Raw genomic sequence first — 72,089 nt, 5'->3', positions numbered from 1 at the left:
TCCAGTTATAGTTCCTGAACTTTCCTCTAAGACTTAAATGTAATAACTTATTATGTGCTTCAAGAATTATAAATTGGGAAATTTATATCTTTGTCTAAGTAGGTCATTTCAATCTTGCTATTAATAAGTACCAATTGCGTGGAAGTTTAATGTAGTGAAAAAAGTGCAGCAGTTTTGATTTTTCTCCTATTGTTTCCACCGATGGGATGATACATGTTGGTTCTGAGTGAAGGTAGCGACACTGTACCTGAATATACTGCACAACAGACTTGATAACATCCATTTTTGTACCCCTTGGCTGTGTTGTTCAATACTAATCAGAGGAAAATTTTGATGAAATAAGGTCTCACTATCTACAACACTACACACTTTTAATAACTACCTGAGATTCTGATAAAAATTCATGTAACAGGCATCTATTCTACACGCTCTCACACACTGGTTGGGTTGGCGTAAGTCACTCCTGACAAGAAGAACGAGGCCCACAAACCTGGCAACAGCGGTAAGTACAACACCACATGAGAACAGTATGTTCATTTCATTTCGTAACTCAGAAATTTCAACGTCACAGCAGCTACACGTAGCGCGAGACAGCCTGCATACACCACTTTGCTGGAGGTCCTCACCGCTGCACTGGAGAAATGGCGCGACTCCAGGATACCACTGTCCCGATAAGACAAAAGACTGGGGATCCTCTGGTAGTTGTGGATGTTTCGAAACAAGTCTGCGGTGACCGCCGTCAGCGTGGTGGCATAAAATGTCATGATATAGGCAACCAACCACACAAAGGTGACGGAATCCTTTCTTTCTCGCGTGTATAGCTTGGAATCAGCTTACCACATGTGCTGTTACTGCCACGTTAATGACGAGAACAACAGCTGCGTACAGTGTACCAGCACGTGTCCTCCGTAGCTCACACTTCTCAGCGTCCACTGTGAACGGCGTCAACCCGAAAATCCTGCAGGTGGCGTGGTATGGTGCTACCGATCTTAAGAGGTCTCTTCTATTCGCCATTTCTACATCGGCTAGAACTACAGGATACCTTCGTTACCTGTGATGAAAGAAAAAATTTCCCCACTTATAGTAAGCAAGACGCTTGCATTAGAAAGAGAATTAACCTGAAAACATCGGCATGTGACTGATTAACAGTGTACGCTCAGCCTGAAGATGGCACTTCCACGACAAATGAGTTTTCCTTGTCTCATGGAGTAAACATAGGCATGACCAAACAGCCCCTTCATAGCCTCTATTTTTCGACATCTGAAATCGATACAAAGATGCAACAATTATAACAAAACAGAACTTGACCACCCAGTACAGTTACCGCACCTCTACAAGCCGAAAATAGTGAAAAATGAGAACTTGAATACTCATAATTCCTTGAGTATGATGTGTAGGGAAATTTTGGTTGTTTGATCGTATAAGTTCTTATGTTCATTTAAGAAAGTGAGCTATCTGTCCTTGCCGTAATACATTTACTAATTGCTACAAGTATTATTATTGTTACGCAAAAGCCATCTATCAACCTCATTGCAAAATTTACTGTTACGAATATCTGTGAGAAGTCTTGCTTATATCTCAGACAAAGCCAGAAAGATTTAAAGATCCTGAGTGAAGTAACAAAATTAATGAAAATAAATAAGGCAGTAAACAAGAAAAGTTAAGACGGAATGTTGGATCGTAACCGGTACCGTTACAGACGGCGCACTAAATCACCTGGAGAGGGAAGTGATGGTTGCCACTTGAAGGAGTAATGTCGACAATCATGTAGTTACGCCAAGCAAATCTAAATCATGTGACAGAATGGAAATTCATATTCCGTTTCAATCATACACCAGATTAGTAACTCAGATTTTATCGGAAATTTTTTTGCCAATATGGGATGACAGTAAACTGAGCTTTTCCGTTATCATGTTTCCTTCTTAAGGTAATGCTGTCTTTTATTTTATTTTACTTCCGTTTGGGTATAACTTTTTAATATAAGTTTTGTCATGTAATGTGGGATAGTACCAATCGTTTCCTGCTATTTTTTGCTACGTAAGATAGTTCTCTAAATTTGTTTTGTTGTGGTGTTCATGCTCGATTCTAAATACATTTTTGTGTGAATTCAAAGAATGGAATAACAATGTGGAAAGAACAGATTGCTATTCACCATATAGGGGACTGACTGAGCTTCATACATGCACAATGAAAAACCAGCCTAAATTTCCAGCTTTAAGACAAAGTCCTCCTTCCAAAATAGAAATCACACACGTATTCAGACAAGCACAACTCCCGCAGACATGGACATTTCCTCTGGACACTGGAAAAAAGAGAGAGGGGGACGACTAATTAGTTCCTGGAAATAACATTCATTTGTAATGGGTAACACATTATTTTAACCCCACAAAAGGAGACGTTACCCATGGATATCAAATTTGAATAGGGAAAGATATCAGTTGCACTGAGGTTTAGGAACTGTTTGAAGAATGCCAAAGCGTATCCAGTAGCGGATATAAATCCAGACCACAACCTAGTAGTGGGAGGAATACAAGTGAAGTTGAAAAAAATCTGGAGAGGTAAAGCAAAAGAAAGAATAGACATAGAAAGACTCAAAGAGGTAGGAAAGGCATCAGATTTGGAAAACAGACCCATGGTAAAATGGGAAAGAGGTACTGTTGATGAAAGTGTTAATGACAAATGGAAAACAATGAGGGAAGGACTCATGGACTCTGCCAAAGAATTAATAGGAATTAGAGTTTCCCAAAGTACCAGGAAAGAATGGATAACAGAAAACATGTTGAAAAAGATGGAAGAGCGGAGAAAGTGCAAAAACGTAGAAACTGAAGAAGGCAAAAAGAGGTACAGGAAACTGAATAATGAATTAAGAAGAGAAACTGAAGAAGCAAGGTAAAAATCTATGAAATAGAGAAAATGGAGAAAGAGGGAAAGTACGAAGTGATGTATAGACTGGTTAGTGAGACGTTTTTGAACGCAAAAGAAAGAGGAATAACATGGAAATAGAAAGAGCGAATGGTACAGCCACAGGAGCTTTTGAACAGACAGCAGGATTATATTGAATGTCTGTATAAGTGGGATGAAAAAAGAAGCGAAATTAATGTTGAAGAGGAGCAATATGTGCCGGAAGATGGTAATGGATTCACCATGTTGGAAGCAACAGTAGAAAAGGCGCTGAAGGAGGTGAAGAATAGGAAGGCATGTGGAATTAACGATATGCCAGCAGAACTGGAGAAGAGTCTGGGAAACAATGCAAGAAAAGAAATAATCTACCTCGGTAATGAGTTATATGACGGAGGGGAATGGTTTGAGGACTTCCTGTTAACATTTATGATACGAACAGAGAAAAAGAAAAACACTAAAAAATGTGAAGAGCATAGGACCATCAGTCTAATTTCTCATGCAGCTGAAGTTTTGCTGAGAGTGTTGAATAGAAGTCGATGTGGCAAGCTGGATACAGGGATTGCAGAGGAGCAGTTCAGATTTAGAAGAGGATAAGGAACAAGAGATGCTATTGGCATGTTAAGAACTATAGGGGAAAGATATATGGAAAAAGATAGAGAAATTTTAGCTGTTTTTACAGATTTAGAAAAGGCTTTTGACAGATTTCAGTGGAACGAGTTGATGGATATATTGAAGAGGAAAGGAGTACATTGGAAAGAGAGACGACTGATACAGAATCTATACATACACCAGAAATTTAGGATAAGGATTGGAAATCAACTGTCAGAAGGATCCAGCATTGGACGAGGTGTTGGTCCCCACTGTTGTTTAATGAATACGTTGGTGAGATTATTGCGAAAAGCTTAGATCGGAAAAGGGGAATATATATTGGTGGAAAGAGAATAGAATGTATACGATTTGCTGATAACATGGTACTAGTGCAGAAAGTGAGCGGACACTGAATAACATGCTGAAAGACCTGACTAAAGATTGTGTGGAATACGGGATGCAAATAAACACAGCAAAAACACAGAGTATGGTCATCAGTAGAAGAAGCAGACTGTCCAGTATTAAAATAGGACAAGTTACCATTAGCCAAGAAAGTGCATTTAAATATCTTCGAAGCACAACTGAAGACTTGAGATGTCACCAGGATGTGAGAACTCGAATTGCCATAGCGAAGGAGGCATTCAACAGAAAGAGGAGACTGTTATGTGGCAAATTAGATACAGGTCTAAGGAAAAGGCTTGGCAAATATTTTGACTGGAGTATAGCACTATATGGGGCAGAAACATGCACGCTAAGACGAGAGGATGAAAAAAGGTTACAAGCATTTGAGATGTGGATGTGGAGGAGAATGGAGAGGATAAGCTGGATGGAAAGAGTAACGAAAGAGTATTGGAAAGGGTTCGTGAGAGAAGATGACTGCTGGAAGTCATAAGAGAAAAAGAGAAAGGAAAAAGAACTGGTTAGGACATTCACTGAGCAGGGACTGCTTGCAAGCCGATGCTTTGGAAGGAGTGGGAGGAAGATGGAGATACAAGATGATAGACGACATAAAGGGAAGATGAAATTATGCGGACCTGAAGAGGGTGACGGAAGACCAGACAGCCTGGAGAACTACCATGTGAAAACCTGCCTTTTGGCAGAACACTAATCATGATGACTGGGGCCTGAGTCATGCTAAGTTGTACTCCAGCGCCCAGAGACAGTGGCCATGTCTGTATGGGTTGTGCTTGTGTGAATGCGTGTGTGTTTCTGATTGTTGTTGGACCTGATTACTCCACACCTTTCTGCACATTTGATTATAGTGCCCGCAATGCTCCCTCGCCAGTGAGTGGTGTCGTAAACCTGCCTCGCAGAACTGGTTGCTTAATAACAACATTGCCAATGCCTCCTACCTGACGTGTCCGTCGCTCCCGTAAGCTCAACATCACTAAACTTATTCCTGGTGCAACATTCCTCGTCCTTTCCGAGAAGATTAGTCCCGAATCTTTAGTAAATGGCTCCCACTAAACTACCTAAATACCAATTAGTTTCATGTTGAGAACATTCCCCCCCCCCCCCCCAATTCACAGTGTAGTGTCCCCCACACTCAACACCTCAGCACCAATTTATTCCATCCTTAACTAACTGCCACGTAGCCCTATTATGACCTTACATACTAATTAAATGCTTAAAACTAATTGCTTCCCCAGCCAACGCTGGTCAACAATTCTTCAGGTAATTGGTGTGTTGGCGTGTCTTCAGAGTATGCCTTCTTGCGTATTTTCCAGGAATGCAGTACACAGAGGCCTCCTAGAAACACGTCACAAACATCAGTCGAAACGCTTACTACTAACACTTCATGCCTCTGTTGTTCTGGGAAATGGTGTAATACGCTGCCACATTTGTTCCATCAAAATTCTCCCATGCTGGGACACTATTAATTTCTCTCACGATTGCAAGAGTTGTGGAGTGAGTGAGTTATTTAAATACGTTAAATTTAGAATTGGGAGCTGTTTCTGTCTAGTTGCGATTGAATCTGAATCGCGTTCCCAGCTTCTAACTCACGATAAAGTTAGAAATTTCTATGCCTCTCGTGCTCCATTTCCTCTCTTAACGTGTGCATTCGCTGAGTTAAGGCAGCAACTGCTTTCGTATTAGCGGTAGCTCGTGTTTCCATCATTTTTTGTACTGTATTTCTACCATAAGAAAACACACACATTTTCATTTAACCATCCCAGACACAAGAATCTAACCACAAATTAATTCTTCCAGCGAATCATCTACGATTTGCACTTAGTACAGTTACTATCGAGATGACAATTCGCTTACACTCAGAACAAGTAGCTTCTACAGCTGTGGTATATGGCTATTTGTGCCCAGAGAATTTACAAAATGGACACCCTAATGTTACTAAATTATTGTGCCCACCATTACCCCTAAAGAAATATGTAAATGGGTTTCTGTGGTTTCACAAAAGGAATTCTAAACATGGTGTACCCTAGCTCACACAATATTCATAGTAAATTTCACTAATGTTATTCTACATGCTTCATGTTGAAATAGCTTCCTTTCTCTAGATAATGTGTTAACATAGATAGCATTGCTTGGGATTGAAATTATGTAGTCTGTGATATAGCAAAGTTAATCATTATCTTTGTATGTAAAGCACACTGCCATTGAAAATTACACAATAGCCAAATCTAATTGCCTCAAGATTACATATGTTACTGGCTAATGTCTCTGACAAGTGCTAATAAATCAGTGTATATATGTTGTGTGAAAAAACAGTTGTCATGTTAACTAATAAGAAACACTAGTCATTTGACATAATGTCTGGAAAGATAAATTGACTTCTCTAATGCCAGTAAGGCTAATGATGGACATTTGCGCTTGCTACTATCCCAGTAATGTGTAAACAAAGTAATTCTCTGTTGTTCAGTTTATGTCAGTCAACCCCAGTACCAACAACCCTGATGCCATACACTTTTCATAACACAATACAAAACCTCCTTTCCCTGGTTGAGGTTTAATAATCACCATGTCCCAATGCATAAAATAGTCCCAGAAACCTATGAGTATCCATATTTTAAACTTTAATGTAACACACTCATCACATCAAAAGTGAAGCCTCAAAATTATTCTCTTCCTGCAGAACTGAAATATTACATAAATACCTCCCAGTTCTTCCATACTAAAAATTAGTTTCTTCTCTCATAAGTATGGAAAATCTTTTTTCTTCTATCTTTATTCCCAGTGCTGTCTTGGTCATGATTCCTTATTTATAGCTACAAGCAGTCCCCAGTATCATCAACCTCATTCACTACATAAGTGACTGGAACAATTAGAAGAAAAAACGCAGGTGTACAAAATTTGAAGGCAATCACATCAAAGGTGAAGACAAGACAAAATCATTCTGTTAGTATAACAGACGTTACGAATGAACCACCTAATGGTACTAACAAATCGGAAATGCTATAACGACCAATTGTAGCCTTCCAGGAAGAGGGAGGCAATTCACAAAACATGTTGCTAGTGGTCAGATAGGTGCCAGCGAGAAGACTGAAGACGATTAGGTAAAGAGTGTGTTGAGGATAAATCTGATAATAAGATAATCCAAGCTGTAATTAAAGCTCATATATATGATATACCAGTTGATATAACTGTTCATACCGGTGCCACTATGTCCATGATAGATTGTAAGCTATAGAAACAATTGAATACGCTAAGATAGATTCCAATATTGCCTATTTAGAAATGTAATGTTACTAGCGCGTTTGGGGGGCAAATTCAATTAATTAAGTTCCAAATCATGGTCGATATTGAAGTCTAGAAGTATGAACTACAGTGAAACTTCCTGGTCATGAAGAAATTTTCAGTTCAGTGTATCTGGGGATCGGAATTCCTACATAAAATGAAAGCGGTGACAGACCTATATTTAGGTAGATAATAGTGGTAACATGGTTACATTAAATCTGGTTAGCAATGTGGATCATCTTTTAAAGTATGGCATTGGCATAAATATAAGATATATCATGCCTAATAGTGTAGATTAGTGTGATGAAATGCATACTCAGTCCATTAATGCAATGAACACAAAGCTCAGTGATCATATTAATGAAAAAATTGCTGAGTCTACTTATCCTACAGAACACCAACAGATATAGTTAAGTCATTTATTAACGTGGTATATCAGGATTTTTTTATGGTAGATCATGTGTGATAAAAGGTTATGTTTGTTATCTAGAAAAATACCATAAAACATTTTGTATGTCATCATATTCCATACATTTGTCTAAGAAAGAATCTGTATCCAAAGAAATTCGTAATATGTTTGAATGGAATATTGTAGAACTTTCAAATTCCCCCTACAGCCATCCTTTGTTAGCTATAGCAAACCTGACAGTAGCATCAGACTCACGATGGATGTTTGAGATATAAATAACATTATTACGCCTGTTAGAACATGACTAGAGAACTTAGAAGAGTTGTTACAAAATATTTATAGTATAAAATGTTTAAGTTCCATAGACTTAAGACCTCGTTCTGACAAATAAAGCTTCATGAAGAATTCAGAAAATGTACAGCTTTTATATTTACTGGAAGAAGCTACCAGTTTCAGGTAATGCCTTTTGTGCTCAACATAAGTGATGGAGTGTTCATAGCACTCTTCGATACAGTACTAGAACTTGAGTTACTAAATACAATTACATCATATGTAGATGATATTCTACTCGCTGCTGAACCTTGGGAAGAACATATCGAAGGCTTAGAAAAGGTATTTAAGAAATTTAATGATTATGCTGTAACTCCTATTTTTAAAAAGTCTAAGATTGGGAAGAGTCAAATTAAATGTTTTGGTCACATTATATCACCTATGAGAATCAAACCCAATCAAAAAAAAAAAAAAAAAAACAGGATTCGTTAAGAAACATACCACATGCAACAAACAAATGGCAATTGAAATCATTTCTAGGTTTGGCCTCATTTCTTAGAAAATTTGTACCCAATCATCTACTGGGTAATGATAATTTATTAAATTTGTTTCTGAAAAATACTCCTTGGTACTGGTCAACAAATTGTGCAGAAGTATACAAACAGATCAAAAATGTTTTGGCTAACCCTTGTATTTTGTACCACCCTAATATAACTGAAGACTTTTGTTTATTCACTGATACAGCTTTAGCTGGGTTAGGCGCATCTTTATTCTGGGTTATAGGGGATGAAAAAGAAATTAGAGTAATTGTTTATGTGAGTCAAGTTCTATCATCCAGCGAACATAGTTATACTGTAACAGAGCTGGAGGTGTGGGCTGTAAAATGGGCATTGGAAAAGTGCAATTATTTCGTTCATAGAAGACACTTGAAAGTATATATACACCACCAGTCAGTATGCTTTCTATTGACCTGTAAATTACTTCATGTTACACTTGCAAGATGGGCGTTAGTGCTTCAGAGTTATGATACAGAATTAATACACAATAGTGGAAAAGATAATGTAGTGCCTGATCCTCTATTGTGACTGCCACAAGGCCTAAATGGTTTAAATGAAATTGTTGAACAATCATCTGCTTTTAGAACACTGATAGTTAAGAATTCTCCATTTAAAAGTCAGTATCTGTCTATGTCTAAAAATCTAGCGCCGTTACTAGAAACAAATAAGAGATTGAATGATAAATGAAGAGAAAACTTCTGTTAAATATAAGTTGTATACTGATACTTCATAAGAGGAACAACAACTTTAGGATATGGAAGGCACGTATTCAAGAAAATTACTTATTGCACATAATATTATCTGATAATCCTTCATATTTCATTAGAAATAAATGGAAACACTATATGACAGGGAATAAGTTCAAACACATGTTAATAAGTTGACTCCATCCAGAATCCAGTGGAGTTGAGAGAGTGTTTAGAGAGTTCAATCGATTTATTAGGTCATTGTGCTCCCAGGCAACAATATAAGTGGATAGACTATGTATCTGTATTCGAAAATGTACTGAATAACCTACCGCATTTATCTACCAATCATACACCTGTTGAACTGATGCTTAATGAACCTGATAAGAACGAGTGCATTACTCCCATACCTGAAGTTCCTGAAATGGCAAGACGCAAAGAAGACACTATCCAACTAGTCTTAGAGGAGTTAAAATCTGCTGCTCTAAAAAGAAAGGCAAAATATAATACTGAAATGGGTAATCTTTTAGTATATAGTATTGCGATAAGATAATGTTAAAAACGACCTGAAGTCATCTTTAATGAAGATAAAGAATAAGAAGTGTCAAGAAGTTTATTCTGGACCTTACAAAATAAGTAATATACTACATGAAGGTAGCTATTTATTACAACACCCTGAAACTAGAAAGGTGAAGGGTTTATATCATCGTAAGGACCTGAAAAAGTTCTATGACTGATGCCTTACATTCAATAACAATATAGTAAATTTTTGTGTGAATATCTTTGTGTGTGGGGGCTTAATTCTTTGTGTATAATAAATATCTAAGTTTCTCTTCTTTTAATGTGTTCTCTGAGATGTAAGTTTGTTCTGTTAGAAGTAAGGTAATGCTTCGATTTCTGTATGTTCCACTGTAAGTTAAAGTTATAGTCTGGCAAGTTGTTATTCTCGCAACTGAAAAACTGGATTCGTAATATTTAACAAAAGGGCTGCAATACGCTGTTTGAAGTTAATCTTTTAATTTTTCTGATTAGAGTTCTTCCTTATAACGAGTTATTTCGTGACAGTTTAAGAATTTCAATTTTGAGTCATTATTCTCACAATTAAAGGTCTCTCTTACCAATTCATAACGAAAATGCTGCAATATGCAGATTGTAACGAGATTTATTAAACAGTTGCAGTTAGAGTACTGGAATTTATCACTTTTATGTTGTTCTTTCAATTAGCTAGAAATTATAGTGTTATTAGGTATAGTATTAACTAAACGTGCACACATAAAGCCATTTGAGCATTAACACCAAATTCGCATATGTAGTTAACTCTTTTTTTTAAAATAAAATACAGAAAATCCTGTAAACTGACCCAATTACAAGTTGAAACCGTCTTATCCAAAAAAATATGGTATATTTCAGCCTCTCGCGATTTCATCAGGAATAAACTTCCTTTTTAAAAACCGCGGTTATTGGTTAACACATGGTTGAGGCAAGAGCCAGACGCAATTGTCAACAGCTGAGCTCTCACTAAATGCTTATAATACCATTATTACTATGGGTACTCACCATATGATTATGTGAAAAGTATCCACTCACGTATATTTGATATCATGTCAAGGAAATCGTGATATGTAATGAACTGTAATTAATGCTTGAAGTGTGATTGTGTGATGGGACTCTGATGGTAAAATACCTGCACAAAAGACAATATTGGACTATTCTATTGACAGATATATACAAACTGCAATTACATTGATAGAGTGTCTATGAATAGTGAGTATAGTGATATACAACAATAAATAAATTCACGATACAAAACAGTTGGCATTAAACATGAGTTTGACGAATCATAATAGTGAGAAGTGCACACCTGGTACGCAGAGCAATTAACAAACGTCTACTTTGTGTTTCTAGGAACAATGTGTCAGTAATAAGTGTCTTATATATGTTCTTTATATTGTATCATGGAAAATTTCGAGACATTGTCCTACTACGTTTTGTGTTTTTCAACCCACCAGCTACAAACCTAGTAGGTCATGCCATGTGGCCATCAAAACATCTTCAACATGACAGCTACAGCAGTCGATCATGAAGCCAAACACAATAAAATTTGTCAAAAGATATGATGTAAGTTTTGTTATTTTATTAATTGAGCAATTATGTTAGGCTCAAAGCAATTACTTACACAAATTTCTTTAAAATAATACATGAATAAATTTTTGAGTTATATAAATGAGCCCTCCTGTTCAGCTCTTCACTAAAATATTTGACTAATTTTCTTTCAAAAAATAATTATTGGTATTAATTACTTAAAAGTTTATCTGTGGTTATAATTTCAATTTTTTTCAAAGAGCAGAATTTTTAGGGTCATATAGTTTAGAGCACTTAGCGATATTCATTTTCTTGTGCCTCTCTTGAACTAAGTTTGCTAATATAATTCGCAACATTTGCTTCAAGGGGGCTACTGAAGGCACTCTTTCATAGTAATTGAAATACTCATATTTGTTTGAGTTATTATGTCAATTTTTATTTGAAATTTATAAGATTATTAATATAATAAAATAATTTAGATTTTTCAAGGAAGCTAATGGCTTCAGAATAACAAGTAGGTGTTACGTTGTTCAGTGTTTTGATTTTGGTAGTATAAGTGTATGTTTTAGACTGTTGCGATATCTTCTGTTAGCTCTCTCCCAGTTAGAATGTCGGTTACATTTATGTTTGTTGTTAAAAAAGGTTATTTGTGAAAGTTTCGTTACATATGAGTTACAAATAAAACAGAATCAAAAGTAATCTCTGGTTCAGCTTCGTCGTTTATGAATTCTAATATGTGCTCTTATTGAAGTTTTACGATTTTACATCTGAGGTTGTTTGGTTTAAAAATACTATACTTCACCTACAATAATTTTGAATTTATTCTCAATTCAACAGCAGTTAAACAAGTTTCAGCACAGAGCGATCGGTGACTGTCATTTGTTTGAAGCTACGTTACGTCTGCTATTACTGTTTCAAGAGATTACAATGAAGTTTCTGACACATACTCCCAGTTTTAAACAAAAATAAACTGAACATGATCCTGGAGATCGAAGACATTGTGGGAGTAGCCAGACGAACATCTGTGAATGCACAATGAAATGCAGCAGTATTCTGTGGCGACGAGTACAATGACAATCTGCTTTATTCTTTGATTTTTACAAGTATTCTTTGTGTTGAGTTATGTTCTTTCAGTTGATTGGTGTTCGAGATTTGGTAAATAAAAAAAATTTTGTTTGACTGCTAAGATGTATCTCTTCAGCAGATAGACGAAAACATCGTCACCTCCAAACTCAATAAACTCAAATTTAGCACCCGCAAAGGACTAGAAAAATGAGGAGAAGCCACATTACCCGTTATTGAATATTGTTATCCATGGAAGCACTAACCTATTTCACAAGAACACGTAGTCCATCTGCCTCGGCAGTTATGGCTGAAAGTTCTTATTGCGCTTTGCTCGGCATTCCTGATCACTAGGATAACATCTCGGAGGTGACAGATACGTAAATTGCGATTGTGAGAAACGATGCAGAATGTTTGGCCTGTCTCTCAGTTGTAGGTTCGTAATGAACAAGAAAAACATCGATTAAAACATAAAAAAATGAAATGGCCTGAAATTGATGTAGCGTAGGATGGAAGTAACATTTTAAGGAAGTAATATTTTTAAGGTGGCTGTCAGTTTAACAGCCACTGCAGGAACAGTCGAATCAATACAGAATGACTAAAAACTATACAATTTTTTTTCTGCTCCATAATTTCTTTGTTTCCCTACTTCAATATTTCGTACTTTCTCAAACACTTTGGTGTCAATATTATACTTTACTATGCTTCGTACTATCGGAATTAACTATCCAAAAACTCTGTATCACCACGTAGGCTCATATTCATGTCATGAGAGAAACACACTCGGGCAGGAAACTAACAGGGAGTTTGCACTTTGAATGCCTGCAATGAGAACATGTTATTGGGTTACATAGCAGGAGCAACAATTGTTACGGCAGTTTTTTTATCATTATTTATTTGTTGATTATTATTAGTCAGTTATTTTAGCTCTAAGACACAACGTACATTGCACATGAAAATTCTCATAATATACACAGAAAACTGATTATGAATATTTAGTGTAATTATTGAGATATTTAAAATTCTGTCATAATATAGTCATTAAGGCATGTATGACTATTCTTACATTAAATGTTTAGCACAATATGGAAAATATTAACTCATTTGTAAAGTAATGATGAAGATATTTTACACATGGGAGATTCATTCTTTAACTAATCAGGGGTTGGGGTGGAGGAAGGGACAGTGGGACGTTAAATCTGTGAAGAAAAGTATTTAGAATCTAAGAGAAACAATTTGGATAAGGCAAATTACTTATTATGGAAAGAAATTAGTTTACTAACAATGGACTGTTCCTGTGACACTTATTCAGATGTAGGACCCAGAAAGCATCCTACTTGCTAGTATACTACAGTACTCTCCCTCATTGCTATACCACGGATTCCTAAATTTAGAAATTTGCAACACTAAATATCACTGTGGTAGTGAATAATTTAATATCTCGTTGAAGTGGACCTATTTTAAAGTCCAATTTTTTTATTGTTTCGTGGCAGGTTCAAAACAATTTTTACTTTTTTCTGTTATTATCAAAGCTCTTTACATTACAGAATAACATTACGAGTTTCAAAGATCTGGCTGGGAATAATAATAATACTTACTGGTTATTTTTCTCTCTTGACCTTATAAATGTTTTGTACTAGTGCGTGAACGTTACTGGCACTGATGAGGCTTCGTCGAAATTTCGCGACGTGTTGACGAATGCCTATCCAATCATCTCCTGGCGAAATGTCGAGATTGCGTGGGTGTCCCACATACAGGGTCTAATGTGTATAATGCAGTGGTACCTCAAAAAGTACACTCATGTATGTGTTGGTTGTTTTTTCTCTCCATTGTACGGTCTTCTCTTCTAGTCTCATGACTAGGTGTTTTCTGCACAATCCTAACAACACCACTAAGTCGACTACACATTTCGGGATAGACTAACGATTTTGCGTCCTCATGTCCACACTTCTACATCTGTGATTCTTCCCAAGGGAAAACAAGCATTAATGGCTTCCTCTTGTCACACATACTTGGAGAGGCTAACCAAATTACAAACAGATCACTTGTATTAGATACAATTATGTGGCTGACTCTCCCCGAGTGTGGCGTGTGTAGTGGGAGGGGCGGAGAGGGGGGGGAGGACGGCGACCGCCGTTCAATCCTCGGCGCATTCAGTCTTGCCCACACTTGTGAAGCGTCAACTGCTGGGTGCGTTCTTGGTGTAATGTTGCCAGTGAAGGATTCCACACCGAACTTAGTTGATGGCGCTCGACTAATATCGAGACTGTTATGAAGCCTAATCTCACTAAATTCTTTGATGATGCTCTCCCAAAATTCACTAACTCGGCACAACTTATTTGCTCTCTCATATTCCAATGTATGTCCTATGTTGAGCCTGCTTTTAACCAGTGGTGATTTGTCTTTATGACACATGCGTACGCATCTAATGTGTTCCATCCACCGTTGCGAGATGCTGTGCTGCGTTTTCCGAATCTGTTGGCGGCGACACTCTCAAAGCATGAGTACAGTCTTGCAGCACAACATCGAAATACCAATCACGATGAATATAAAAAAAGAATTCACAAAGAAAAGTAACAAACTGTGTCAACCACTCAGACAAAGACGACTGTTGCACCAACCGGGAGAATGAAGTACACACTCTAGACTCTCTGGCAGACTTTCTTCGGAAGAGTATCAATCAGCCTTGAATCCCTACTCCATAACTCTGCACGTTCATTACAGTCAGGCGTTTACCTTGAAGCACTACTCAGGAACCCCTTGGAGCAGGGACTGATTTGTGCTCAGAGTTTTCCCACATCATTGTTCATTCATTTATTTTCATTCACTCACCATGTTCTGTAGATCCCTACCCTTTCGAATCCGGTACGCATAAGTGTGTGGGTGTGGGTTATTTGTGTTGTAGCATCATATTATTGCCCTATGTCATTGACTCCTGTGTTGGTATCATTTGGAGAACCGACGTGCAAGTAGATGATGAATGTAGCAACCACAGAAGAAAAAGCTGAAATGATCCTGATCTACGGAGAATGTAGGAGAAATGATGAGGGTGCTGTTGCCTTGCATGGTGAGCGTTTTCCAGAGTAAGCTCGCTGTCGTTCGTTCTTTTAACAAGGTTGTGAATGCTTTTATGTCTGATGGCGACTTACGGACTGGCAAAAGGAAACGAAGCAAACGTGTTGAAGGAGAAGCTAATGAAATAGCTGTACTAGCAGCAGTGCAACGCAAACCACTGATTGCTGGCTGGCTTAGTGATCAGAGCATCGATCTCCTAAACAGTAGACTTGGGTTCCAATCGCAGTGTGGTAAAATTTTTAACTTTTCCTATTGATTTTAAATCAATGCCCAATTGTAGCCAATGTCTGTAAGTTCTTTGTGTTCACCTGAGCGAGCTATGCAGTTATTCTTTGAGAGAAAACAGTCTTTTGTACTTTTTCACTAAGTGAAGTAAAGCTGTGGGATACAAAACATACCCCCAGAGGGGAGCCCGACTCTCAGACGCACGCAGAGATACTTCAGTGGGTACGCCGGAGTTAACATATTGTAATTAATTATTTAATGAAAGACTAATTCTCTTCACCATTTCAAACTGATTGCTTGCTGTTGTGCTTTTAATTTGTTCCAAGTGCAATGTGTAACTAATAAATTGAGCAAGCAACTTAGAAATTTCTCTTAGGGCATTGTGAACAAGAAGAAAGGTACATTTTCCAACTTTTGCGACTGTTTTACTGCAAAAAGAGTGATTTGATTGATGATGATGCGCCTGCGTCGTCCCGCACGCTCTACGTCGGCGTCACGAAGCTGAGAGGGACAGGGTAGTAGCCGGCGCGAGGAGGTGGCGTGATAGCCGGCGCGAGCGCAGCTGCTCCCCTATCTCTGGAAACAGCAGGAGGAATCTACGTGCTGCGGCGGCGCCACGCGCCCTCACCAAACAAAATCCTCCTCCATCGTAAGGCCCCACGAAAAATTACAGAAAAAGTATGTAAATGAAACAGCTCAAACCCAGAGACTGAGTGAAAACCGAAGTAACTGACAGAAGTAACAGCTGGCGCTCTCGGATTAAGTGAAACCACTCAAACTACTCGGTTCGCAGCAGATTACGGAATAAATTGTCATATTTATTTATTTTTATTGTCAAAGTGCGTTAGTTTCTTTTTTATTTTTAGCGCTAGTAATGAGGAAGTTTTAGTATTAGATGAATCCAAAGTTGACGACTTCAGCGGTCTTCCGACAGCTGACTGGAGCAGCCCTAATTTCTTCATCTTGTAGTGTGAAAGTGATTAAGTGTTTCTGATGAAGACCCACCGAACAATCTATTCAAACCAATAAATACACCATGTAATCATAAGAAGCTACACGGTACGAGCACTGGCCTACTGTTGATGATATGCACTCCGCTCATTGCCGTAAGCAATTTAATTGCTAGAAGAGGACAAGAACAAGATGTGTGAAACTTAAAATCTATCCTGTTCGTGACAAAAAAATATTTACTTTCACGAGTATCGCTGCAAGAATGACACAATCGTGTGAGTCTAAAATTTTTGTGAAAATAAAATAAAAATTTCTCACCATTAATATACCATTCTATGAATATTATTGTCATAAAGAAACACTCATTCGAAATATTCGTTCAGAGTTCAACGCTGGGATATCAAAGGGGCTAAATACTCTGAAAGGGGTCAAGGTATTCATTAACAAAAAACAGACAAATCGTAGTAACATAATCTGTATACTGTATACTGTATTAGCGATAATAAACTATCACTGCAGTGCTTAATGCTTTCCATGGTTACACTAGCTACATTTAATCAACTAAATTAAGAAAAAAATGCTACTTTGAAAAAGCTGCAGCCTCCTCAGTAACACTGAGCAGTTTCTGTTTGCCTACTATTGATTCCTAAATATGTTCATCACACTGGTGTGAAAACAGTCATCTACATCTGTAAAGGGAGTCTTATTTACAGACGCCACTACTTGTCACACCGCTGTACAACAAACGCTGCTACTTCCCATATAATTCATAGAAAGTTTCCATCTATGAATCTACATAATTGGTGATCTGTAGAAACAGTGGCTCACGAGGTATGTTTTTACTTTTCTCATAAACTAAGTGGGATTTCCAGTTTTCTTCCTTGTGTTAGATGGGAGCTTGTTGGATATTTTTGGACCAGAGTACCTAACTCCAGTCCGAAGTGTAGACAAGGAGACAAAGTCTACATGAAAATTATTCTTTTGTCTTTTATTGTAATTGTGTAGATCACAGTAGAGCTGAAACCGATATAACTCAGGTGCGAAAAAAATTAATGACTAAACGTATTGGGAAATAATTCTAAGGATTTCAAGCTCATTAAAAGGTTTCTTAAGATATACAGTTGCGTATTTCAGGCAATATATTTTTACTGGTCGCATATTTACTTCAGGTACACTTCTCTGGAATATAATTCCATAAGACAACACGGAGACAAAATACACAAAATTATCGAGCATTCTTGTCCTTGGGGAAACACAATGAGACATAATGTAAACTAAAGGCAGTGGGCAGTGATAGCAAAAGAAAGGAACTGTTGACGTCAGCTGCATGGGGACTGTATGCGACTCAGTGGCGACGCGTAAAAACGTGTGCCGCATTTGGACTCGAACCCACGATCCACTGCTTATTAAACAGTTACGCACACCACTGCGCCACCTTCTTCTTTTTTTTTTCTTAAAAAAAAAAATTCATTTTGTTCGCTACATCAGCTCGGGGCGGACGTCGTAAGACATCCATTTATTTTCGCTGTTGATCGATTGACTCAGTTATTTTAGTTACAGAAAGCACTTAACTCCCGTGCCGTCACACAGTATTTACAGAGGCTGAGTGAACTATTTCTGTACGCATCCCGGAGACCGGCATGTCCATGTCCCCATGCTCACTACTTTGTGATTCACTCAGGAGGCCGAACGTAATTGTAAATCCGTCGCTGAAGATGGTGGATTCATTGCCCAGCGAGGTGAATCAGTTGTATGTTTTCGTCCTGCGCATATTGTCGGCAGTAACCTGACCTGGCAATCTGACAACGCGGTAATCACACGTGTGCTAACTACCCTCTCAGCGTATGTTAGTAGCGCTGTACAGGTGGTGCAGTGGATAGCGTTTTGGGTTAACGTGCAGGGGGTCAAGAGTTCGATTCTGGGTCGAGGCGTATATGTTTTTATTTGCTAAATGTAGTCTCCGTGGTACGGTGTCTGGCGTTTTGATCGTCATACAGCTATTACAGTGGGGCTTCTACAAAACATTTGCACTTACATAATACGAACACAGAAGCACGATGAACAACCGTTTTCATTGGTAAACCTCTTGCACGTCCCGTTCGCGAATTGTTTCACACCACTGCATCTACTAGGTTCCGAGCCCGTTTTCTGTGTACCCTACCAATATGGTCGCATCGAAAGTACCAACTATTATTCTTCCCACGTTCAAGTGCATCACATTTCGATAAGGCCTTACGTGACTAATAGGGCTAGCAACATGCTATGCAAATAATTTCCAAACATGTGCTATGTAAATATCGGATACATGTGGCTCAAGAAACGGTCTATACTAACAGTATTGTATGGCAGAATGAAACTGGCAAATAAAATCAAATATGCCTCGACCCAGTGTCGAACCCTTGACTTGCTGCATGCCCACCTATCCGTTCTCTTGATCAAGTACTGCTTTAAAGCTCTCTTCTCGCATATTCGATTGGTTATCTGATATATTCCTCATTCTTTTGCAACACTGCATTTAAAAAGCTTCTATTCTCTTCCCGCCTGCACTGTTTGCCGTTCATCTTTCCTCACAAACAAAGGCTACAGTCCCGACAAATACTTTCAGAAGATTCTTCCCAACGTTTAAGTTTAATTTCGAAGTTAACATACTTCTCTTTTTAAGAAAAACGTCTCTTTCTGTTGGAAGTCAGCATTTTATATCTCCTCTTTACTGCTGCCCTCCTTAGTTGCTATGGTTCCTAGATAGCAAAACTCGCCTACTGCTCTGACTGTCTCATTTGCTAAGCTAATTCGCTCAATGTCATCAGCTTCATTTCAACTACACGCCATTAACCTTGTTTTACATTTCTTGATATTCGTCTTATAACTTGTTTTCATGATACTGTCATCCTTCCCGTTCATCAGATCTTCTAAGTCGTTTAATGAGGAAATGTCACCAACTTGACGTCGTATTTTAATGACAGAAAGCACACTTGCATGATATCGACCCCAGCAATCGACACCGCTTGAAAATTTGGGGCGTAATTGTTAGAGTGCGCAGTTACGACCTTCCGAAAGGATGGGTTTGAAACTTTCGCGCGCACAGGTAGTTTGTCACTCGTTCCGCCCCACATCAGCCGCCTAATGCCCGGCCGCGATGTGCGGTACGTCGTGGTGACAACCACACCATTCGTATTCGCATGATTCTGAAGACGAGGGAAGGGGAGGAGAAGGCTGGACTCATCTTCCCAGCGTGTTGTAAACTCTTGTCTCTCTGTCCGAAACATAGCTAACAAGACGAGTTCATAATATGTCTCCAACACGCACGTTCAGTATTAACAATATTCTAGTACTGAAATGCTCCGCTTACATATACGCCCCAAAATCAAAATGAATACTCTGGAGCGAGTGAATTTCGATTAATCACAGTTGAAGAAAGAGCATCTGCTACAAATATACTTTAACAGTGCTAGCTTCAAAATCCAAAGATAATAACGTACCACAGCGATGTCAATAATTAAACAGCGCTACACTACTTCCTTAATGATACACTCAGTTGTCTCATTAAATTGCACTGCATTTGTGAATCGCAACATAAAAATTTTCGAAGCAAAGACATCTGTGGCACCAGCTAGAGGTTGCAAATCGAGCTCTCTGACGCAGCTAAAAAGCAGCAGCAGTGGGGTGGCAACGAATAACAAAAAAATTATGAGCGCGCAGGTTTAAAAGCTGTACTTCCAAAAGTTCATAACTGCTTACAGTCTACATCTACATAGACACTCCGGAAGCCACCGTACGGTGCGTAGAGCAAGGTATCCTGTACTACTACCTGTCATTTCCTTTCCTGTACTACACGCAAATAGAGCGAAGAAAAAAAACGAGTCTTTACACTGAAGAACCAAAGAAACGGAAACGGGCACATCTGGCTAATATCGTGCAGGCCCCCGCGAGCACACAGAAGTGCCGCAACAAGACGTGGCACGGACTCGACTACATCTACATCCACATCTACATTTATACACAGCAAGCCACACAACGGTGTGTGGTGGAGGGCACTTTACGTGCCACTGTCATTACCTCCCTTTTCTGTTCCAGTCGCGTATGGTTCGGGGGAAGAACGACTGCCGGAAAGACTCCGTGCGCGCTCGAATCTCTCTAATTTTACATTCGTGATCTCCTCGGGAGGTATAAGTAGGGGGAAGCAATATATTCGATACCTCATCCAGAAACGCACCCTCTCGAAACCTGGACAGCAAGCTACACCGCTATGCAGAGCGCCTCTCTTGCAGAGTTTGCCACTTGAGTTTGCTGAACATCTCCTTAACGCTATCACGCTTACCAGATAACCCTGTGACGAAACGCTCCGCTCTTCTTTGGATCTTCTCTATCTCCTCCGTCAGCCCGATCTGGTATGGATCTCACACCGATGAGCAACTCTCAAGTATAGGTCGAACGAGTGTTTTGTAAGCCACCTCCTTTGCTGATGGACTACATTTTCTAAGGACTCTCCCAATGAATCTCAACTTGGCACCCGCCTTACCAACAATAAATTTTATATGATCATTCCACTTCAAATCGTTCCGCACGCATACTCCTAGATATTTTACAGAAGTAACTGCTACCAATGATTGTTCCGCTATCACATAATCATACAATAAAGGACCCTTCTTTCTATGTATTCGCAATACATTACATTTGTCTATGTTAAGGGTCAGTTGCCACTCCCTGCACCAGGTGCCTATCCGCTGCAGATCTTCCTGCAATTCGCTAGAATTTTCTAATGCTGCAACTTCTCTGTATACTACAGCATCATCCGCGAAAAGCCGCATGGAACTTCCGACACTACCTACTAGATCATTTATATATACTGTGAAAAGCAATGGTCCCATGACAATCCCCTGTGGCACGCCAGAGGTTACTTTAACGTCTGTAGACGTCTCTCCACTGATAACAACATGCTGTGTTCTGTTTGCTAAAAACTCTTCAATCCAGCCACACAGCTGGTCTGACATTCCGTAGGCCCTTACTTTGTTTATCAGGCGACAGCGCGGAACTGTATCGAACGCCTTCCGGAAGTCAAGGAAAATAGCATCTACCTGGGAGCCTGTATCTAATATTTTCTGGGTCTCATGAAAAAATAAAGCGAGTTGGGTCTCACACGATCTCTGTTTCCGGAATCCTTGTTGATTCCTACAGAGTAGATTCTGGGTTTCCAGAAACGACTGATACGCGAGCTAAAAACATGTTCTAAAATTCTACAACAGATCGACGTCAGAGATATAGGTCTATAGTTTTGTGCATCTGCTCGACGACCCTTTTTGAAGACTGGGACTAGCTGTGCTCTTTTCCAATCATTTGGAACCTTCTGTTCCTCTAGAGGCTTGCGGACACGGCTGTTAGAAGGGGGGCAAGTTCTTTCGCGTACTCTGTGTGAAATCTAATTGGTATCCCGTCAGGTCCAGTGGACTTTCCTCTGTTGAGTGATTCCAGTTGCTTTTCTATCCCATGGACACTTATTTCGATGTCAGCCATATTTTCGTTTGTGCGAGAGTTTACAGAAGGAACTGCAGTGCGGTCTTCCTCTGTGAAACAGCTTTGGAAAAAGGTGTTCAATATTTCAGCTTTACGCGTGTCATGCTCTGTTTCAATGCCATCATCATCCCGGAGTGTCTGGATATGCTGTTTCGAGCCACTTACTGATTTAACGTAAGACCAGAACTTCCTAGGATTTTCTGTAAAGTCGGTGCATAGAACTTCACTTTCGAATTCACTGAGTGCTTCACGCATAGCCCTCTTTACGCTAACTTTGACATCGTTTAGCTTCTGTTTGTCTGAGAGATTTTGGCTGCGTTTAAACTTGCGGTGAAGTTCTCTTTGCTTTCGCAGTAGTTCCCTAACTTTGTGGTTGATCCACGATGGGTTTTTCCCATCCCTCACAGTTTTACTCGGCACGTACCTATCTAAAACGCAGTAGTGCTGGAGGGAACTGACGCCATGAATTCTCCAGCGCTGTCCATAAATCCGTAAGAGTTGCAAGGTATCCCAGATATGCTCAATAATGTTCACGTCTGGGGATTCCGGTGGCCAGCGGAAGTGTTTAAAGTCAAAAGAATGCTCCTGGAGCGACTCTGTAGTAATTCTGAACGTGTGGGGTGTCGCATTGTCCTGCTTGAATTTTCCAAGTCCGTCGGAATGCACAAAGGACATGAATGAATGCAAGTGATGAGACATGATGCTTACATTCGTAGCACCAGTCAGAGTCTTGTCTAGACGTTTCAAGGGTCCCATACCATTCCAACTGCACACGCCCCACACCATTACAGGGCCTCCACCAGCTTGAACAGCGCCCTGCTGTCATGCAGGATCCATGGATTCATGAGGTTGTCTCCATACCCGTACGCGTCCATCCGCTCGATACAATTTGAAAAGAGACTCGTCCGACCAGGCAACATGTTTCCAGTCATCAACAGTCCAATATCGGTGCTGACGGTCCCAGGCGAGGCGTAAAGCTTTGTGTTGTTCAGTCATCAAGGGTACACGAGTGAGCCTTCGGCTCCGAAAACCCACATCGATGATAATTTGTTGAATTGTTGGCACGTTGACGCTTGTTGATGGCCCAGCATTGAAATCTGCAGCAGTTTGCGGAAGGGCTGCACTTCTGCCACGTTGAACGATTCTCTTCAGTAGTCGTTGGTTCCGTTCTTGCAGCATATTTCTCCGACCGCACCGATGTCAGAGATTACATGTTGTACCGAATTCCTGATATTCACGGTACACTCGTGAAATGGCCGTATGGGGAGATCCCCACTTCGTCACTACCTCGGAGATGCTGTGTCCCATCGCTCGCGCGCCGACTATAACACCACATTCAATTTGACTTAATTCTCGATGACCTGCCATTGTAGCAGCAGTAACCGATCTAACAACTATGTCAGACACATTGCCGACTGCAGCGCCGTGTTCTGCCTGTTTTCATATATCTGTATTTGAATACGCGTGCCTATATCAGTTTCTTTGGCGCTTCAGTGTATATGCCTCTGTGTGAGCCCTAAATACTCGAGTCTTATCTTCGTGGTCGTTACGCGCAATGCATGTTGGCAATCGTTCGGCACTCAGTTTCAAATGCCGATTCTCTAAAGTTTCCCAATAGTGTTTCTCGAAAAATACGTCGCCTTCCCTCCGGGGATTCCCATTTGAGTTCCCGAAGCATCTCCGTAACACTTACGTGTTGTTCAAACCTACCGGTATCAAATCTAGCAGCCTGCCTCGGAATTGCTTCGATGCCTTCCTTCATTCCGACTTGGTACGGATTCGAGGCACACGAGCAGTACTCAAGAACAGGTCGCACCAGCGTCCTATTTGTCGTTTACTTTACAAGTGAACCACTCTTTCCTAAAATTCTCCCAGTAAGCCGAAATCGACAGCTTGCCGTCCCTACCACAGTTCTCACGTGCCCGTTCCGTGTCACATCGCTCTGCAACGTTGCACCCAGATTTTTAAAGGACGTGACGGTATCAGGCAGGAGACAAGTAATACTGTGTCCGAATATTACAGATTTGATCTTCCTACTCATCTGCATTAACTTACATTTCTCCACATTTAGGACTAGCTCCCATTTATCACACCAACTGGAGATCTTGTCTTAGTCGTCTCGTGTCTTCCTATAGTCACCCAACTTCGACACCTTACGGCACACCACGGCACCATCAGCAAACAACCGCAGATTGATACCCACTCTGTCCGCCAAATCAGCCTATCACACTTCCTTGGGGCACTCTTCACGATACCCTTGTCTCTGATGGACACTCACCGCTGAGGACAGCACACCGGGTTCCATTATTTAAGAAGTCTTCAAACCACACACATACCTGTGACCTTATTCCTTATGTTCGTACTTTCGTTAACAGCCTGCTGTGGGGCACCATGCCAAATACTTTCCGGAAATATAGAAATATGGAGTTTGCCTGTTCCCCTTTATCAAAAAAGTTCTCAGTATACCATGTAAGAAAACGGCAAACTGAGTTTCTCACGAGCGATGCTTTCTAAAACCATGCTCATTCGTGGACATAAGCTTCTCAGACCCAAGAAAGCTTTTTATATTGGAACTGTGAATAATCAAGGATTCTGCAGCAAATAGAAGATAGGGATATTGTTGTGTAATTTTGCGGGCACCTTCTCTTACCCTTCTTATACACTGGAGGCACCTGCGCTGTTTTGCACTCGTTTAGGACTTTGTCCTGGGCGAGAGATTCACCATAAATGCAAACTAGGTAAGGGGCCAATGCCACAGAGTACTCTTTGTAAAATCGAACTGGTATTCTGTCCGGATCTGACGATTTATCTGCTTTCAAATCTTTTAGTTGTTTCTCTACGCCGGGTATGCTTATTACTATGTCGTCCGTCCGATGGTCAAGTTCGATGTTCGATGCTCGTACGATCCTCCTGTGCGAATGGTTCCTTGAACGTGAAATTTAAAACTTCGGCTTTCGTTTCGCTATCTTGAATCAAAATTATGGCCCAAATTTTCCCTCGGGTTCGATTGACCCGGCTGATATCTTGCAAAGGTGCTTTTTTTTCCTTAAAATATGAGGTCAAGTAAGTGATGTACCCTTGTAAGAAAAGTCGTAGGGTCAATTTTGCCTCACAAGTTCGCACATTTCCTCGAATTCTATACTGGTCCTTCCCGACGTTTGGTTCTCCTGGTCTCCATTCTTCCGTAACTAACTGGTCCCTGTATTTTGCAGCCGCGACTTACTAAACTGATGTTCCGGTAGTAGTCTCACCTTCCAGCATCTCCTTAGTACTCGTATAGGAATTGTAATGTTCTACTTCAAATGTGACGGCGTTTCTCATGTGCCTTGCATAACATGTGAAATACTTTTCTCATTGTCCGTTCTCCTAAAGATCTTAATAACTGTGAGGGAATCATGTCCACTAGAGGTACCTTGTTTCAACTGATGTCTTTCAATCATGTGACAAATTATTCTTGCAGTATCACATTACTCATATCATGTTCACTCACTTAGCCCTTCCCTTTCCATAATACTGTCTTCAATTTTATCACTCTTATATAACACTTCCAGACTGCCATTACTACAGGCTTTATAAATGAAGTTTCGATGTTCTAACAGCTTCTGCTCTTTTCTCAAAAGATATTCTAAATTTTGCCATATGCGAAATTTACCTATCCCACAGTCTTAAGTACTAGCGCATAACTCCCGGTCTGACGGTAAAGGTGCCCTTAAAACCACGCGAGGAAGGTCGACTGTTGGTTCTTTCTTAATAAGAACATTCTAGTATATTAGTCGAAATTTTCCACAAACTGTTACGATGCAATAGGCTGCGAAGTTCCTGATTGCCTTCAACAGCTGTAAACCTGTCCCGTTTGAATCTGCTTTTTGTTCGGAACTGTTGAACCGATGAGAGGACCAGAGGAAGTGATCGTACTGGCGTGGCTCGACGAAGGCGCCCGTCTGCCAGAAAACGTTTGGGATCATTTTCGAGTATGAAGAGATGCGTCGAGTGCAGTAGAAATCAATTTAATAAAGCACAATCGACGCACTTGTCCTGCAAAGTTGCTAAGTAGTCGTTCTATTTGAAGTATGGGCAAATCGGTGAAGATATTAGTGCCAGTGGGCCAGTTGCGGTGTTTGGATCCAGTTAATGAATAGCCATTTCCCGTTCCCTTCCTTCTCTCTCTCTCTCACTCTCCGTCTCTCTTTTCCAATCTTTTGTTTCATTTCGTTACTATAGAAATAATTGAATTAGCACGTAATACCAAGCCACATAAACTTAAACAAACTTCACTATCCCTCTACACATTCCACCTGTCTCATGCATCTCCCCCTCCTCCCCTGTCTATTTGCTCTCCCCCTCAGTCTGTTCATCTGCTCCTCTACCCATCTCAAACTATCCCCTGCCAAGCTCATTGTCACATGTAGCCACTGCAATACAGTTCAATAAAGGAGGCAGGTACTACTCCCACAATTTGCCTACCACGGGGGGCAGGCAACAAAACAGGTTCTTCAAAATCATTTATTTGCCCCTGACATACAGGTGCAAAGCCGGTCGATAAATCAGGCCGACACTACTCCAACAAAACGTTCCTGCTATGTAGGGCAGCCTATAAATCAGAGCCCAGAAAGCCAATTCTTGCCCCTGACACGTAGGCTGCCTTGCAAAGCAAGTTGGTTGGACAGTATGACACTGTTCCCACACAACTTACCTGTTGCATAGGGCAACCTATACACCAGAGGTGAGGAACAAAGGTATTTCCCATGTCTCCACTCCTATTGGAGCTAGGAGGTTATAAACCTCACAGTGCTGATACGAAGCCTGTTGTTTCTGCGCCAAATTTGGCTGTAGTAGTCTCTATGGAAATTGATTATCGACATATTGGAAAACTATCCATGTATTGGGAGGTGGAGCACCATTGTACGTAAACCACATTCGTTGGCTGACTTCTAGAGATACATAATCAACTAAATGAAATAAATCATCTATGAGAAACAGCAGGTTCGTTTATCCAGTAACAAGTTGAGGAAAGACATAGAGGCCAGTTACATGATCATTAACGATTCCACAGCACACATTGTGGCTGAATCTCTGTTGATATCTGTCTTGTCGCAATTCGCGAAGGTTTTCACAAGCTCAGTCGCGATTGCTATGATAATTGAAGATCCCTATCCATGATCTTAAAAGCCAGCCTCATCAGTGAATCAGGTACATGCTAAGAAATGCAGAAACTCAGCACACTGCCTTAACATGCGTCGCCTCACTTAATCCTTGCACCTGTTGAAGTCGATACGAGTACATAAGTTTCCACACTAATTGTTTCACGTCGACATGTCACTGAGGCCTTCCCTTCCGGTGTTCTCCTTGTACTATCTGCTCGAGCTCCATCCACAGGAAGAAGAACATATTCTTCAAGCTCACGCATTCGTACATCGGGTGGTCTTCATCTGAAATTTCCTTCTCAAATGAGCCTGCCTCTCACAAGCATTGATGGTGTCGTACAAACGTTCCTGCACAGGTAACTGCCTACCGGAGTTACGTTCAGCCACAAAGTTGACGTAATGAACTCGCATTCCCATCTGCTAGGCCGTAGATGTAGTGCATGTGCGTTATTTCAGACACAGAATACACAGTTATGATATGTTGGGATGGTAGTTACACTGAAACAGAACAAAAGCAAATCAGACAAAAAAATTCCATGACCAACTGTAAACAATAATGTCAGCAAAAATGCACGTTTGAGGTAAATTTCACAACCAAGAGACACAACAGTGAATTCATTTCATACCTCTTTAACGAAACATTTTCTTACCCCTTTTCATCTTCTGTTTCTCCACTATGAGGTATATCAATTTGCGTCATTTTTATGGTTGTTTTTGTTGATATCCAACAGCATTTTCTCGATCAGTGTGATTTTTTCTGGTTTATCAATAAAAACTTCTGTAGTGAATACTGTCTGGCTTCATTTAGCAACTCGCTGGATTTAATCATACGAAAATGTCATTTTAGATCGTAAAATGAAAATGGTAGCTCCATTTTCGCATTAAAAATGTAAAAACGTCTAGTTTGCCTATGCTAATGTAAAGTGCTTTTAGGCGTCAAATCAATCTACCTTTGACAAATGCGACGTGTCGATAACAATCAATCCTCAACAATACAATAAAGTTTATGTACATTCTGTCACATACTATTCTTGAGGTATGACACATTCTGAAGCTCACCGAACGGATTATATCAAAATAGGCAATTTTAAAATCTTGCTCCTTTTTGGGTAGATTTCAGCGGAGTCTGTGCTCACGACCGACCATGTGGTTCACCACCTTGCACAAATAAAACTTGAGAGTACAGCTATTTTGAGACAGAGTCTGCGGTGCTGCTGAGACGCTGCCTGTATAGCCGGGTCGCCGACTAACGCTGCCGCAGGTACCACATGGAGCGGCGCATCTTCCAGCAGCTGCTGGAGCTCAAGAGGCTCCAGATCCGCGCGGGCCGCGCCAACGAGCAGGTGCTCGTCAAGAGGCTCGTCGACGACTACCGCCGCGCCGGCCTCATCGTCGGCCTCGAGGGCTTCCACGGACCCTTCACCTTCCGCGCCTTCGAGAAGTACCTCTACGGTAAGAAGGAGCAGCCTCCGAGCCTCGTTTGTGCGAAGGGCAGCGGTCTCACGCCACAGCAGACAGAAGAAATAGAGTTGCCGAATGGTTCATACACTCCTGGAAATTGAAATAAGAACTCCGTGAATTCATTGTCCCAGGAAGGGGAAACTTTATTGACACATTCCTGGGGTCAGATACATCACATGATCACACTGACAGAACCACAGGCACATAGACACAGGCAACAGAACATGCACAATGTCGGCACTAGTACAGTGTATATCCACCTTTCGCAGCAATGCAGGCTGCTATTCTCCCATGGAGACGATCGTAGAGATGCTGGATGTAGTCCTGTGGAACGGCTTGCCATGCCATTTCCACCTGGCTCCTCAGTTGGACCAGCGTTCATGCTGGACGTGCAGACCGCGTGAGACGACGCTTCATCTAGTCCCAAACATGCTCAATGGTGGACAGATCCGGAGATCTTGCTGGCCAGGGTAGTTGACCTACACCTTCTAGAGCTCGTTGGGTGGCACGGGATACATGCGGACGTGCATTGTCCTGTTGGAACAGCAAGTTCCCTTGCCGGTCTAGGAATGGCAGAACGATGGGTTCGATGACGGTTTGGATGTACCGTGCACTATTCAGTGTCCCCTCGACGATCACCAGTGGTGTACGGCCAGTGTAGGAGATCGCTCCCCACACCATGATGCCGGGTGTTGGCCCTGTGTGCCTCGGTCGTATGCAGTCCTGATTGTGGCGCTCACCTGCACGGCGCCAAACACGCATACGACCATCATTGACCCCAAGGCAGAAGCGACTCTCATCGCTGAAGACGACACGTCTCCATTCGTCCCTCCATTCACGCCTGTCGCGACACCACTGGAGGCGGGCTGCACGATGTTGGGGCGTGAGCGGAAGACGGCCTAACGGTGTGCGGGACCGTAGCCCAGCTTCATGGAGACGGTTGCGAATGGTCCTCGCCGATACCCCAGGAGCAACAGTGTCCCTAATTTGCTGGGAAGTGGTGGTGCGGTCCCCTACGGCACTGCGTAGGATCCTACGGTCTTGGCGTGCATCCGTGCGTCGCTGCGGTCCGGTCCCAGGTCGACGGGCACGTGCACCTTCCGCCGACCACTGGCGACAACATCGATATACTGTGGAGACCTCACGCCCCACGTGTTGAGCAATTCGGCGCTACGCCTACCCGGCCGCCCGCATGCCCACTATACGCCCTCGCTCAAAGTCCGTCAGCTGCACATACGGTTCACGTCCACGCTGTCGCGGCGTGCTACCAGTGTTAAAGACTGCGATGGAGCTCCGTATGCCACGGCAAACTGGCTGACACTGACGGCGGCGGTGCACAAATGCTGCGCAGCTAGCGCCATTCGACGGCCAACACCGCGGTTCCTGGTGTGTCCGCTGTGCCGTGCGTGTGATCATTGCTTGTACAGCCCTCTCGCAGTGTCCGGAGCAAGTATGGTGGGTCGGACACACCGGTGTCAATGTGTTCTTTTTTCCATTTCCAGGAGTGTATTTATACTCCCAGTGTGTCAGGTTATCTTCTTTTGCAGGTTCTGGTAAAAAGTAGACGAATACAGCATGCATTAAGAATGCTGCATTCACTTAAGCTACGTCGTCCTAAGGGGGAGCCAGTGACCAACGTTGTTTCTCCTTCAAAGCATCTCCTGCCAGTTCTACGAATGTGAGAGCTTCGTTCAATGAATAAGTGACCACAAGACAGCAAAGAAATCTTTAAACAAAGACTTTCGCCGGGGTATAATATGTAGGACAAGCTACTATCAGCCCTTTGTGTTTTATTTAGTGGAAAATATCCTAGGACCACTGAAATGTGAGACAATTTCTTCTTCTTAGATATGTGAGACTTGGTACAGCTGTGAGTTACGAAGCTGTTGACGCTGGCATGGGTTAGACATGTTTATGTCGAGTAGATAAAAGATGGAACAAATTTTCGTGCTACAGTGGTTAATACAATTAGGAAAGTTAACTTGTTTAATGCAGTTCGCAGAAATGCTAGGTCACTCTGCACAACATGTGTACATGATTTTCCTTACGATGCCCAGAAAAACTTTTGGAAAGGATGGACATTAGATGCGTAATCACAGACTGATCTATACTTATTGCCCATACCTGTATGTGGTGATATATGGATCCAGAAGAAAGCCAGTTGGAGGAAAGGTGATGGTGTCGGTGAATCTGCTCAAAATATCACTCTCAACCAGGAATCGATGTCGATTTGGAAGAATCAGTGGATATACTATTCACTCACTCACCCACTCACTGGTCATACCCGACTCGAGAGTCCATTACCGCAGCAACGTATGTTCGCCATCTGTCACTGTCTTGGGCTATTTCCTTCCATTCACCTTCAATACCTAGGCTCCTCAAATCGGCCTTCACATTGTCCTCCCACCTACGCCTCGGTCTCCCCACAGGACGTTTTCCCTCTAAGTGCCATACCAGTACTCTGCGCGCTGCCCTGCGCTCATCCATTCGAGCTACGTGACCCGTCCATCGCAGCCTACGTGATTTAATAATGGTGATTATGTCAGGACTTGAATAGAGTTCGTGAACCTCTTCATTATGCAGTTTTCGTCACTCTCCGTTAATGTCATCCCTTTTGCTCCGAAAATTTTCCTCAAAATTTTGTTTTCAAATACTCGGAACGGCTTTTCATTTTGCACAGTGAGAGACCAAGTCTCACACACATACAGCATAACTGGTGGAATAATAATTTTGTATATTCTAATCTTTAAATTCCTAGACAATATCCGTGATGAAAGTAATCTATTCAGTGAGAAGTAGCACGCATTTCCCGCCCGTAATCCCTTCTTCAGTTCGGATACAATCTCATTTCTCGAAGTGATGTCCACGCCTAGATACTTAAATGTGTTCACTTTTTCAAACTGCGTATCTTCAACTCTTAACATTTCCTGATCTACTGCTGTTGGCATTCTAGTAGTAACCAGGTATTTAGTTTTGCCTTCACTTATCCTTAGACCTACATCTTCACTAGCCTTGATTAACGCATTCGCATTTGCTGTTACAGATTCTTTCCTATCGCTAATGATGTCTAGATCATCTACATACCCTAATATCTTAATATTTACATATAACTCCACACCCTCTGAATTATCTTCTGCCATTCGTACAATATATTCTAGGACTAAATTATAAAGTAGCGTAGACAGGGCATCTCCCTGCTTAAGTCCCTTCTTTAACATACATTCTTCTGACTCAAATTTCCCCACGCGTACTCTACCTTTTGTGTTTTTCATAAGTCTATAAGTCTATAAGTCTAACATACTTCTTTGGTATTCCAAGTTCCAAAAGAATTCTGTACAATTTTGATTGCAATACTGAATCATATGCTTTAGTAAAATCTATGAAAAGATTATAAACTGGTTTATTTTATTCCCATTTCTTTTCCAAAATTTGACGCAGGGTGAATATTTGATCTGTTCCTCCAAAAGCCAGCTTGGTAATTTCATCATCATATGGTGTAAGCCTGCTTAGGAGAATATTCGAGAAAATTTTGGAACATACTGGTAATAGTGATATCCCTCTATAATTACTACAATCCATTTTGTTGCCCTTGGAGGCAGAATTTAGCAAAGCTTTGAAAGAACTGCGCACAAACAAGGCAGACCGGATACATAACATACCTAGGGAAATTCTTAAATCTTTGAGGTAAGTGGCAGCCAATACATTTTCAGACAACGGGGTACAATCCATCAGACTGGAGATGAACCATCCAACTTATGAAAGACTATCATTCAGGCAATCCCAAAGATACCAAATCTGTATATGCGACCTTATAAGCATAATCTGCTTAACAACTAATACATTCAGGTTTATGACAAACATAAAATACAGAAGAATGGAAATTAAAAATGAGGATCTGCCAGATGAGGATCGCTTTGGCCTTTAGAAGCATAAAACCAATTCTGGCGTAGCGCTTCATAAAACAAGTAAGAAGAAAAACCAAGACATATTTGTGGACTTGTAGACCAATGAAAAACCTTTCAACATAAAACGATGCAACATGTTGGAAATTCTCAGAAAACTAGGCATAAGCCTAAGCAGTAGGGAAAGAGGGGTAATCCACTATATGTACAAAAATAAAGAGGGAACAATAAGAATGAAGACCAATGGAAGCGTGCTTGGATAGAAACGAGCATAAGGCAAGAATACAGTCTTTGAACCTATACATCGAGAATGCAATTACGGAAATAAAGAGCGAATGCAATAAATTTGACAGAAAAGGATATCAATGTATGATTCGCTGATAATATTGGTATACTTAGCGAAAATGAGGGAAAATTACAACAGCTTTTGAATGAAACGAACAATGTAATGAGTAAAGTAAATGGGCTGACAATGAGAGTAAATCGAAGAAAGACGAAAGTAATGAGTAAGCAGGAAAAAGAGATTAGTGACAAACTTACTATCAAAATTAGGAACCATGAAGCGGGCAAAGTAAATGAATTCGGCTACCTCGGAAGCAAAATAGCACAAGACGGACGCAAGAAGGGCATAAAAATCAGACTAACATAGCACAGACAAGGCGGTTGTTGTGCCGGCAGGAGTGGCCGTGCGGTTCTGGGCGCCACGGTCTGGAACCGAGCGACAGCTACGGTCGCAGGTTCGAATCCTGCCTCGGGCATGGATGTGTGTGATGTCCTTAGGTTAGTTAGGTTTAATTAGTTCTAAGTTCTAGGCGTCTGATGACCTCAGAAATTAAGTCGCATAGTGCTCACAGCCATTTGAACCATTTGAACCAAGGCGGTTGTTGTTGTTGCTGTTGTGGTCTTCAGCCCATAGACTGGTTTGATGCAGCTCTCCATGCTACTCTATTCTGTGCGAGCTTCTTCATCTCCCAGTACCTACTGCAACCTACATCCTTCTGAATCTGTTACAAAGGCAGTATTCCTTGATAGATCACACATTGGACTGAATATGAGGAAGAAGATTCTGAAAGTGCGCTGCTTGAGACAGTATATTATGGAGGTGAATTGTGGATGCGGGAAAACAGAAAATGAAAAAATCGGAGCGTTTAACATGTCGTGTAGCTGAAAATTAAGTAGAGTAATAAAGTAAGAAATAAGGTGGTCAACCAGAGAGTGAAAAACAAAGTTGTGGAAAACAGAAACTAGAAGACGTGACGGTGTGATAGGACCACCAGGGAATAATATCCACGGTACCAGAGGAAAACTGTGGTTAAATGCAGACGCCAGCACAGTCATAGTGGCCCACGTGAGACCAGCCTGAAGGCTGAGGAAACGGAAACAAAACAATAATACTGATCCAAGACTACAGCATAGGAGACAAGAAATTTAGTTCAAAGGCTATAGATGTTAAATGAATCTCATGTTTTTTGCCACATGATGGAGAATAGCATAAGACTGACCTGCGTGGAAAGACCACACCTCACTACACAGCCTCGACAAGCTGCTAGTATTACATTATTGAAGTGGACGCACCTATACACGGAGCAGACGAGCGAAGACGTTCGATACGTGGATTGACCGAAAGACTATGACTAAACAGCTAAGTTGACCATTCCTCACTGCTACATACCTTTAAGGTGATGTTATTTCAGAGTTGCGTATTTTAAGGTTTTAATTCAGAAGAACCGATTCCGCGCAGTGTTTTTCTTAATTTTCTGCTTTCGTATTAAAACATGATTATCAGTTACGATTACATTCCATTTGTGCATCAGTTTCCCGTGGTCGAGGTTCCCAGTGGCACTCGATCCAGAAGAAGCCAGTTCAAACTCAGTTGGTTAGTAAAACTTTCGTTACCAATATTTGGCCAGCAAGGGCAGGGAAAGTGGAGGCGTAAAGTTTCTGGTCATCACTCTTTTCTTTATTTATTGCTTTTACAAACTAGATATATGGTTTTGGCCTCTAATGGAGCTTGTTGTTGTAAATTGTACTCGTACCAGCTGCAATAACGAGTTCGTAGAATTATATATAAGTGTTGAATTTGTTGTTTACAGTGAAAACAATACATTCAGAGACCCAGTCATCTAACCCTTTAAAACTAAATGTCAGTTTTGAGTAATTTAAGTAGATATCCCTTGTTACACAGGAATTATGACGTGGTATTTCTGCAACTGTTGCTGCTCGAGCGCTCAGATTCTATACAAACTGTTTCAAACGTGACCAAGTAGGCCTACTCTCCATAGCTACAGACTAAATTACTACTACGAAGAGACTGCAGTAGAATTTCTGTCATCCATTTTATATCAACAAATCCACTGGAAATCTTGTAGCCACAGAACAGTTGTCTTTCCCTGTGTGGGATGAGCACCATCTCAAGAGCAAAATTATCCTCCTATCACATCGGTGGCACGACACCATCAGAGTGCCTCACGAGTCTATCGGATGTGTGGTGTGAGAATCGAACGCCTCGTCCTCACCAGACTGACCAGGAGTCATCTCATTTCTCCTGAAATGTCAGGGAGAACACAACGTCGGACGCAGAACTCCCGCCCTATCAGTAAGTCCAAAACATCCGTTTTCTATAACTGTTTGTCTCTGTTCTTCCGTTGGCACTTCACTGTTAGTATCGTCTGAGAGGCCATGTCTTCATCTTGGCATAACTCCTATTAATGTTTCTCCACCTTGCTGATATTCCATCTCTAATGAACTGTTTCGACAGTTACTGCATTCACTCGGCTGCTGGACATTACTTTTGTATTTTGACACTCGTTTGATTTAGCTTTGGAGTTCCTCATTCTGAATTGTGACATACACCCCGCCATATTGTGTCCACTTCGTGTATTAATTCACTATATTTAACGCATTTAAACAGTGTATGTTCAGGCGTGCCTACCAATCCACAGTTGCATTCGATTGTACCAATATTATGCATTACACATAAACACGCGTAATGTTGACCGCATACACTACCTAATCGAAAGTATCGAGTCACCAATTAGTGGACTTTAATATGGAGTGTGTGCACACTTTGTCTTTATGACAGCCTGAATTCTGCTGGGGACACTCACACTGAGGCATCTGAATGTCTGTAGAGAACCGAAACCAGAGGAGTTACAGATGGAGTGTGAAGCTAAGTCAATATTCTAGCTCATTCCAAAGGCGTTCCATCGAGTTCGGTCAGGACTCTGGGCAGGTCAGTCCATGACCCGAAACCAGAGAAGGTATTGATGTAGGACGCTAGGATATGGAGCAAAATCGACGTTATAACTCATTCCAAAGGTGTTCCATTTTGTTCGAGTCACGGCTCTGGGCAGGTAAATCCATAAACACTCATCGTATCTGAACTGTTCCTCCACTGTATGCCTGACACTATGCTGAAAATGTTTCCATACTCTTCAGCATTTAGTGTCTTCTTAAGGGGAGTAGTTAGACCACACCCTAACCGAGAAGAACACCACATCACTGCAACATTACCTCCTCTGTGCCTCAGTGTTGGCACTACACAGGCCCTTCCATCGGACTGCCACATTGTATAGCGTATTTCATAAATCCTAATGGCTCGTTTCAAGTCATCCACTGTCAGGTGCTGTACCACCTCAAACGTCGTCTAACACTGACCATAGAAAACTGTGGCTTGTGAGGAACCTCTCTGCCGTTGTAACCCATTACTTGTAACTCTCTCCGCATAGTCATTGTGCTAGTTGGACTGCTGATAATATTTCTTTCACCGATTTTATGCGATTTTTACAATCGCCCTTTGCAATGCTATCGTTCCCTGCCAGTCAGTACGTCAGCTGTGTCTGGTCTCTGTTTAGCTGAAGTTGTTCCATCGCCTTCCCCCTTAACAATGACACCAGCGACAGTCAGGCAGCTTGATAAGGGTTAGAACGGATTTGTCACTCGGGTGACATCCAGTGACTAGTCCACGATCACAGACACTGAGCTCCCCTCACCACAACGTCCTGTTGTCACAGCTTCTGTACTGACAACATAATACTGCCTGCCTCTTTTCATATTGGTCTCTCGTGATATCTGGTGGTCAGTTTCCATATTATGTAAACCTTCCGGATACTTTTGATCAGATAATGTATCGTCAAAAATACGCATTTTTCGTTTGGAATGGTTTCTATAATTTAATTGCAGTACTTCATTGACGGTTGGAAAAAAATTGTGTACTCGCTGTCATGTGTTTCTAGCGTCTCTGTCACATTGTCATTCAGCAAACATTAATTCGACGTTCGTGTCAGTCATGTTCTTGGCAGTTAAGTCTTGTATGAATCCGAATGTATCTAATGTTACTCTCGTTTTTATTACGCATTGTGCGAGATCTTTCTTGGTACATTGGCTTGAAATGTAAATTGTAAAATGTTGTAACATCATAGATGTCACGTTTATTGCAGCGTGTTCTTTTGAAATATTGCTATTGTATCACAATGTATTTGGACGAGGAAGGTATCTAGAGTGAGTATTATATGAAACTGATATGCGATGTAAAAATTAGGGGATATGTAGGGGTTCACTTAGGCAGGAAGAGGATGGGTTAGGGCCTCAAATGAGGTTGGGACAGGTAGGGTGGATTATAGTTGGTAGGAAAGATAGACCTTAGGGACCATGTTTGTTGGTTGGTTGATTTGGGGAGGAGACCAAACAGCGAGGTCATCAGTCTGATCGGATTGGGAAGTATGTTGAAGGAAGTCGGTTGTGCTCTTTCAACGAAACGAAACCATCGTGGCATTTGCCTGAAACGATTAAGGAAAGACACCAAGTGCGAGTTTGATCCGTCTCCCCCCAAAATGTGAGTCCTGTGTGCCACCTCACTCATTTCATGGCCTGGGAGAGAGGTGGTTAAACTTCTCCTTGGGAAAGGATGTGAAGTGTTTCGAGTGAACTGTGCTGGTATACTAGCACAGTACCCGAGGTTTTTGTAGATAGGGCCACAGTGTGTCGTTGAGATTAAAGACTTCGAGAGGCATAGGCGATGTTGTTCTATGTCTGCAACGTTATGACGAATTATTAGCTAGTACAGTGTATGGGAAGGAGAAAGTAGTTAGTAGAGGTGTACGAATTCCCCTTGCAGCCTGCTTTCCCCTAGCTCCTCTGCAACCATTCATGCAGGTCAACCTGCCGCGAGGTAAACACAAGAGTGCGCGTGTACTGAGGCATAGTGGGTAATGCGGCCCACTTGGGCTCCCGCAAGCCCGGGCTACCTGGGTTCCCGCAGGCCTGCCAAGCTTCACGGGACCCGCTCAGCTTGCTGCGCCTGACAACAGGTTGCGCTGTCAAGCTACCGTGACTAGAGTAGCCAGGCAGTTATCCCGCAGTCCATTTATAGTAACGGTGGGGGCAGCACAATGAATAGGTCGAACTTTAGTGAGATTGAAAAAAAAATTACAACTGGCGAATACATGCTGGTAACGAAACAGAGCACAAGTGCCGCATGGGAAACGTTTTCGTGTGTTTATGAGGCCGCTTCAAATAAATCGGTAGGTGTGTCTCAATGCAAACTGTGTAAAAAGCTCTTAAGTACTTATTCGGGAACCTCAAGTGTGTTACGACATGTGTGCAAATGTGACAAGAAGTTCCCTCACTCCGTAAATATCTTGAAAGAGGACAAAGGATTAGTGGCCGAAAAGAGCATCGAAATGTGTGCTAAGGACCTCAGACCATTTAGCAGTATAGAGGGAGAAGGATCGACATAGGTAAAAAATATGGCTCAGTTGATATTAAAAATATTATGCCTTCCCGAGTGACAGTAGCTAGGAAAGTTCTAACCTTAGCTGATAAAGTGCGCAGCAAAATGCTCCCAGATATAGTGCATGCGAATCGTTCTGGTATATGTGCCAGTACAATTGATCTATGGACAGACAATTACAAAGGGGTGCATTACATGTCCGTGACAATGCATTGCATAAATTCAGACTGGCGTTTGAATAAATATGTACTGATGTGCTCTGCGTTTCCTGACTGCCCAAAAACTGGCTCGAATATTCGAAACGAGTTGGAAGATCGTTTAGAAACTATAGGTGTTTCTAGTGAAGACATTGCCAAAATTACGTTTGTCGCAGACCACGGCAGTAACATTGTCAAGCTCTCGAAATATATCAGCGTCTTCCATGCGTGGTTCATAGTATAAACGCAGTCTTGAAACATGTTCTGAGCGAACAGTTTTTGAAAGAAAATGTTCCAAATATATTAGCCATTCTTAATACAGTGCAGGCTACGGTTTCCTACTTCAGGAGAAGAGGTCTCTGTGTGAAACTGAACTCATCTTTAAAGCAGTGGGTTTCAACTCATAGGAATAGTTATTTTGACACGTTTGTATCAGTCCATTCTCAGATTGATTCAGTGAAGGCTGTCTTACATAACGAAGGTGCCTCTGATAAGATGCTGGGTTATGACCACCATATAACTGGCCAGCTTATAGAATTTCTTAAGCCGTTTAAAGAAGCCGCAGTTGATCTAGAGGGTGACAAGAAGCCAACCCTACATTTAGTTATACCGTGGTTTTATGCCTGAAAAGCTCTCTGTACTGTACAGGATAACGATGAAGAGGTTTGTAATTTTATTCCATCTCAATATTATACAACCAAAATCTGGCAGGAAGTTTCATTATACAACCACTTTTGAAATATGTATGTTGATAAAATGTATTTTCAGGACATGAAACCTTTGAAAGAAGCCGCCGGTGCATTCCTAGAACAGAAAATGTGGGTTAGTATGTTGCATAAAATTGCAACGTTTATGGTGCCTAACTACCGCACATTAAGAAAGTTAACCGAGGATGAAGAAATTGATGTTTACCAAGCACCACGACAGATGTGTGCTGAAGGTAAGCTCCTAAGGTAATGCATATATTCGTCATCTACATGTACATGGGTACTCTGCAAGTCACACGCAAGTGCGTGGTTGAGGGTTCATCGAACCACATTCAACTTATTTGTCTCCTACTCTCGAATTTCGCGCGGGATAAAACATCTACATCTCTCCGTCTGAGAGCTGCTTTTTTGTATTTTATTCTGATGATCAGTTCTTCCAATGTAGATGGGACTCAACAATGTATCTTTTAAAATTGTGGCTTCGATTACGTTGTTCTTTAATTTCTTCACCGCAATCCGGGTGCCATTACAAAGACGTGGCTGGTTTACCTTTCGCAACAGAATGATTGACGATCCGACTTAATTGCAGATTGGGAGGCGGTAATCAGGGCAAATCCAGCGAATGTAAAATTTCCGTAGGATAGCTGACTACACCATCTTGGTTAGTATCGGAATAAACCGACTTTTATGTCATCAACTCGCCAGGTATCATGTTTTGAATCTGAAAATTCATTTCGTTAACATCAAGGTTTTCTAACCTTGGTGTGGCAGTGTGGAGGGTAAAAATCATAGAGGAAGACCAAGAGATGAATACACTAAGCAGATTCAGAAGGACGTAGGTTCCAGTAAGTACTGGGAGATGAAGAAGCTTGCACAGAATAGAGTAGCATGGAGAGCTGCATCAAACCAGCCTCAGGACTGAAGACCACAACAACAACAACATCAAGGTTTTAATATAACACGTTCGCTCAACCAAAAATGGTTTTCAACTGTTAAACGACATTTGCTGCGCGTGAATTGTCAAACACGATGACTGTGAATGTGTCAGACATCTCTCAAATTTCAAAAAGATCATAGACATTTCGTTTAAAAAATGTATATATTCACACACACACACACACACACACACACACACACACATATATATATATATATATATATATATATATATATATATATATATATATATATAATGCACATGGAAATTTTCGAAAACCTTCTCCATGGAAACATGCATACATGAGCAAACTTTCATGGTAACCTGCAAACGATGTCAAAATCTTTTGTAAGGTACTCTATTCCGTGCCCTGTCCGAAATATTATGTAGACAGACAGTGATGTTCCTCTTGATGGTCAAGTGAGCAAAATTTCTTCAAGATCGGAATAAAATTGTAGGTTGGTGTAGAGGTGTGTAACTAAAGTACCCATCATTCAGGATCTTAAGCAGATAGCGCCCTTCACCCAGCTTTGAATATCAAGTCTGCCAAATTTCATCAAGATCGGAATAAAAACGTACAATTTGTCGAATTCCGTTAGGTAAAGTAACCTCTGCCATGCACCCTACGAAATTTTATGTAGACTGACCTTCCTCTTGGTTTCAAGGTATAGTGCGCAAAATTTCATCAAAATTGAATGCAATACAAACAGACGGACGCAATGAAAACGCACTTTCGGTTTTTCTCAAATTTTCCAAACATTTTATTTCATAAAAACCTTGTCCTGAGAATTACGAACAAAAAAAAAATAGTTTAATTGGTCCAGCCGTTCTCGAGTTTTACGCTTATCAACACATTTGGCAATTCATTTTCATTTATATAGATAATAAGCCCGAAATATAAGCGTAAAGGAAGAATATACAAATAAAACCCAATATTTTTTGACCTGAAATATATATATATATATATATATATATATATATATATATATATTTTCCCGCAGCCTGCCCGGGTTGGGTTCTGTTTGGTTTGGCTGGGAGTGAAGCAGCCTGCCTGTTCTGTTTACAACACGCGGCGGCCTGCCCGCCTGGCCACCGGGCAAGCATGGGCGGCTTTTTTTTTGTCTTTTTTTGTTTTTTTTTTGTTTATTTGGCCTTTGAGTGTGTACTCAATTTAGCCATCGGCAACACATAGTGACTATGTACACATAATGAATAAACAAATAGAGAAATGCATATTTACAAGAATAAAAAGCTTAACTGGTACAGGTTTGTACATAATGTTTTAAAAAACTGAATTGAATTGAATTGGAAAATAATTAAAAGTGTCTTGGCTTACAATTCACACCATTTGTGAAATATCTTCATCGACAAGACATATTTATAATTTACGTACACCACTAAAACCTACAGATTGTGAACAGTACTCTTGATGAAGTTAACTATCACTTTATATAGACGAACGTCTTTAGTACACAAAAGAGAAGAAGCTGATTGAGGAAGATGGTAGCCCATACTCAGCAATGTCTTCAGAAAGACCAACCGTTCACGGTCAAATTTGGGGCACATAAATAAGATGTGGTTGACATCAGCTTCCGACTCAGGATCACACTCACATGCTGGTGAACTGTAAACGTTGATCCGATGTAGATGTTGTGGGAAAGAAGCATGATTGAAGCGGAGTCTTATGATGGTAGAAATCGTGGATCGGTCCAGATGTGTCCTCATGAACCACTGCTGTGAAGGAATCCGAGGTTGTAGCACTGCGTAATAACCGCCTTTTGTCTGTTAAGAAATGTTCCACATTTCCTGCCATTGTGATCCTTGACTTCACGTAAGTAGTCTGTATAAGGAAGGTGCAGATCCAGGGCGGTGCTTAAGGATGCCGCTTGTTTGGCTAATGCATCATCATTATAGAGGATACCAGAGTGGGAAGGTAACCACAACAAATGGATCGTCCGGCCCGTGCGTGTGCTGCGAATATATTCAGATATCACATCCAAGATATAACTGTTGGTTGTTTTGTTCCATCGACTGTACTGAATGTTCTTAAGAACGCTTTGTGAGTCATATACTATCAGTATCTTGGGGAAGGAAGTGCTAGAGATAAACTTAAGTGCCTCCAAAATTGCCACTGTCTCCGCCGTAAAAATAGAAGTGCTCGTTGGCAGTTTGGAGGTTTTGCGGATCTGGATCTGAGGGCAGAAAAAAGCCCATCCTGTACACCCTTCTTGCGGAATTTTGGAGCCATCGGTATATACACAGAGAAAACCCGGCCATTGTGCTTGAACGAGACGATTGAAGCCCACGTTGACATTAGTACTGTCCAGCCAGGTCGTATTTAAATAATGGACTGGGATCTGGGAGCAGAACGTTTGAAGATCATATTCAAAAACAGGTAGATGCGCTGAACGTCGTATAGAATGTATGACAGGTGACCAAGTGTCAAAGCTGGCACAAACGGCCGGCACTTTATTCCTTCTGTGGGATGCAATCCACAGTCGATAAATGCAGTCTCCACTTTGATAGACGGAACTGTCCATAATGGCCATGCCTTGAATGTAGAATTTGTCCGATAACATTTGGCGCCTAATGCTCGAGGGCATCTCCCCTGCTTCTATTAAAAGGGCGTTGGTGGGCGTCGATCGCATGGCTGCAAGACAGGTACGAATGGCTGTATATTGGAGAGTATCTAATTTGGAGAGATGAATCTTTGACGCAGTGTGGTAGAATTGGCAGCCATAGTGTCATCGAGATCGAATTATCCCTCGGTACATGGTGAGTAAAACACTCTGGTGCGCTCCCCACCAGACACGAGTGAGCAATCTGATTACATTTAAACTTTCTTCACACTTGGTAACGGTAGATCGGATGTGGGACGCCCAGCTTAACCGAGAGTCAAAAATCATCCCCAGAAATCGAACGTGAGATTTTATTTGGAAGGTGTACTTGCCACATGTAATGTGACCTTCAGTGCGAGCTATCGTCGACTTGGAGAAGGGAACGACTGCTGATTTCTCAGCCGAGATCTCCAGCCCATTGATAGAGAGCCATTTTGGCCTGAAGATATGAAGCAGCAGTAGAATAAACACATATATCATCAGCATACTGTAGGATTTTTGTGGGGGGAGTAATTATGCGTTCTAGGTCGTGCGTATATAGAGTATACAGGAGAGGACTCAAAATTGCACCTTGCGGCAAGCCCTGGGAGACATAAAAAGGTCCGACCATGGTACCTTTGAAACGGACGTGGATCGTTCTTTGAGTAATCAAGGTGCTGATACCGTAGATCATCCGTGAAGAAATTCCGAATCCTGCCAGCTTGTCCAAGAGTATCGGTATTTGTACGTGATCATATGCACCCTTAACGTCAAGAAAAGCTGCCATTACTGTCTCTTTCGTTTGAAAGGCTGACGTGATATCCATATTAAGCAAAAACAGGTCATCCGTGGTCCCTTTGGCTTTTCTGGAGCCGTATTGACTCCGAGGCAACAAATTACTTTTTTCAAGCCACCATTCTAGTCTCCATTTTACCATTCGTTCCAGTGTTTTTGCAACACATGACGACAAGGCAATAGGTCTATAAATAGTACCGTCATTTGGATCTTTACCACTTTTGAGAATTGGAATTATTACTTGCGTCTTCCATGTTGATATGAGGTCTTTCTTCATCCAGTACTGATTAAAAATGTTCAAGAGAAAGTCTTTCGCTTCTATAGGCAGGTGTGCAAGCATAGAGTAGTGTACATGACCAATGCCAGGGCAACTGTCGCTCGATACTTTAATAACTTCGTTGAGTTCTTCTTTAGAAAAAGGACGAAGGAGAACATGATAGCGGTCTTCTACAGCAGGGAACCGATGGTTTAAAAATGGCACCGTGGGAGGAGCGATTGTATCTATGAATTCCTCTAACCAGGCCGTGGTAGCAGGAGGGGAGGAAGACAGTCTTCTTGTTCTAAAAGCTTTTATTTTATGCCAGATGCTTGCCATACTGGTTTCATTATTTAGGGACAGGCAAAATTGTTTCCAACGGTCCTTCTTGGTTTTCTTCAAGAATTTGTTAACTCGCGCATTCACTTTTTGCACAGCCAAGAAGTTGTCCAATGAAGGTTTCTGACGACAGGTTTTCAAGGCGAGTCGTCGCTTCGCAACTTCCCGAGAGCATTCAGAATTCCACCAAGGAGGAGAACGGTGCTTCATTACTGTAAACTCTTTTTTCTTAGGGATGCTGATGCCAGCTGCGACGTTCATAGTATTGAGTAAAACTGGGTATGCATCTTCGTCCCGTAAGTCACGCCTCGTATCTGCGAGTGCCCGCCGAACCGTTTCCTTATAAGAGGCCCAATTGGCTTCCTTGATTTTCCACGTACTATTAGAGTAACAGATGTGCGTAGTATCGACGTTGATGTTAATGCGAAACTCTATTGGGAGATGATCGGATCCCATTGAATCCTTTTTAACGCACCAATTAGATATTTCAGTAAAGCAGGGGGTGCAAAGAGTTACATCAACTGCGGAGGGTCTACGGAGAGGTGAAGTTATCATAGTAGGAGAGCCATCGTTGAGTATCACTAGGTTATTATCTTCGATAACGCTTATCAAGGTCCTGTCGTTCCTGTCTGTCACGTCTCCTCCCCACGCTACATGGTGGGCATTCACGTCTCCAGCTACGATAAAGAGAGGACGAAGCTGACTTATTAATTGTCTCCAGTCATTTTCCACGATACTGTGGTGGGGAGCGTTATACAACGAGACAACTGTATAGGTTTTGTGGGCAGTTCGTATCTCCACAGCAACTAATTCAAGGTTGGTGACAGGTACGTGTAACGGGTGAGGTCGATGCGGCAGCGAAGTTTTTACCAGTATAGCTACGCCGCCCCACCCATCGAGACGGTCTTCCCTTACTATAGAATAATTTTGAAAGCGAACAGTTCGTTCGAATTTGAACCAAGTTTCAGATAACAGAACGATATCAGGCTGACTTACGAACAGTTCTCGTTGCAAGCTTTCTCTATTAGAATTAGCCGATCTCGCATTCCACTGCAATACTTTTAAAGCCGCCATAATTTAGGGAGAGAGAGATTGAAATATGCCAGTAACGAGGTGCCGGATATCAGAATTGTTCATAGCACTATTTTGTCTCATGTTTTGCATGGCAGTATCAATCACATTTATTATCTTATCTATAAGTTCAGCATCACCTCGAGGCTGTCGTTGATTCGGCGCTTGTGGGGTTGCTAATCTGTGAGCAGCAGGCTGGTATGGATTTTGGCTGATAGGAGTGAATGAATGTTGCATGGGATATAACAGGCTGCGGTACTGAGATCACTCACGAACGCTACTTTGGTTGTTTACTTGCGCCTGCCGCCGGGGAGGCCGGTAAGCGACGTGTGTCTGCTGGGGCACAGTTGCACACTGAGTTGCGTCCCAAATTCCGCGTTGTTGACTCTGCATGCTTGCGGCGGGCAGCGGCGGGAAGAGTTGCGGGTTTTGAAAGTCCGGGAGCAGGAATGATCGGAGCCGGCAAGTGATGTTGTTGAACGCCGGTGACGGATGCATTGGTTGGCATACGAGCAATAGACAGCGCATCCCTGAAGTCATTGTTGTTGAACGTAGCTAAATCTTGAGCTCGTCGCCGTATATGGTTTTCCGGGCAGGAACGGTCCGTGGATGCGTGTTGTCCCCCGCAATGAGCGCAAATAGTGATAGGTGAGACACAGGATTCAACATTATGTGGACCACTACATTTAATGCATCTAATCTGAGATCGATATTGTGTGCTGATGTGCCCGTAACGAAGACAATTAAAGCACTGCCTGACAGTTGGTACATAAAGGTCGACGGGACATCTTGTTCCGTGAATAGACACGGCTTCCGGTAAGGTTCGAGAGTCGAAGGTTAACAAACAGGTCTGCAATTGAACAATGTCTTTACCATATCTCTTCGTAAACCTCAGAACGCCTACAACAGGGAAGGGAGATTGTACGACTTCCAAGATCTCCGCTTCTTCAAGGTTGGTGTCCACTTTCCTGATTACTCCCAGATTATGGACAACAAAGGAAGGAATGTAAGCTCCTATATTTTTTGACTTTAATACCTCACTGGTAACTAGGAAATTAGCCTTGTCTGGGGTTTTCAGTTCCACCTTAACTTTTGTTTTTCCTGCTGAAGAGATGTTAAGTATAGAATTCTTCACTTCTGGCAAGGAAATATGCAATAATTTCCCTAGTGTCATAGGGTGCAAGCGGCTTAAGATTTTGTCCAAACATTCCATGAAAACTACGAATGGTCCCCTATCTGTACGTTTGTAAAAGTTGAGAGACCTCGGAGTAGGTGCAGGTCCCACAGGAGGGGTGTTAGTTGCAGCATGTTGGTTAGGAGTGAGCCCAGAAGCAGTTGCTACAGGGGGGCTGAGCTACATTTGAAACGTCAGTTACAGGTAAGAGTTGAGTAGCGTCTGCTGTGAAGGTTTTGGAATTTCTTAAATCCAGACTGACCTCACTTTGTCGCTTGTTTCTCGTAGCGGAGAAGCTGGAGGAATCCTGTTCCGATAAATCCATATGCTCTTCTGCCGGCTGTATTCCAGATTCTCCCCGAACAACTGCTAACGAGTGGCTGATCACAGCCGTCGTATTGTCCAATGTAGCCCCTGGAGGAGCTGGTAAGGGTGCTGCATCTGGACGTAGCCGCTGGGCAGGTGGTTGTTGTTGATGTTGTCCCATAGGGGCGACGAAGTCACCACCCCCTTCTTCATACACCCCACCATACATGGCGGGGCTTGCCGTCACCGATAGTAATGTCAGGTGTTAATGTGCCTAACAGAAAACCGTACCAAACGAAAGCTGTTACGCGCGTGCACTAGGAGGTAAACACAAGCGTCACACGGAAGAGCGACCGCGTAGCACGTCTTAACACTTCCGCGTCTGCAAGCGAACTGCATGGGCGGCTTAAAAGCGGAACATGTACACCACTGGTCGTTAGGTATGAGAAGGAGTGTGGACTTTGATTCAAATGGCTCTGAGCACTATGAGACTTAACATCTCAGGTCATCAGTCCCCTAGAACGTAGAACTACATAAATCTAACTAACCTAAGGACGTCACACACATCCATCCCCGAGGCAGGATTCGAACCTGCGACCATAGCTGTCGCGCGGTTCCGGGCTGAAGCACCTGGTGTGGAGTTTAGGATGATGATGATGATGTTTGGTTTGTGGGGCGCTCAACTGTGCGGTAATCAGTGCCCATACAAAGTCCCAGTTTATACACGGTCTAATTTTTTCACAATCCAATGTAGCCACTGTCACAAACGATGGTGATGATGAAATGACAACGACAACACAAACACCCAGTCCACGGGCAGAGAAAAATCCTTCAACCCGGACGGGAATCGAACTCTGAACCCCGTGATCCAGAGGAAGCAACGCTAGGGAGATTGGGAGCAGCGGAGATCCATATGGGGATAGATAAAGTTGTGGTGTAGTGACCGTGCACGGGTAGACGGATGGTGTTTGGGTCTACATAGCATCTACAGCCAGTTTGTAGTTTGAGAATATTGTAGGCTTTCTTTTGGAAGATTTCTAGTTAGTTTTTGATCGAGTGGTTTTCCTAAGTATTTATCTTTTTATTTCGGTATATTGATAGGCTTTTTTTGTTTGGTAAAGGTATCCGAGGTGGAAGTATCGCCTGTGTTTTTGCAGTAATCACTGAAATGTACCGTCAGTTATATTTAGTATATGAAACAGTTGAGATCGAGGTACCATTTGGATGAATTAAGGACGGGACCATGTGGCAAGGAAGGCGGTATTGTCAGTATTCTGAATTATGTGGTACACGGGTGGGGAGGGTTTGTGAACATCAGCTGTGTGTATGGGATTGGATGGAGTCTCGAGCACACCTGCAGTCGGTCGAGAAATGCGAGAAAGTGTGTGTGACGTTTGCGTTGTAATTTGCCCTATTAGTGTGGCCGTGGTGGTTGACTGGTAGTCCTGTGTGCCGGCAGACCAGCTGCGCACGCTGCAGTCGGCGGAGCGGCGGCTGGTGTCGCGGCTCCAGAGCTGCGACGACCTGGAGAAACTGAGTTGCCGAGCTCAACAACCTGCTGCCGGCGGGCGACCCGGCGCTCTGCACGCGCGGCGCCCACCGCTGCCGCCACGTCGCCCACGCCTACACCGGCGTGCCCTGCGCCGCCTACAGTGAGTCCGTACTCTCTCCGTCACAGCCGGCGACCTATACGGGGGGATTTTATCCGCCGTGTGCAAACTCTGGGGATTGGTCGATGAGAGGAACAAAGAATGTCCGATGAACTTAGGTCTGGCAATTCGTCGTGTCCATGCTAGAGACCATTTATTCAATCCTACTTTGCTGCAGGACACAGTAGCACATACCGCAGTAGTACAAGTTTATATGCCAACTGGCTCCGTAGATTACGAAGGTATTGAAGAAATGTATGAAGCGATAAGAGAAATTATTCAGATAGTGAAAGGACATAAAAATTTAATAGTCGTGTGGGACTGGAATTAGATAGTAGGAAAAGGAAGAGAAGGAAAAGTAATAGGTGAATATGGACTGGGAGTAAGGAATGAAAGAGAAAGCCGCCTGATAGAATTTTGCACAGAACGTAACTTGATCATAGCTAACACTTGGTTTAAGATTCATGGAAAGAGGGTTGTATGTGCGGAAGAGGCCAGGGGACACCGGAAGGTTTAGATAGATTATATAATGGTATGACAGAGAATGGGAACCAGATTTTAAATTGTAGGATATTTCCAGGGGCAGATGTGGACTCTGACCACAATTTATTGGTTATGAAGTGTAGATTATAACTGAAAAAACTGCAAAGAGGTGGGCATTTAAGGGGAAAGGACTCGAAAGAAGCAGAGGTTGTAGAAAGCTTCAGGCAGAGCATTAGTGAACGACTGACAAGGGCGGGGGAAAGAAATATAGTAGAAGAAGAATTGGTAGCTTTCTGAGATGAAATAGTGAAGGCAGCAGAGGATCAAGTAGGTGAAAAAACGAGGGCTAGCAGAAATCGTTGGCTAACACAAGAGATATTGAATTCAGTTGATGAAAGGAGAAAATATAAAAATGCAGTAAATGAAGCAGGAGGAAAGGAATACAAACATCTCAAAAATGAGATCGACAGGAAGTGTAAAATGTCAAGCAGACATCGCTAGAGGACAAATGTAAGTATGTAGAAGCATATGTAAATAGGTGTAAGATACATACTGCCTACAGGAAAATCAAAGAGACCTTTGGAGAAAAAGGGAACCACCTGTAGGAACATAAAGAGCTAAGATAGAAAAACAGTCTTAAGCAAAGAAGGGAAAGCAGAAAGGTGGAAGGAATATATAGAGGGTCTGTAAAAGGGCGATGTACTTGAGGGCAGTATTATGGAAATGGAAGAGGACCTAGATGAAGATGAAATGGGAGATTAGATACTGGGTGAAGAATTTGACGGAGCACTGAAATACCTAAGTCGAAACAAGGTTACAGGAGCAGACAACATTCCATTAGAACTACTGACAGCCTTGGGAGAGCCAGCCCTGACAAAACTCTACCATCTGTTGACAAAGATGCTTGAGACCGGAGAAACACCCTCAGACTTCGAGAAGAATATAATTCCAATCCCAAAGAAATCAGGTGTCGACAAGTGTGAAAATTACCGAACTATCAGTTTAATAAGTCACGGCTGCAAAATGTTAACACGAATTCTTTACAGACAAATGGAAAAACTGGTAGCAGCCGACCTCGGGAAACATCAGTTTGGATTGCGTAGAAATGTGGAACCCACGAGGCAATACTGACACTACGACTTATCTTAGAAGATAGGTTAAGCGAAGGCAAACCTACGTTTCTAGCATTTGTAGACTTACAGAAAGCTATTGATAATGTTGAATGGAAAACTCTCTTGCAAATGCTGAAGATGGCAGGGGTAAAATACAGGGACCGAAAGGGTATTTACAATTTGTACAGAAACTAGATGACAGTTATAAGAATCGAGGGGCATGAAAGGGAAGCAGTGGTTGGGAAGGGAGAGAGACAGGGTTGTAGCCTATCCCCGACGTTATTCAGTCTGCATTTTGAGCAAGCAGTAAAGGGGATAAAAGAAAATTTTGAAATAGGAATTAAAATCCAGGAAGAAGAAATACAGACTTTGACGTTTGCCGATTACGTTGTAATTCTGTCAGAGATAGCAAAGGACCTGGAAGGGCAGTTCAACGAAATTGAGAGTGTCTTGAAAGGAGGATATAAGATGAACATCAACAAAAGCAAAACGATGATATTTGAATGTAGTCGAATTAAACCAGGTGATGCTGAGGGAATTAGAAGACGGGATCAGTTGGTAGGACATGTTCTGAGGCATCAAGGGATCATCAATTTAATACTGGAGAGCAGCGTGGAAGGTAATAATCGTAGAGGGAGATCAAGAGATGAATGCACTAAGCAGATTCAGAATGATGTAGGTTGCAGCAGTTACTCGGAGACGAAGAAGCTTGCACGGGATAGAGTATCATGGAGAGGTGCATCAAACCAGTCTCTGGACTGAAGACCACAACAACAACAAAAACTTTGCTACAGAGACTGCCGTCTAATACGTTCACATCAGCCAGGATGCATCTCCACAGTGTCAAAGGTAGTGTGAATACGTTGGTGCAGTGTCGCCACATCTGGAATGTGCTCTGCATACACGATACTTTTGAGATGGCCCCATAACGAAGAATCACTCGGGTCGAGATCCATCGAACGAACAGGCCTTGCAACTAGGTCCCCTTGTCCTATTCATCAAGCAGGAAAGACACAACTGAGATGCATCCAGTCGTTATCGGTGATATTGGCTGGAGCACCGTCGTCTAGCAGCCACATAACCTTTCGAATCATCAATGCTTCTTCCAGCAGGTGAGGTGAAGTTATCCGCAAGAAACGCTGATAGTTCCGGCCTGTTAGGCGACGTGGAAAAAATGCTAGTCGCAAAATACAGTCGCCAATTATCCCGGCCCACACACTCGGATTTCACCGATGCTGGTGATTCCCTCGCTGCCATCATACCGTGGGGGTTCTGCATACTATCCCACAGATGACTGTTGTGAAAGTTCAAAATACCACTACGTGTAAAGGTGGCCTCCGGATATATAAATGATCTAGTAGAAAGCGTCGGATGCCCTTTAACGCTATTCTCAGGTGATGCAGTTGTCTATTCCAAACTAGCAACGCCAGAAGATAGTAAGAATTTGCAGAAAGACCTGCAAAGAATTGATGACTGGTGCAGGCTCTGGCAGTTGACGCTGAACGTAAATAAATGTAACATATGGCGCATACATAGGAAAAGAAATCCACTACTGTATATCTACACTAGTAATGACAAACAGCTGGATACGGCGTCTGCCGTAAAATGTCTAGGCGTAGCTATCCAGAGCGACCTTGAGTGGAACGACCATATAAAACAGATAGTGGGAAACGCAGACACCAGACTCAGATTCATCGGAAGAATCTTAAGGAAATGTAACTCATCCATGAAAGAAGTGTCTTATATGGCGCTTGTTTGCCCGATTGTTGAGTATTGTACATCTAACTGGGATCCCTATCAGGTTGGACTGATAGAGGAATTAGAGAAGATTCTATGAAAAGCAGTGCTTTTCTTCACGGGGTCGTTTAGCTGGCAAGAGAGCGTTAAGGAGTACTAAACAAACTCCACTGGCAGACGTTGCAAGAGAGGCGTTATGAATCGCAGATGGAGTTACTATTGAAATTTCGGGTCAGCATTTTTCAGCATGAGTCAGACAACATATTACTTCCCCCCACATACATCTCGCCTATTTACTACGAGAAGAAAATTCGAGAAATTAGAGCCAATACAGAGGCTTAGCGACAATCATTCTTCCCCCGCACTATGCGCGGTTGGAGGGTTCAGATAGTGGTACCGAAAGTACCCTCCACCACACACCATTAAATGGCTTGTTAAAAATGATGTAGATGTAGATGACACCGAACCCGGAAACGTTGTGACAAAACTGCTCCCGATGAGGAAAGTCTGTCGCTAGTAAGCCCTGCACACGCTATAAGTGATAAGAGCAGTAACAATTGTCACGGAAAATATTCCACACGGATGTCTGGCTTACCCCGTACTGGCGGGCCAACTGCCTGGTACTGACACAGCGGTCGCCTTCCACATTTTCCTCCAAGTCTGGTGTCCGAACGCGTCGGGTACGTCCTTCATGATTTCCTGCTTCCTGAAACGACCCTGTCGCAGACAAACACCGAAAAACTGTTGCAAACATTGAATGCTGTGGTGGTTGTCGGCGGGGATAGGTCTCGTGATCCAACCGTGTTGCCCGCCGCCCGTTTCCATTCCGTGTTGGCAGACTCTCCATTCGAATACGGAACCACTGTGTACTGTGTACACGGTGAGTCAGCAAGAGAGGTGAATCGGACACAACATTACCAATTACTATGGCAAGAGAGGCCGCTGGGGCATGACGTATGTGGAACAGTACGACCATCTAAGAGGAAATCATGCATACCGCTTCATGGTACAGCGCGTGTTACACCGCTGACTCTGTAACAAAGTATGATTGAATAAATGATCTCTAGCATGGAAACCACTCATTTCCGGACATAAGTTCATTACACCTTTTTTATTCCGCCGGCCGGTGTGGCCGTGCGGTTCTAGGCGCTTCAGTCTGGAGCCGCATGACTGTTACGGTCGCAGATTCGAATACTGCCTCGGGCATGGATGTGTGTGATGTCCTTAGGTTAGTTAGGTTTAAGTAGCTCTAAATTCTAGGGGACTGATGACCACAGATGTTAAGTCCCATAGTGCTCAGAGCCATTTGAACCATTTTCTTTTTTTTTTTTTTTTTTTGTTCCGTATCCTCACATCGATCACAACTAATTACACGGTTGAAAAAAATCACCCTGTATAAACAACACTGGCGCCGCCATGTTAGAAGCCAACTGCATACTTAGCCGCCACGTTTTGCAATGTCGTGTTGAGTGGTACTAATCGTCTACCAGTACGAAGTTCTATAGCTTTATTTGTTATTCAAATGCTGCATGGTACAGCGTGTGTTAGACCGCTGGCTCTGTAACAAAGTATGATTGAATAAATGATCTTGTTAATCGTCTCTGGTCGAATTGCTTGTGAAGCGGGTACAGTGTCTCGGAAGTTGGCTACACTGCATTTTATCGCAAAGTTGAGTGCAGTTGTATGTTCGTGTGTCAATTATTCTGAGAAGCTAGTACTGTTGAGATGTTGCAGGAATGGGGCAGTTTGCATTGGAACAGTGAACTGATATAGTAGAATGTTACATAAAGACAGGCTCCATCGAGGAATGTTAAGAAATGTTCGAAGCGAAGTATTCCGTTAGAAAACTCCTCACGACCAGCGCAATTCACGATATGTACAGGAAATGGATGGCTGCTGGATCCGTTTGGAACGTGCAGAGGAAAAGGTGAACGACAGAGAGGCCCCTTGAAACTACAGGCAGAAGTCCCATGGGCATTACGAGAAGTCCCTGCAAGTCAGTAAGGAGTTTATTGTAGTAGGTATGTGTACCTTGTACATCGTGTACTGAAACACCTATCGTGTGAGTGTGGTGCTCAAAAATGTTCAAATATGTGTGAAATCTAATGGGACTTAACTGCTAAGGTCATCAGTCCCTAAGCCTGCACACCACTAAACCTAAAATATACACACACACTCATGCCTGAGGGAGGACTCGAAACTCCGCCGGGACCAGCCGCACAGTCCATGACTGCAGCGCCCAGACTGCTCGGCTGAGTGTGGTGCAAAATTGAAATTTGAGGACCAGGAAAAAAAGGAGTTCATTATTGTAACTGGCTGTTAATATCAATTACTAACAGCTACTTGAAGCCCTCGCTTTACTTCATATCAGCTGAGGCGTGGTTTCACTTGCCAGATTATGTATACTCCCTGAACTGTAGTTCCAGTCGCAGGACTCTCCACTCAGAGAAGACAGGCGTTTAGTGTGCGTTGATCGGCATGCACATTAGTGGCTCCATATTTTTCTATTACACCTTAAACAGTTCCAGATATCTAGAGGTCTTTTACTCTTTCTGTGCATAGTTAACAGATGCAGAAAAGCTGTATGTAGTATTCCGACAAGATGGAGCGACCGTTCATACATCGACCAAATTGCGGCCCACATCACCAACGTGGTCCCTGATAACAGACTTGTCAGTAGAGACCTCTGGCCCCCTCGGTCCCCGGACTTAACCTCGTGTGATCTCTATTTATGTGGCACACTAAAAAGCAAAGTGTATTTTGACAATCCTCGCACAACGGAAATCTTCAACGGAGCATTACTACAGAAATTAACAATATCACGCCCGCAGAATTACAGCATCTTGTTGGTAACATTGTCACACGAAATCTGCGATGCCTGGATGACCATGGCTACAACTTCCAGAATCTCCTATAAACAGGCAACTACATATTTTTTTTTTTAGTATCTCTATTATTTATTCGTTTTTAGTTCGTTCAATGTTACTTGAATTTCCGGCTTGAGGTGTACCTGTTATATGTGGGACGCCCCGTACAACAGCATTTGATGCTGCCAGTGGCAATTTTTCTTTATTCATTGCTCGGACAACGTGTTTCAGGAAATAATTCCCAATAGGAAGGGCGTTTTTCCTGTATTATGGCTTATCGAGCGTGATGTTTGCGGTGCGCGAGCTGCTACGACATTCTGATGACTTTAATGTAAGCACGCGCATTTGTGTGGCTATTGGCGACTTTCGTTATAATTTTACTTACAGTTATCACACGTTTCACTTGAATGACATTTTGCGTATTTCATGGTAGAGAAGTTCTGTCTTACGTATTTATCAAAGAGACATTTTTTATAGATTGTTGGTATTTTTAAAGAGAGCAAACAGTAGTAGACAGATATGAATAAAGAAATTAATGCATTTCCAGATATGTGGGCTACGAGTTTTTCGTTCTTGTGTAGCTTTCGGCAGTTCTAATCAAAGACGGCGCTATCATGGGTCGTCTCACATTGAGTTGGGATTTTCATATCTCCAAAAAGAGAAATTACCAGAACATCGAAGATAAGAAGAGCACGTATAATTATATTATATATGCCACCACTTGTTCACAGCTTATACAGGTTACTCACCTTTGTGTTGGCTAGTAATTTTTCAGAAGAATTCAGCAGTAAAAATTAGGAGTAGCTTGAAGAGTTTATACGCATACATAGCCCTTATGCCTGTTGTAGTTGTTATTTAACAAGTGATTTTACTCTGGACAAACGACACACTGAACTGCATCAAATGCAGTCGAGACTTTAATATAGTCGTCTGCCTGAGATCCAACATTCCTCTGAAAATCTGGAAAATACGATGTAGAAATTTGGCATACACGACAGGTACGTACAAGAAATTTTAAAAGTGAAAACATGCTAATACTTACGTAATCATTACTATGATTCATACAGTACAATTGTACTCTGAACATACACTAGATGTGATGTATGACCAACAAAATAATTTTAAATTATATTTCAATTGTAAACACATGTGATTTTCCTGCAGCTATTACATCTGTCCAACTTCAGTACTTCGTATGCCTGGCGTTACAAAATATGGCGACCAGTGTTGTTTGTAACTGCCACCCAGAGCGCTGTAATGCATAGATACTCACAATGAGATTACAGTAAGAGTCCTAGAAGTCTGTTCCCCCGTTAAAACCCTGTGTTATACATATCTTTTTGGCGTTAATGCACTTAATTGACAGTCAGTTGTGACTATTTACTTTGAAACAATACACTTTTGTGGGTGAATACTCATCATCAGAGAGTTAAAAACAATTTGTAATGCCAATTCTCAATCGTCGAGCAAGGCGCACGTTGCACCAAAACAATCAAACGTTTTGTTGCTGCTTTCCTCGCAAATGAATGCAAGAGCAGCACAGCAATACCAGCACTCTAAAGACTCACCAAAATATGGCGGAGACAGGTTTCACTTTTCCGGTGTAAGGGCGTCTCCCTTTCTCCTTGGATAGCCTGTCTGTGTTAATTATATACCTCTTTGGTCAGAACCATTCCAGTCCTCCTCCAGTTTACTCTGTGTACAGGGTGTCCCAGAAGTAACGAATCATTTTCATGAAACACATGTTGAATATAGGAAACGTATATCTCTACAACAAGGGTACATATGAAGTATTAAAAATTATTAATGTTCTATGTGGGCACACTGCATGTCAACGCAGAGAGACCGCCTTTCCACCGTATTCCAGAACACGTTCCGTATTTGATTATACCCGGATCAGAGTAATAAAGTGATTGCCGCCTGGCTGCTCACAGGGCTGCAGTCATTGTCTCTGTCCCTGTCTCTTTCTCGCTCGGCCGGACTCGTCCTTCTTCGCGTGGCCACTCGTCGCAATTCCACTGCCGATCGAGTTGTTCGTTTCGTACGATACGCACGCCCATTCTAGATCTGTTTCAAACCTTTTTTGAACTCTCAACTTCTGGTCCTATTCGTGCTATTCTATTCAGTGTCCACGACTGGTAATTAAAATGCATTTTATAATTACGTTAATTGCATAGAATTACGTGGTATGTAATACACACACTTTTTCAGGTAACAAAACGGCATATCAGCTTACTTCACTATTTCGATAGATAGCAGAAAAAATATTTGTAAGAAGGCAAGATTTTTTTGTTATTACGCATGCAAAGGAAGTCGGCACGGCACACACGCGTGGCCATTTTCTGTCTTTTTTTGATCCAAGGTAAAAGAGCATGTCCATTGTTATGGAAGGCAGACCGACTTGCAACCGAATGAAGTCCGCGCTCCATAATCGCGTGCCTGGTGTATTTTCTAAAGAGAATATCATAACTTGTACAATATTATTTCAGTGGTACAGGGAGGCGCACGAAAAATCGGCCCCGAGTACTTAACTGCACATTGTCACCTACCAATCGTTATCTACTGTTTGGAAGTTGTTTGCATTAGTTTATTTGTTATTTCTTCACTGCGTAATTATTACATGTTTATCTATTCTGCTCGAAGCGGTCAACAAATCGTGCGTAATTGGCGAGCTGTCTGTACCCGGGGCCGGTTTTTTCGAGTGCCATCTTATATTATTTCACTGCGATCAGCCACATAACGCTACAGTTGGCTAAACGAGAGATTTTGGAAAAATCACGAAAATTGCAACTCTGTGGGAGTTCTGTTATGAATAAAAACTCTGTACACCAAGGCGGAGGCAAGTGCCCCCTCTCGGCGCCTTCCATCTTTAGTCACCTATGCTACTAATTTTCAGTTTTTCATAAGAACCATAAACGAAGCACAAATGAACTGTGAACGAGTAAATATGAACGGTTCCCAAAAATGAGCGATCACCAGTGAACTAGTTCCCAAGGATGAGGATGAGCTAGTTTGCCCATCTCAAGTAATATGTAAACAGTTGTGGTCCGTTTAGTTGTGTGCTCTGTTTCTCTGTGCGGCGAATTTATTTTACACAACTGGTGCAACTTTGTTGCCTTTAACGAAAGTAGTCGAGAGAACGGCATACGCCTTGAAGATGCACAAAAATACTGTAGTCAAAATTTGTAAGGAGAAAGGGGAAGAGCCTGGTTTGCCAAAACTGTGGTCACCCAGGAAGGAGGACAGACCCACGTGTAGCAAACTTTGACTCTTTTCAACAAGCTTCTGTCCGTCGCCACATATATGGATATTACGAGAGAAAAGAACAACCAGCTACCAAGAAACTGTGCGTTACTCGTCGCGAGGCAGAGTTATTCAGTAGCAACAAAACGCCTTTGTTAACGCTTGTCAGAGTCCTTAGTTCTCGCTATAAAAAATTAACGACGGAATATTATAATGGACAGAGGTGACATCGTAGAGTGGCGTCGTCGATTTTTTAAGAACTATAGTTAAAGTGCCGTTCGAAGGCAAGAAACCAGGATAAACGCCAGTCATTCTGTCAGAAAAGACTGGCCAGATGGCAGCATATGTGGAAGTTGTGCTGGTCCAATGCGAAAGGATGCGAGAATTATTGTCTTGCATGCTGGAACTGCATGTCGTTTCGTACCTGTCTCCTGGTTTACAAATCGGGAAAACCAAACACTACCACGAAGAAATGAAGCACGATAGTTTTCTGAAATGATTCAAGGGGCAACAAATCAAAAACTTAAATGAACAGTCTATCACTCTAATGGATAATCCCCCATACCATTCAGTTATTAAAGATAAAGCTCCAATGATGGCAATTAAAAAACCGACATTCCAAAATGAGATTTTCACTCTGCAGCGGAGTGTACACTGATACGAAACTTCCTGGCAGGTTAAAACTGTGCGGACGGAGACTCCTGCAAGGTTCGCAGGAGAGCTTCTGTGAAGTTTGGAAAGCAGGAGACGAGGTGCTGGCGGAAGTAGAGCTGTGAGGACGGGGCGCGAGTCCTGCTTGTGTAGCTCAGATGGTAGAGCACTTGCCCACGAAAGGCAAAGGCAAGTCTCGGTCCGGCACAGTTTTAATCTGCCAGGAAGTTTCAAAGCCGACGTTGTTGAATGGTTGAAATGCAACAGTGTGAAAATTCAGGACGATTTATTTAAGGCAGAGCTCGTGGAAATGGTAAAGACAAAATAAGCCACAGTTTCAGCAGTGTGTTGTGCGCGAGGCAGTTAAAGAACGTGGCCACGTGGTTCTTAGGCTTCCACCATACCACGGCCACTTTAACGCCATTGAAATTATTTGAGGGCAAATTAAAAATTACGTGGCAACAAATAACAAAAGCATGACTGTGGCAGAAATTCAAAGACTGTTAGAGGAAGCTGTGGCACAAATAACGCCAGAGAAGTGGAAAAATGATGTACGCCACATAGAAACGGTTGTTAAAGAAGCATGGAAAAGTGAAGTGTGTGTCGATAGTAATATACAGAAAATAGTTATATCCTTGGGCAATTCCTGTGGCTCGTTCACGGACCAGAGCTCAGAAAACGACGGTGTCGAGGAAGAAGATGATTCTGAACTAAGTGGCATTTACCCTTTGCCTTAATTCGCCTATATTTTTGTGTTTGTACTTGTGTTATTGACTGAACGGAGTGTACCGTAGTTGCACGATAAATCTCATCTCATTATTAAGGAGTACTCCTCCGCACAAATATGACATTCTGCATATACACCACAGTGTAAGAACTCAAGGAGTTTATATTATTTTGATGTTGTTAGTCATTGTATTTACATGAACGATTCAGATCCATTTCAACACACCTTACGCATCGAATACAACTACTGAACGTGATTCATTCTGATTATTGTAAATACAGTGCTCTTGGTTCAAATGGCTCTGAGCACTATGGGACTTAACAGCTATGGTCATCTGTCCCCTAGAACTTAGAACTACTTAATCCCTACTAACCTAAGGACATCACACAACATCCAGTCATCACGAGGCAGAGGAAATCCCTGACCCCGCCGGGAATCGAACCCGGGAACCCGGGCGTGGGAAGTGAGAACGCTACCACACGACCACGAGCTGCGGACAAAGAGTGCGCTTCCTGCCGCTTTTGTTGAGACAGACAAATTATACGAACACGGTATCATTTTATACACGGGAGTGCGTTTATTAAGCCACGAAGATATAAGTCTTGTAAAGCGAACTCATTACCGAACAGTAAAGGCGGCGAGAGAAGGCAGTCCAGTAAGAAACTGCCCTGCTGTCGCTGCTACAGCCATGATGCGCACGCACGCATCGGGGAACAGACAACATCGCCCCCTTCCACGCTCACCCGTGGTTCGCTGTAAATCACTTTGTTATTCTGATCCTGGTATAGGTGTGATTCTGTTAACCTTGTTCACAGCTAATGCAGGATACTGATACTAAACCTGTACACGTAAGGCTTGATTTAGCCCCAAGCGAAGAAGTGTAAGGAGCTAAAGTCAGGCGACTTCTAAGCTCACCGTGATTGAGGTAATCTCGAACAATGGGAGCAAAATGTGGAGGAGCCTGGAGCCTTATACTACTGACACACAACGGATTTCAGAATGCCATCAAATTCCGACTGCAGTTCCAGGAGAAGCTTAAGCATTTCTAGATAACTGGTACCTGTTACTATTTTCTCTGTAAGAGAGAATGGTCCATACATGTTTCTCATAGTCTCCTGTAGCCATACGTTCATTTTCTGGGTGTTTCTTTCCCGTTATTGCACCTCATGTGGATCCCCGTCGGTCCGTATACAGCATTCACAAAACACATATGTGAAATGTGGCCTCGCATGATGAGAAAAGGTTATCTAACAGGTTTTCGTTTTTCATGGACTCCAAAACGTCAGCACACACTTCCATATGGGGAGCATAATATTTCTCCTGCAGGTGGTACATTTCCAGGATCCGATAGGTCGTCTTCTTCAGCAGAAAACGGAGTGCAGCAGACAGAGGATCATGCAGTGTAGGTCGCGGCTCAGCCGACGAATGGAGGCGCGCCTGCTGCTTTCTGTGGCCTCCCCAACGTCCAGACTGCACAGTCAGCTGTTGATTGTCGTCCAGGACGTTCGCCATTAAGCACACCTCCTCTTCGGCTGAATTTATTCACAGAAACTTGATAGTATTCCTTGTTGGTGGCTCCTTCCCATATCTTATATGTTGCAGCTCACGCACCTTCTCAAATGTTTTACTACCAAATTTCGAAGCAACGATGACTGTTCTTTCTTCTACAGAGAACATTTCAAACAACTTGTAGAAAGGAATTGAATACATTAATGTATTCACGAAAATGAATCGATAGTTTTGGAACACAATGTTTTAAGAACCCTTCTCTCTTGTCGTAAGGAATGGTGTCTAGAATTCACGTCTCCTCTTCAAGCCCAGAAAAATGGATTTCAAGTTAACTCTGTTCGCCTTATTGTATCCTTCCCATGGTTTGTTACTATTAACAGTAACAATTCCCGTATCTTCCGTCCCACTGCAGATGTATCCCATGGCTCTGTTCTCTGTCTTCTCTTATACGTTCTCTGCGCTCCCAAAAACTCTGAATCACCTCCATCGATTACCACAATCACTTTACCAGCTGGTGTAACCAACGCGTTATCGAGATAAATCATTTCTAAAGTCTGTCAATAATTATTGGATGAGCTACCGACAGCTTCAGTCCAACCATGTATGAACATTTTGTCCTATTAAATAAAAAACTAAAATACCTCAAACTAATCCCCTACAATAAAGTGACACTGTAACCCCACCTAACTGTCCAACTAACTGCCTGCAATACACTGTAACTAACTAGTTGGCCGAACACGGGCGCCTGTATCCGTCCATCATTCTGCACATCTGCGAAGACCTAATTCGTCTCATCCCCGCCTGCGGATGTCTTAATGAAAAGCCACTCCAGATGCTGATTAGAACTTCATTAAGTCCACGACCTGTTTCGACCTTAATATTACGGCCATTTTCAAGTGGATCGCAATCTGCCATTGTTAACGCATAGCGCGATGGATAATAAACATTTTACGTAATAGGAAAGCACAGAAAGTACATAATAGGACAATACAGAAAGAATAGACAACTTAAATTTTGTTGAACAGAAGCAAAGTTAAGCGAAAGAAAAGTAAAAGTCACTTGGATATAAATATGTTATGTAGCCATTGTCATGATGACAAAAATGGGCGTGCCAAGATATAAAAACTATGCAGTTCGATACATTAAAAACATTGGCGTACCATACCTACAAGGCGAATGATGTTCTGACAAGTGCCGGCCGAAGTGGCCGTGCGGTTGTAGGCGCTGCAGTCCGGAACCGCGAGACCGCTACGTTCGCAGGTTCGATTCCTGCCTCGGGCATGGATGTGTGTGATGTCCTTAGGTTATTTAGGTTTAACTAGTTCTAAGTTCTAGGGGACTAATGACCTCAGCAGTTGAGTCCCATAGTGCTCAAAGCCATTTGAACCGTTCTGACAAGTAAGAAATTTAAGTAGCATTTTACCAGTTTAATGGTAGTGCGGGGAGGTGTGGGGGGGGGGGGGGGGGGGTGAGTGGCGGGTGTACACACTCCGTCTACCCAGTTACGTCAGATGGACCACTTGAATCCAGGCAGTTTCACAAGGTTACACCTGTCATTCCGCAGAACTTCTTTTAAATCGGTAGCGACACCATAGAAAGAAACGCTCTGGGAGTGTTTATTCTCCGCTACATGCGTAAATTCTGTATGGAATACAGAAATTAGTACCTAATGTAACTAACACACACGAACAGAATCTTCGTAAATACAGCACGCTGAACTGCACTGCTAGATGAGAACTGATTACTATACAGTCATCCTTTTTTGGCAGTTATAGTTTAGTGCACTTTCTCTACCATATGCTCTACTCCCTCTTCGGTTGACCGACTGACTTTATTTTACTGACCTAGTCGAGTATTTAACATGTGCCAAAATGTTTCTCCCTTAGCTTATTGTCACTTGTCAGGTACTTCGTTTCAGTGCCGTGCCTTGAATGTACTATGACGTACGAGAGCAGTTGTGTCGGCCCTTATACACTCTATAACCAAGCACGGCTCGTAGCTAAGCCCTCTGAGGGGAGCTGCCCCAAAAATATATTGAAATATATTTGTAAATAATGGATTATAGAATTTAAGCTATGAGGACGCATTTCGAATATTTCCCACGCGGATTTAAACAATGACACTGAATTTTTTTGGAACTGTTGATAATCACTGAAGTTTTTAAAAAGATAGTAGATAGTCTTGAGACTGCAATTTGTATAATGTAGTTCCACTCTATGTAGTAGATGTTTTGAGCCGTACTTCTACGTAGTACATCTTTTATGGACCTCCCAATGACACTGAATTTTTTTGAAACTGTTGATAATCACTGAAGTTTTTAAAAAGATAGTAGATAGTCTTGAGACTGCAATTTGTATAATGTAGTTCCACTCTATGTAGTAGATGTTTTGAGCCGTACTTCTACGTAGTACATCTTTTATGGACCTCCCAATGACACTGAATTTTTTTGAAACTGTTGATAATCACTGAAGTTTTTAAAAAGATAGTAGATAGTCTTGAGACTGCAATTTGTATAGTGTAGTTCGACTCTATGTAGTAGATGTTTTGAGCCGTACTTCTACGTAGTACACTTTTTATGGACCTCCCAAAGGCTCAGCTCTTTCAGGCTAAAGGTGTCCCACTAACATCCGTATGTTTTCCACGATTTGCTGTCTTTTTTTTTTTTTTTAAAAAAAAAAAGAGCTAACCCTCCAGTATCAAATCACTGTCTGTGTATATTTATATTATGCTATGATTCCCCATTAATTGACGGTTAATATCAATGCTTTTAAGTGCTGAAAATAATTATTTGTTTGTGGCATTGACAGTTTTATATGCTGTAGAAAAGGCATGTTAAGTTTGTAAATGTCCCACCAGAGTCCAGTAGGACATGGTAACTAAGTGCCACCACAAAGCGGGAGTTTCACGAATACGTAGAGGAAAATTGCACGCAAAGCATTTCTCATTACTAAGAATCTCCTAGCCTGTTGACGACGTTCGTAAGATGAAATTTCTTTTTGTAAGTGTGTCGTGCCTGGGTTATCGTTAGTTTTATTTTCTTGCAAATAACTACTGTATATCATGAGTCTGAAAACAGTACAACAGTAGTTCAGTGTGTACTTAATTAGTACAAAATTTGACACATGAGCTTAGGATGAAAGTGGAGGAACTTGCGCCTAAACCTGATCAAAACATAAACCAAGACAGTGGCGGCTGGTACAAAATTTTGTCGCTGTGCTACAATGAAACTTTTGACTTAGAATGGTAGTAAACGTAAATTAACTCAGTATATTAATTTTCTGTATATGAATTGAATTGTTTGAATATATTTAGAGCTTATAATTAATAGTTTAACTTTGTGGGGAATAAAATAAGAAGGAAATGTTGGTAACAGCAGGGACCGAACCCGAGTTAGCTAAATGACAGTCAGAGCCCTAGATCACTCAGGCAAAACGCTATTACAAAACAGCTCCTAATAAATCCATCGTACTGTACGCTTCCGCAATATGCCACATGCAATTTATTACTGACCTCGTACTGTGAGCAACGCAGTACTCGTTGTGGCGGAAGGGATGACGCCACTTCAGAGCACGCCCAGCTCCACGAGAAAGACAGGCCGCGGCGCGTACGTCACGAAGATAGGCCTGAGCTCGCACGCTCGCTTAACTCAAGCGGGAAAAATGCGTCTCTAAAGCTGTTAACTCGCAGCTGGGTGTGTACGTACTAACGAGAATTGCGTCTTCTGATGGAATTTGCTATTATGAAGTCTTACATACAACAAAATTTAAAATCAATTCAAATGGTTCAAATGGCTCTGAGCACTATGGGACTTAACTTCTATGGTCATCAGTCCCCTAGAACTTAGAACTACTTAAACCTAGCTAACCTAAGGACATTACACACATCCATGCCCGAGGCAGGATTCGAACCTGCGACCGTAGCTGTCGCGTGGTTCCAGGCTGTAGCGCCTAGAACCTCTCGGCCACTCAGGCCGGCTAAAATCAATTCTCGACATAAATAGTATAATTTGTTTTTTTTTTTTTTTTTTAGCGTTTAGTCTCCTTCTGCGTAACAGACCTCATTTCATAGGTGTGGTGCCTTATGCAACTGATAATCATTGTGGCATGATTTTAACTGTGTTGTACTCCAGCACAGTCGTAACAAATTAGTAGTAGGCCTGTGGGCTTCCTACCATTGCAGGACTAATAACAGTAAGATTCCATAATAGTGGATACCAACCAGTAGAAAATGCAATTCTCGCTTGTACGTACACGCCTAGTTACGAGTTAACAAGTGCAGCAACGTAGTTTGTCTGCTGAGCTGAGCGAGGGTGGCCTACCTTCGTGACGTACGCACCGCGGTCTCTCTTTCTCATAGGCCTCGAGAGCATGCTCAGTCAAAAACACCTGCTTTCCTTAGTTGGGTTATCGTACCGTGACTGCCCATAACTCCAACACTCGACACTGGTTTCTAGTTAGTGCGGTCAGAGTTCTACAATATATGTTTTTGTACGTTTCATGTGCACGCCAGCATGCAGGTACTTGGGGACACAACATAGCAGACATTCCTATACGCAACGTAACAACAATCTCCAGAGGATGGACGGCGATACCCTCAGTGACAGCGAAAACAGTGACACTGAAGAGTAACAGGAGCAGGAAGACAGGAAGACGAGATGTGACAGAAAATAAGCATAAAGTGCTGGTGATCTAGCCAGTCATCATTATTCAACAGTTCCAACTTCCAGGTACTGGTAATGAGCCTCTTCCACTTCGTCCTGTCCAGATACGCCTGTTCACGGAGTACATCATCCACTGTCCATCCTCTGGTCAGTAGGTCAGCCTTGATCAGGTCCATCCATCGGGTTCGATGTCTTCCTTGCCTTGAGGCCTTTTCCCATCCACCTGTCTTTCCAAATTTATTTTGACTGTTCTAGTTGACGCCATTTTCATCACATGACCGTACCATCGAAATCTAGATGCGCCAATTCGGTGTTAAGTATGAGGAGCAATTAGTCACTGTATCCGTTACATATTCCGACTTTCTTCAGAATTAAAATTGAAATATCTGAGTTTCGGAACGGGATTCGATTTTGGCTTGTGAAGATCATTCTTTCTAGCAGAGCAAACCTCTGAAGAAGCCGACAACATTGAAATGATGATTACAGAATCTGCGCTACATTTGTTTTCTAAATTTTGTAGGGGGATAGAAAAATGTGCTAGTCCCGGTATACCTTTTAATTGCAGTTTCTAAAATTAAACCTCTGGAAAAACTTGTGACGTTTCTGCACTAAACATTATGTTTGCAGAAATTATATGGTTCAAAGCATCAGCCAATCTGTATTTTCTGGATGAAAAATAAACACGGAAACATTACAAAATATGGCACATTTTCAACACTTCTATAGAAACACTTGACAAAAATAACATTTCATACAAACCATCTTCGTACTGAGCCACTGGCAGAGATATCTGTAATATCAGAGCAAATTCTGTACCGTACAAAATCTTCAACAATTTTCTTCAAATTCCTCAATGCTTTTTAATGATTAGTCTTAATAAGGCAACATAATTCACTGGCCATGAATGGACAGATTATGTCACATCTTATAAATCAAAACAACTACTAAAACTGAGATAACAGACAAGAAGCAATACATACTAATGTTGTAAACTGTGGTTATAATCACCACTTTACAGCTTATAAATGTTTCCAGTTTGTAGCTTCATATGTTATCGTATCATGTTGACCCATCTACAGTTCCACTTGAAGAGAAAAATTCATTTACAGAGTGTAGTGGCTGTTCCTTGAGCGCACGACTCAGTGGCAGTATTTGAACATCTGGTGGTAGGTGGTTGAATATCTTCAGGGCTGCCGTGAGAAAACTGTTCAGTGTCTTACTTAGGTGACAGCTTGGAATATCAAAGTTGGCCTTTTTTCGTGTCATAGTTGTGAATCTTTTGTCGCTTGCAGAAGAATCCTCGATTTTCTTTTATATAGACGAGAGAGTTGAAAACATACTGGCTAAATATTGTCATTATTCCCAACTGCTTGAAAATTGATCTACAGTGGACGAATATCTTGCTGGAAAATATTTTATTAGAGACTTCTTTTGTTGGAGCGCTATGCTTTTATTTCCAGTAGTCACCTCCAGGAGCCATCCATATGAAACAGTGCATAATATATTATAATTAAGTACTGGTCTGTTATCCTCATTCGCCAAGTGTGCATAATATTTTCTGGGTTTTATCTTCATTTAATTTCATTTCGTTTTCTTTGAACCACTTTCTATGTACTTCAAACACAGTTCAGCAACCTTTAGTGCCTCAGTGCAGTTTATACTCTTAGTCATTAACGTATCACCCACAAAGAACAGGCTATGACCATCACAACTCCACTCACTGACAAACATTAAAAGAGCAGAGGGCCAAACAAAGTGCCCTGGATTACACCATGTTCAAGTGGCATTTCATTAGGCGTCCCTCCCTGGATACAAACACTCTGCCATCTGTCTCTTAGGTAAGATGAGAGGTTCTAAAAAATGACACTCTTAATACCATAAGGTTTTAATTTTTCCAGGATTATATTACACTTAGAACACAAAGAATTAAAGCCACGTAGTTCTGCCTTCCAATGCATCCATTATTTTTGTTATTATGCCAAGCATTGCAATAAATGTAGATTTCCCACTTCTCTATCCGTCTTGGATATCCAGGAAGAAGTTTTTGCCTTCAAAATAATGGAGCAGTTGGTTCTTCATTATAGTTCCAATCATTTTCTAGTATAGGTATTAGAGAAATTGGTCTATACCTGGATGGACTGTTAGGACCACCTTTTTATACACTAACACTGGCTTTCCCAATTTCAATAAGTCTGTATTAGTACCAAGGTCAAAGCATTGGTTAATAACAGCGGCAAAAGGTTCAACAATATCAGTAACAGTGTCTTTAGCCCAACAGGGCAACAAAGATGGTTAGGAAGCCTGATGCTTTGTGGTGGTTGTTGCTTGATACAGAACTACCAATACTATTTGAGAGTTATAAATTAAATAATATCATCTGCAGTATCATTGTCTTAATGTGGAGCAGATTTTTATATATTCATAAAATCAGCAGAAGTTTTGTCATATATATTCAACCACTTTCTTCAAAACCTTCAGTGTTTGTTATCCACTGGAGAAGACCCAGAAGGGTAACACAGATAACTAGGAAGTTTAATGTTTTGGAGTTGCTGTGGCTTGTGTGAATCATGTGGAAAATTTCATGCATTTAGAAGCAAAAATTAAGCTTTCTATCAGGCACCTGTTGTCTTTCCCAGTAATACCATAGCTAACAGACTTCTTTTGTTGTAATCTAATGTATCCTAACTGAAAAGCCTTGGGGATTCTGATTACATCTTTTGAAATCCATTGAATTGTTGGTTCATTATGGCTTCTCTTCCAGATCACAAGCACAGAGAAATTTCCTTAGCTTTTTTTCCTTTTCGTTCCACAATCTCATTAATAAATAAATGGCGTTCAGTGACAAACTAGTGGATTATCTTGTAGAACACCCACAGCCATATAAAACCAGGATAGAATCATTATGTGTATGGTTTTGTCAGGCCAATCATTGAAAAAAAGGGTAAAAATTTGTTACTGCAGAATGCACATATTAATTTATATATTTGAACAACAATCTGCAAACTTCATTGGCTTCTTTCTTGGTGTCCCCCTTCATGAGTGATGCAAAAAGAACTCAGATTTGTGATTCGGTCTGCCAACTGGAGCAGAAACCATATGAGCTGCTGACTTGTTTCTACAGTCATCCCAGTTTCCTATGGTCCTACATCTTCCAGATGAGACACTAGACTAGTGTATGATCTACACTCATTGTATGCTGACCCTGGACAAGACAGTTATTGCCATAAAATAAGTTAAGAACAATTCTAGACTTCAGTGATTTCTGCAATCATTGACTCAAATGTTTGACATGCATAGTCATTGGTATTTTCAATGCTGCCTGTACATAGAAACAAAAACGTCTATATTATGATTAAAATTACTTGTTAGTTGACACGTGACGCCTTGGAACTTAGTCTCTGAAGTCATAGTTCTCAAAATCATATACAAACAGTCTGCCATTGTTAAACTGCAACAGCGGATTGTCAGTACACTTGCAGCTTTTGAGTAATGCTGAGTGCACACAAAATCTGTTATTTGGCACTGCTGACCACTCGTTTAACTGTTAGTGCAGAGAATAAGCATGCATTCTGCTAATGATGGCAACCTATTTCCTGTTGTCAGAGCTTTGCTTCAGGCATAGCGGAGCTGTCAATATGTTAATTCAGTAGCACTGAGTGACAAACATGAAGTAGCATATAATTTTAATCAGAATGTAGTAACATGATGGTATGTTTGCCTTCACTGGCATATTTAGTAATCTAGTTATGCCCACACAAAGCTGCTTAGTGCAGTAGTTCGAAACAGATCTTATTTAGCAATCTGCAAGCTCTACCACGTCCTGATGACTCCAAAGTCTCATCAGGAAACTTGCCCTAAGCAGGGTTCAGCTTTCTGCTTTATGATTGTATATTTTGGAGAGAAATTATACAAATGTAGAATCATGTTAATTGTAGTTTCCAGATGTGTAAATGGTTTGAAAATAAAGAGGGTGTGATATAAATAACCCATAGTCCTGATTAATCAATTTCATGTTCCAGTCCTGTTGCAACAATTACAATAAACATATCAACAGTGCCAGCTGTATAATGGTATGATCAAAATTTTATGATTTTAATTCACAAAACACTGAAATTATGAAAACGTGTACCATAATTGTTTGAAACTTACCTTAATATGTAGTGTATTTTGAAAGCCAGCAATTTGTGGCACAAAAATGAATAAGTAAAGGTTTGAAGCAGTATCACACTCAAACTGCAGTTAACCTAGACAAGGTTCAGATATAAGGGAAATGGTGTATTTAAAGAATTTGTAAAGGTGTTTCATTTATGACAGCTTAGCTTGCAACTGAAAATAGCTGTCATGACAATACTTTCCTGTGCAGCTTCAGGTAAGAAAGACTTCGCAATTTACCATGATTATTCAGAGACAGAACTGAACTTTGTAAAGTTGCTTGAAGAGTGATCATGGATTGACGAAAGAAAAAAAATACACATCTTGCAGCAAAAATTTTACTATCAATTTGAAAAGAATTCCTTTCAATTTGTAATGAAAATGGAACACTTTCTTTCTTTCCTCTTATCAACTGTGAATCATTGTGTTGTAATATCTCTCTGTCAGTAGCTCATAAGTATCATTCAATTTCTCTGCACATTATAATTCTTTTACCTCAATTTTCAAAATGTTCTTTTATAAAAAGTCATTTACTAAACAGTTGGAACATTAATTCCAGATTTTTCTGCGGTTTATTCACTCAATGGATCACTGACTACAACTTATTTTCAAAGAGCACTACTTTTACTCTCTTCATTGGGATGTTGTTGTTCAATGCTGATCCATTTTGACAACATATTATTCCAAAGGATACAAAGGAGTTCAATAATAGTTGGGAATATAATTAAAAAGAAGATAGTACAACTCTGCGAATTCTCTCATTCTAGACTTTCATATACAAATGTTATTGTTTTCTGGCAGTTATTTGATGTGATAAATGAACAACAAAAATGTATATTCAACCTCTGTTTGCCCATTATGGCCAGGGGCATCTACTGGCTAATACTTTTTAAATGATATTCCTACCCGAATTCGAAACAGTTAACTCGACATGTTCACTGTGTATAATGTGAGGAAAGTCAAGAAATGTGCATTAGCTCAATTGTGTGTTGTACATAGAAGAACAATAAACAATAAAGTAATATTTATGTGAACTGTAACATGCTGGACGAACGTAACTTAGTCCACACTCTGAATGGTTCTTAATATAGAATCTTAATATTTGCATTTTACTATTGACGTACTACTAATGTCACTGAACTCTATGGACTCACAAAAATTGGAAAAAAACTGCAGAAAAAAGATTGCTTTATAAAAAAATTAAAAAATAATTGTAAAATAAAGTGCTCCATGCGAAAAGTTACATAGCCTATATTACAGTCATGCCTTTTAGTTTTAATCAAGATAGACTGAAGGTAATATTTTGTATGTGTAAATATTTGTAAATAAGATTAACACATCTTTATGTATTAAACGATCACCACTGAACTGAAAACATGAAACTGTCAGTTTCACTCCTTTAGTATCTTGTATACTAATGTCAACAAGGCAACAAATTTTGTTTTATTATGCATCCTAACATTATTCCTAAAACCAACTAAACTCTTTGGAAGAATCACAGCTGACTCATGGTTGAAGACCTTTTCCCACATTCCTCTCAAGCATGTCACATTGTTATTACTGCTCTCTAGCTAATTTTTGATTATTAATGTAGCAGCAGCTTCTTATTAGTTTCACTTCTTATTAATGTCAACAGTTCAGCGTCACAACAGGGTGAAGTCACAATGACAAGAGGTTATTGGATAACTACATAAAAGTCAAATGACATTAGCACTTCCTACTTGTAACATTAATGATGATTGCATACAGTGTGTGACATGCCACTGCACACAAATCTCTCATGAATGTAGTAGCAGCTTCTTATTAATATCGCTTCTTATTAATGTCAGCAGTTCAGCATCACAATAGGGTGAAGTTACAATGATAAGAGGTTATTGTATAACTACATCAAATTAAATGACATCAGCAGTTCCTACTTGTAATATTAATGACGATTGCATAGAGTGTGTGACATGCCACTGCACACAAATCTCTCATTGTTTTCACCATTATCCAATAGTTAAAATGACGGTAACTGACTTTTGAGGCTATGGTGCCAATTTTTGTGACCTACATTAATGCTTTTAAACCATTTTATTTCTCAGTATAATAATACATGCAAAGACACGTACATAGACAAAGTAGTTACAAAATCAATTAATATAATAAATGTGTAGTTTGTCTCTTGAGGAGCTGGCATTCTCATATGGGATGACTATCCAAAACATCACTTTCTGCTGTATCTCTCCCAGCCCATTGATGTTCATGGGTGTGCAAAGCTTCTGGAATGGGAGGAATTTTTCAAACTGGAGGGTGGTGCACAACCAGCAGCACAGTGGAATATCAATGCCAACCCCCCATCCCTGCACCCCATGTGTTGTAGGGATATCACAGTAGCCAACAGGGTACCAGCCAAGAAGCAGAAACATTTTCTGACAACAGTTCAGACACAAGTGTGAAGGGCTTCAAAGGCACCAATTCTGGTACACAATATTCCTTTGGGCAGGTTATGAAAAAACTTTCAGTTAATACATTCTATCAAATTATAAAACGCCCTATAAAGAAAAGTAACAAACTTCTAATACCAAACAATGGAAAGCCTTGGTTAGAATATCAACAATATTATGAAAAGATTGCTACTCACCATAAAGATTACATGTTGAGATGCAGACAGATGCAAAAAAAGTTTATTA

The sequence above is a fragment of the Schistocerca serialis genome, chromosome 5 (assembly GCF_023864345.2).
Source record: "Schistocerca serialis cubense isolate TAMUIC-IGC-003099 chromosome 5, iqSchSeri2.2, whole genome shotgun sequence".
In the NCBI taxonomy this organism is placed as follows: Eukaryota; Metazoa; Arthropoda; class Insecta; order Orthoptera; family Acrididae; genus Schistocerca; species Schistocerca serialis.
Note: the sequence above shows the minus strand (reverse complement) of the source record.